Source organism: Coptis chinensis, chromosome 2 (assembly GCF_015680905.1).
Source record: "Coptis chinensis isolate HL-2020 chromosome 2, ASM1568090v1, whole genome shotgun sequence".
Lineage (NCBI taxonomy): Eukaryota > Viridiplantae > Streptophyta > Magnoliopsida > Ranunculales > Ranunculaceae > Coptis > Coptis chinensis.
Genome location: NC_141457.1, coordinates 83,745,303 through 83,815,879, shown reverse-complemented (window position 1 = coordinate 83,815,879; position 70,577 = coordinate 83,745,303). Strand labels below are relative to the sequence as shown.

Here is a 70,577-nt window from a genome sequence, read left to right as displayed (position 1 = left end):
TAAACTACCCATGCTATGTGAAGGCAATATTTAAACCTCTAAACTTATTCTTGAGAACAATAGTCAAACACTTCCTCATTTTCTAATGTGTCTAATTTAGTTCAAGAACATTGTTGTGACCTACCTCTTCTCCTCCTCTACTATTCTATTTATAATGACCCTCCTCCTTCTTGGGCCCTCCAGCTGTCCCCTCATCTTACGGCCTCTGGACTGCCAAGTGTTGAGTTCTCATGCGACGTTAGGGTTTCACCCATCCCCTGCTAGGCACGTGCCCAGATGGTCCTATTCCATGTCAGCTAGCCTTTCGCGCCGCGGTTCTCCCCTATCTGTCCTCGGTACTCGGCCTCCATACTTGGCTTCTCTGCCCACTGCCTCAGGTAGCCTGCCCGTCATCCCACATCCTGTCCTCTTCCCGGCTCCCTCATCCGCCAGACCCGCGGCCATCATAAACTGTGTCGCTACAATGCCCCCTCTCGAGTTCGCGGACCACCCTAATGTTCGTGGACTCGAGAACCCAAATAATCTGCCCTTTTCCGTAAATTTGGCTGCACGCCTTTCTATTGTTGACGCACGTGTCTCCCGCGTGTTTGGTCTGCGTCGCCTCGGTTCTTGCCCCTCCACGTGTCACCTTTCCTCTGGTTCAACTGGCGGCCTCTTGATTTTCGCTCCTAGTCCTTTCCCCTTTTACCCCTTCACGCTTCCACTTCTACTTATTCCTTCTTTCCTTCTCATTCTTTTCTCACCCTTCACCTTCTTCGCTATCAGTCGCCATTTTTACACCTTCCTCTTTTTCTTCTCCATTTCATGCGCTCCTGTTTACATTCACCCTCATCCCTCTTCTAGTTTTCCTCACGCTCCTCCATTCTACACACCTCGCCCTCTCCAACGTTCGCCTTTGCTGCTGGATTGACGCACCAGGTTGGTAATCTTCTCTCCTTACTTTTCACATTTGACTTGTAACTGTTCATATTCCTTAGCTTCCTCCCATGTCGGATTCTCACTCCGACGGTCCGACTTCCTCGCGGTCGTACGCGGAGGAGTCTTCTCCTCCGCCTGATCCCACCGCGGCCCCCTCCACCACTGGGCGGCCTTTCAAGCTTCCACCGCCTCCCCCACGCTCCCGTCGACCTAATTTGGAAGCGATTAGGGTTGGCTATGGCATCCCAAATGACATCCTCCTCGAGCACGTGCCCGACGTGACTCATTTCCCTCATCTGGTTCCCCCCAAACCGGGATGCCTTGTGGTCACAGTCGGCCAAATTGTATCGGGCGTCGCCATCGTCGACTAGACGTAGACGTATGCAACCATTTCAACATTCCCCCTTGCCAGGGTATCGGCAATTTCTGGCGTATCATGTATGCCGCGAACTATTATAACCTCCACCACGAGCCCCGAATAGTCCTTCGCGACATAATTTCTCATTATTATATACGCAAAAGTACCAAAGATGTGAGTGTGGGATACCATTCTTTCTGTGTCCGCCTCGGTAAACAGTCCTTCATTCTCAAACTCACCACCTCGGACAAAACTTGGCATCACTACCCTCTGTATGTTTCTGGTAATTTCGTGTCCGCGGAGGTTCCACCTGAAGTGACTCTCAACCATCTCACCTTCCTGCCTCGGGGTGAGTTCACTTTACTGCCTCTTTTTCTTATGTTGACTTATACTGCGGACTCACTCCTTGTCTCTATTTTTCTCCTGTGCAGGTTGGAAGTCCGACTCCAAATCCCGGTTCTACGTCGGCCTGAAGTCTGCAATCTTCGAGCAACTCCGCAATTTGGGCTCTTCTCAAGCTGAAGTCCTCGGCATAGATCCCTCTCACGGAACCCCCTTACTAACTGACCCTTCCTTGCACACCTTGGGTAAATATTCAGCTCCCTTTTATCGTCCTCCTCCCCCTAAAGAACGAAAGCCTCGTCCTTCTCCATCCTCACTATCCGCCTCCCAGCCGTCCCAACGCAAAACCCACCGCCGCGGCTTCACTCGTAAAACCTCCAAGTCCCAGGCCCGGGCTCGGGCTCTAGAGGCGATAGTCAAAAAGTCCACCGCACACCTTTCTTCCCGGCCCCGTCAGTATACATCTCCTTCTTTTTCGTTCCCTTGCCGACCGGACGATCGGATATTCCCCAATTCCCCTCCAAATAGGCTCATCACCTTCTCCTATGGACGTCTCCAAGATCAAACTGTTCGACAGTGACTCGGACGATGACGTGACGGAAGTCCCTCCTTCCCACACTGTCCCGGCCTCTACTGTTCCCCGAGTGTCCGCGGATCCCTCCTCTGAAGAGCCCCCCCACAAGCGCCACAAGTCCTCTTCCTCTGCAAGCCTTTCTGCGGCTCCTCCGTCTCCTCCTCATCGGCAGCGGCCCGGAAAAGAAACCGCTCGCTCTCTCCCTGGGTCCGCGGCACCACAAACTTTCCGCCCCCACTTCAAGGTGCGTGGCCGCTTGGTCAATGTAGAGGATTCTGCTCTGGAAAACCCGGCCGTGGCCTCAGCAATGTTCTATGGCTCCCATCTTCCTCGTGACCTGGCCTATGCTGACTCTGGGACTTTCGAACAGCATCGCACTTCCTTGTATGCCGGCTGGGAGAAGGTCTGTCTCTTTCATCCCCTTTTCACTTTCTGTTTTGACCCTTATCCTGACTGCTCTTCCCTTGCTAGGTGAGCCTGGACATGGCCTATATGATCCGCGGCCTCTTCTCATCCTTGGACTCTGTGGAATCCTTGGAGAAGGAGGTCGGCGGCCCTGAGGGATTACGGGCCACCTGTGAGCGCCTCCAAGCTGAGCTGTCGGCAGCGGACATGGCCAAACTCCGAGCTGAGGATGAACTGAGGACCGCTGAAGCTTCTCACCAGGCCTTCATGGACGGGGTGAACGACCGCCTAAGCAAACAGCGAGACGCCCTTGCCCTCCAGCACAAGGAAGCCACAGCCGCTCTTCTTCTCCAACACACTCAGGACATGGAGCAGCTGCGGGTAAGCTTCAAGGCTCAAGCTGACAAGCGGGTGGCCAAGAAGATTGCCGAGGAGCATGTGCGTTTACTCAAAGAAGGCCGACTCCTTCCCGAAAAGCCCCCCTCTCCCATGCCGGAAGATCCATCTACCGCGGTACCCATTGCCGCAGAGCCGCCGGTTTCGGAGTCGGTTGATGTTGCTCTCCTCAATCCGCTGCTTGAAGGCTCTGTTTGCGAGGTCGCCTCCCCGGGCCCCAACTCGAGTGATCGCGACCAAGCTCCCCTTGCCGAAGATCTGGTGCAGGATTTAGACTAGCCCCCCGTCGGCTGTCTGCTATTGTTTAGACATTTTGTACTTTACTTTTCCAACAAAGTGTGCCTCTAATACTATTAGTTCTTTCCCTTTCATTTGTATGTTGGCGTGGTAGATACTGTTTCACTTTTTCTGATTACATGTGTAATCTCTCGGTTTTAATTGTTGCTTTGTTTGGCATACTACTGTTCGTCCTTTCTTGTCTCTATTTCTACTCATCTCGTCCTTATCTACGCTGGGGCCTTCTCTCTTCTTGCCCCCATGTGTGATTCCCCGCCTCGCTTTGGGAACTTCTCTTTTCCCTTTGGAGTCACTCGTTGACTTTAGGTTCCATCGGGGCAGCTCGACCTGCCGTGAGTCCGATTTGAACCGTTCGACCGCGGAAGGCTCATCCCCACCGCAGCCTCTAGTTAGAGTGGCCTCGCTTTCCGGCCGGGCCTCTCTCTTTGCCCCGGTATAAGCGTCGCCTTTCTTCGCTGGCGTCTCTCCCCGACCAGCGGCTCTCTCTCGAGATGGACCTCTCGTCCTCGGGCGTCTCTTGCCCTCACCTATGTTTCGTCTGACTGTTGCAGTTTACGTAGAGTGGTGAAATTTGGTCCCCCAAAAGTGCCATTGTATTATATATTTACAAATAGCTCCAGTGTATCATTCTGGATTTTCATTACATTCAAACATGAAACTTTTTTAGCATTCTCACATTCCATGGCTTTTCCAGTACCTTTCCTCCCGCTGTTCTTAGCTTGTATGTACCGGCTCCTCCCACATCGATCACTGTATAGGGCCCCTCCCAGTTCGGCCCCAGCTTTCCATCACTCTCTCTCTTGGTACTCTGCGTCACTCGTCGCAGCACGGCATCCCCTATCCTGAACTGCCTCGGCTTGACTCTCTTGTTATATCGTCTCTGCAGGCTGCGGTGGTATTCCTCTAGTCTAATCCGCGCCTCGTCTCTTCTCTCTTCTGCTAAAATCATATCCGTTGCCAGTATGCCCTCGTTCAACCCTGTCTCCACCGCCCTTGTCCTCGTCGTGGCTGCGACCATTTCCGGGGGAATCACGGCCTCTACCCCGTAAGCCAAAGCGAAGGGAGTTTCCCTTGTTGATGTCCTAGGCGTGGTCCTGTAAGCCCACAGAACATGACTGAGTTCATCTGCCCATACTCCTTTCTTATCCTCTAGCTTCCTCTTGAGATTGTTCATAATGGCCTTGTTGGAAGACTCTGCCTGCCCATTGCCTTCAGGATTGTATGGGGCCGAGAACCCCTGCTTAACCTTGTATGCTTGGAAGAACGCTTTCACCTTGGACCCGGTGAACTGGGTTCCATTGTCTGCTATGATAATATATGGCAACCCAAATCTACAGATGATGTTCTCCCACACAAACTTGATCACGTGAGTCTCCTTAACTTGTTGCAGGGCCACTGCCTCAATCCATTTGGTAAAATAATCTGTGGCCGCCAACATGAATCTCCTTTTGCCTGTAGCCATGGGCAGCGGACCCACTATATCCATTGCCCACATTGCGAAAGGCCACGGACTTGACACACTGTGTAATGGTTCCGCTGGTGCAAAGATCATCTGAGCGAACTTCTGGCACTTCTCGCATCGTTTAGCATAGTCCACGGCGTCCCTTTTCATATGCGGCCAAAAGTAGCCCTGTGATATCAGTCTGTGTGCTGTTGTCCTGCCCGCTGAGTGACTTCCACAGTCTCCCTCATGCAACTCCGCTAACACTTCAAGGGCTAATCTCGGCCCGAGACACTTTAACAAAGGCCCACTGAAATTCCTTCGATATAGCTCCCCCTCTATGAGCACGTATCTCCGAGATGTCTGTTCCAGTCTCCTTTTCTCCCCTTTATCTTCCACCACGTCCCCCGACAAAAAACTCTTGATGGGTACGATCCATCCCCCTTCGTCCTCCTCTACATGACATACCTCCACCCCTCTTTCCTCTCCCTCCTCCGTGCTAGGCTTCTCCAATCGCTTTACCTTTATCATTCTTTCTTCCGACTCCGGGATTGCGGCCGCCACGTAGGCTAGGGCGTCGGCATGTCTGTTTTCACCGCGACCCAAATGTATGAATCTAACCTTCGCGAACCTGGCAGCCCTCTTCTGCAGCACGTCCAGATATTTTGCCATGCGTGGGCACCGCGCCACGAACCCTCCGTTAGCCTGACACACCACCAGATTTGAGTCGGAATAAACCGTCAACTCTTTCACCCCTACCTCTTCTGCCATTCTCATGCCCGCTATTACTGCCTCGTATTCTGCTTCGTTATTTGATGCCGCGAACCCCAACTTCATAGTTAACTCATTACATTTGTTTTCCGGTGACCAAAGATCGCCTCTATCCCACAGAATTGTCGTGGTGACCCGTCGGCAAAGACTCTCCACCCATTCCTTCGATCCCAGGGGTCCAACCAATCCTGTTCCGTGATCCTTTCCGGCCCCATGACCATCTCGTTTCCCCAGGTGGGGTCCTCCGCTGGAAACTCTGCTAAGAATTCCGCCACCGCCTGCGCCTTTTCTGCTGTTCTGATCTGATACTGTATCTCGTAAGAACTCAACATCACTGCCCATTTCAGCATCCTCCCGACTTCTCAGCTTTCAATGCTTGCTTTAGCGGCAAATTGGTCACCACCACTACAGAGTGTGCCTCAAAGTACGGTTTCAACTTCAGGGCCGAGAACACCAAAGCCAAAGCATATTTCTCTATTCTGCTATATCTGGTCTCGGCTTCCAGCAGTGTTTTACTTTGGAAGTATACCGGCTTTTCCAATTTACCCACAATTCTGACACCATTATATTCAGAATTGTATCTAAACATTATATTATGGAAGTGTGAATATGGTCTGTGGGGACTGTGCTGGTTTCGGTTTACTTTCGCAGAGGTAAAGCTAAACACTTGGCGGTTCCTGAAAGTAGTAGTGAACGTGAGGGATGGAGGCTCTTTGTTGAAAGCTGTAGGTACTTTGATTCCACGATTTGCTAAAAAGATAAAGTTTCAATCTTTTGGTTTCAAGCACCATTATGGAAAATTAGAGAAAAAGGTAGAGGAAGAAAGAATTGAGCTTTAATATACATGTTGGCGAGCTTGTAAGCGAAGTAGAAATATACTTGAAAGTTTATCGATCTTGACTATCGAAAACATTGACCGAAATTTTAAGGAGACGAATTGAAGCCATGATTTCTGTGAAATGGGTAGTGGGGTCCTTAAATCAGATTATTGGACCCCAAGGATTCTTGAATAATTGAAGAGCATCAGCCTAGGAGCTAGAACCTTGATTTGCATCTTCTCGGATCGGACCGGTCTTTTAGCAACCGTGCATCCGACCAAACAAGATATCCCCGGATCTGCGAACCTAGATGTGGAAGGAAAAATCTTAAAAGTATTCATAGATTTAGAGTCTTAAGAGATTCTCTTAAAAGAAATGGGATTGGCCGAAGTTAAATCATACACCGATCTGACGATGGTGGCGGTGCTAGGGATGCTATCGGCGGTGAAGAGGCTACAAGGAACTTCGATCTGGTTTCGTGGAGATAGGGCTAACGTGGCGCCTTTTTGAGTCAATATGGCGAATGTATTTCGCATACCGTTGTTGTTGTCGGTGGTGGTGAATGGGTCGATCTGGTGGTGAGTGGAGAGATGGGTAGAAAGATGGGGAAATGGTGTTATCCGATTTGAAGGGGATTGCCGGAAGAATTTGAATACCGGCTTTGTTGTGGATTGTGTTATTGGGATTCCCGCTTTATTTTACGGTTCTTTACAGAGGAGGGTGGTTATGGATCGCGCTACTATTGCTGGTTTGCGCCCTTTGAGGTTGTTTCATGAGACTACGGCTCTCTTTGGCGCGTATGGGGTTTATAAGACCGATTTACCGGAGAATGATCGTGAATGTTGTATTTGTTGATGTTGGGCATGCTAGTATGCGAGTTTGTATTCTTTGGGTTTAAGAAAGGGCAGTTGAAGGTTTTGGCTCATTCTTTTTGATTCAAATCTTGGTGGTAGGGATTTTGATGAAGTGTGGTTCCAGCATTTTGTGGGGAAGTTTAAGGGTGAGTATAAGATTGATGTCAACCGTAATGCTCGAGCTTGTCTTAGACTTCGAGGCTTTTGTGAGAAGTTGAAGAAAATGTTGAGTGCAAATCCGGAGACTCCTTTGAATATCGAAAATTGGATGGATGAGAAAGATGTGAGGGTTTCATCAAGAGGGATGAGTTTGAGAATATAAGCCTTCCTATTCGAGGCGTGTGAAGGTTCCTTTGGAGAAGGCTATCGCAGATCTTTGGGTCGACAGTGGAGAATATACATATATTCAGTTGAGGTGGTTGGTTCAGTTCGCGTGTTCCCGCTATCATTAGGATTTTGACCGAAGTTTTTGGGAAGGAACCGAGGCGGACTATGAATGCCGGTGAGTGTGTTGCACCACAATACCGACCCTTTTTTTATTTTACTCTGACTCTCTCTTTTAGATCGGCTGCACCAATTAGGTTGCCTCACGTGCCCTTCGGGATCAAGCGCCCGTAGTTCACCTCCTACTCCTCACCCCTCTGCCTCCATTCTCAGCCCCCTCTTTCTTTCTTTCTCCCTCTTTTAGGGTTACTCCTAGGGCATAGTTTGGTCTTGGGCCCATTTTAAGGCCCAATACACCTACTGATGCAGGCCGTATCTCTTGGCCCAGTACTTATGTGATACATCCCTCAATATGGCTACTACAATTGCCCCCTTCTCGGGTTCGGCGGCGATGACGACGGCGGACCCGAGAAGTCCTCAAGCGTCCTTGTCTCTTTCTCTGAACTCTAGATATCCACATTGTCCTGTGATTGTACGTAGCCTTCTTCTCCTCAGGACATCTCATATCCACGTATTCAGCTACTAGACCGTATGTCTGTGAAGTGTCTCACTTTATCGGTTCTCATTCATAGAACTCATTAGCGTATCCACGAAGGGTCTCATCCCCTTCACTCTCACTCTTCAAACTCCATTCTCATGCCAGCGAAGTGTCTCCACCCAGCTATCCACTCTCATCTACAAAATTCACTACCGTACCCGCAGAGTGTCTTGTTCCGGCCATAAACTCTCCTCCACATAACTTACTACTATGTGCACAGAGTGTCTCACCCTTTCACAGAACTCAATATTGTATCTGCCAAAGGGCTCATCCCTTTTGCCCTTACTCATGGACCTCAATATCCCGTCCGCAAAGGGACTCGTCCCCTTCCAATTGTAGTTTGGAACTCTGGCTTGCGGAAGACTCATCACCCTTACTGTCTCTGTTCTGGAAAGAAGCCTGATGAGGGCCAACCCCGCTTGCCCCCATGTTTGATTCGGATCTCATGTCCGCATATCTCTTGTAACTCCGACCTGCGGCTCAACCAGGCTCTGGGGCTACTCTCTTTGACCTGCCTGTCTCTTGCCTTTCTGTCCCGTGAAGGGCTCATCCCCCTCCGCGAGCTCGACCGGGTTTTCACCAGTTGGGGCTCTCTCATTGCCCCATGTATCTCTAACATCTCTGATCTGCGGAGGGCTCATCCCACTCCGCGGGCTCGACCGGGATAATCGCCCGGCCGGGGCTCTCTCATTGCCCCATGTATCTCTAACATCTCTAATCTGGCGGAGGGGCTCATCCCACTCAGCGGTCTCGACGGGTTGTCGCCGTTAGGGCTCTCTCATTGCCCCATGTATATCTAGCGCCTCGATCCGCGGAGGCTCATCCCACTCCAGCGGTCTCGACCGGTTATCGCCGGTTGGGGCTCTTTTTTATTGCCCCATATATCTCTAACATCTCTGATCCGCGGAGGGCTCATCCCACTCCGCGGGCTCGACCGGATTGTCGCCGGTTGGGGCTCTCTCATTGCCCCATGTATCTCTAACATCTCTAACACGCGGAGGGCTCATCCCACTCCGCGGTCTCGACCGGGTTGTCGCCGGTTAGGGCTCTCTCATTGCCCCATGTATCTCTAGCGTCTCTGATCCGCGGAGGGCTCATCCCACTCCGCGGTCTCGACCGGGTTGTCGCCGGTTGGGGCTCTCCCATTGCCCCATGTATCACTAGCATCTCTGATCCGTGGAGGGCTCATCCCACTCCACGGGGCTCGACCGGTTGTCGCCCGGTTAGGGCTCTCTCATTGCCCCATGTATCTCTAGCATCTCTGATCCGCGGAGGGCTCATCCCACTCCACGGGCTCGACCGGGTTGTCGCCGGTTAGGGCTCTCTCATCGCCCCATGTATCTCTAGCATCTCTGGTCCGCGGAGGGCTCATCCCACTCCCCGGGTTTGCTCGGGTTGTCGCGGAGGGCTCATCCCCCCCGCTATCTCTGCTTTCGGAGAGTGAGTGCGGTGAGGGCAACTTCGGCTTGCCCCCATGTTTGATTCGGACACGAGGGTCCGCGGAGGGCTCATCCCCCCCACTCTCTGGCTTAAAGGCAGCTCATCTCTATCTCTTCCCACATAAGAATAGACCAAACATCATCTAGTAAATATCACTCAATCTCCACTCGTTCCACGGCATCATAAAATTTTTCTCTTTCTCTCTAACCCGCCACCATTTGTATGTCTGCATCTCTTCTCAGAATCGTCTTGCCATTTGTATTCGGACGCTCCAATCTGTTGATCTCAGTCCCAAACTCTAGATCTCTTTGTTCCTCTGGATTTCCGAGTTATTCGTTGCATGCAACTCGCCTTCATATCACTATGCAACCTTCATGAAGGATTCCCTTTTTCACCATGCACACAGAACAAACATCTTTACGCGCATTTCGCCAAACATTCCTCATGCACTTACTTTGGCTGTGAAACATAACTACTGATCATGAAGATCTCTTTGCCAACCCTCCAACCCTTGGTGCGAACGACCAACCGTTCCAAGAACTTCATTGGAAGGAGATACTTGCAGAACACAAGCAGCTTTTCCCCAGAAGATTCACAGAGTCCCAATATGTTAACGAAAAACTTGGCCTTCACTCCGCCTCTAACATCAAGTTTCATTAACAACTTATCCAACTTCGTCATTAACTCTGCAGCCCTTTGTCGCCAACAAAATGGACCCTCGGAGATTTCTTTTAACATAGGATGCGAGAAACGGCAGATCCAATGGCCGTTCTCTTGAACTGCTCCACTTTCTTCAAACCGCCTATAATCGTCTGTTGTGGACCGAGATTGAGTAGGATCAGTAAAATCAACCCGGCACAGGGAAGTTCCTCTAAAAAAAATCTCCTTTGTAATAGTGGAGAACATTGCTTGTCATTTCCCTTGCAGTCTTGTCCGGATCAGAACTTTTCTTCTAAGGTTATCATCATTCTGCAAAGTGTCCCCGACAAGGTGTCAAAGAACAATGCATCTGCACCAGCTTTCACTTGCCTCCTCCCACTAGAAATCAGACTCTACTCATCACACGCCTTTTAATAATCTGAAAAGTATCGGACTTCAAGAACTTGGGGCGGACAAGATTTAGGATGTTGAATACTTCTTTCACATGGCTCAAAACAAGGTCCCCGACAATACAACTTTCCTAGCTAGGTGTCCGAACTTTTCGCAAGTGACCTTAAGACATCTGTTTCCTCATTTCTAGGAGTGTGGCCTTCATCACAAATCAAAATTGAAGGAACCTGCAGTAGAATTATATCATGACACGCCATCAAGGCTTCCGCTACTTTCACTCTTACTCACAATACTAGCAAACCGTGGAGTACCCTAAGAACAATATCCCCTTGTGTTCAACCCATTCTTTCAAGACCATTAACTGTTCCTCCCGACTCAATGCATTGGAAGAATAAAAATCATATAAAGGAAAGTCTTCTACTTGCCATATTGCAAACTCTTTCTTCCATGTAGCCAAAATGCCTTTCGGTAATACAACCCGATTGGTCTAGCCTTTGTGGATACTTAGCTAAAAAGCTTTGAATGAAACTGATCAACATAAACGTCTTTCCAGATCCTGGAGCATGTGCGTGGATGCAACCACATGGGTTATCAGATATCAAATTCCTAACCAAGAAATTGAACCCCTCAAGCTGATGCACTTTCATCTCTTTCATGTGCCTCGATGCCGCAATGATATATCAAACTTTGCGAGATCATGAGAACTATTAACTCCAGGAAAGGGAGCAGCGCCACATTCTTCTCTTTCTTTTGTACTCTGAGGTTCAGACATGTAAGTCCGCATGGTCTTTGAAACCCTTCCCCACTGGAAGTCAAACATAGTGTCCATGCTCTTTCTGATAACACCGCAGACCCGACAAACATACCCCAGATCATCCTTGAGAACAAAGGAATGGCCACATTCTTTTTCTGCATTTACATTGTTTTCAAAAAGGTGTCTCAGAAGCATCCTTAGAGCATTCCAATGCTAGTGACATTTCCCTCCATATGTCTCCGAGACCATCATCTGGATCTCTTTGAGGACTTCTTTCATGACTCAATTTATTACCCTGCCCACCTACATATAATCCTTTTGACCTATCGCGTACTCGCCCTAAACAAAACCTAAACGAGAAAAAAGTTGTAACATACATGCTTTCTAAGAGAAAGCCTGCTGTAACATATGTAGTATAAAAGCAAACTTCCCTTTTGATGTGTGCTTGGAAGATGCCTGTGACTAGCTGACTGCACACCATTATATTTGAGAGTACAAGCACTATCAGAAAAAATATCACTTGAAATTAAGCAAGAGATCTTGGAGACCAAAGAACGTCTGGATGGAACCGTAAGACCTTCTACACCTTTTATATTGACGGAAGCTTACTCATTCACTGTTGGGATCATAGGTTGTTGATTATGAGGCTACTCGATACTAAGCTTTCAATTGCCAAAAGATTTACTTCCTAGAGAAAGAGTCGATACTTACCTCTACTGCCTTTCAAAAGTTTTTCTCTCGAGAATGAAGAGTGGTTAAAACCCGCTAGCGGCGTTTTGTTTCTTGAGGGATTTCTTTGAAACATCGATCACTTTTACGTTAGCTAAAAGCACGCATAAAGCTATTTGAGAGTCGTGGCGATGGACTTGAATCGAGAGCGATGAAGGTCAATGAAGAATTCGAAAATGAGAAGAGTAATGGAAAACTTGCTTCAAGCGGCTTTATGTGATCTGCGGGTTACGTATGAAGCTTGAAGCAACAGGATAACGATCTTGAGGCAAGGATCATTGAGTGGTAAGAAAATTTCTGATTACCAATCGAGAACAGATGATATGCACCTTCAATTGTACACAATGGAGCAAAAATCAGATGAAATGGAAGCTCTTTTCTTCAATAAAGTAGAAGTTTTGCAAAAGGATGTGGGGAAAAATTATCTATGTTGGAGAAAGAGTGGAGCTTCACTCTTGCGAAGTTATGGAGATGGTTCAAACCTTGATGCATCCGTTGGAAGACTGCCCGACACCAGCAATTCAACCGTCCCAATGATGCCATAAATGTGGGCAGCCCACATTCGACTTCGGTTAACGCTGCAACCAAAAGGATTGAGGATCTGCAGCGAAACTTGGAACGTCGTCAAATGAAGGTCTCATGGAGACGCGGTTCTTTCAAATCACTAAATGAGAAATTCTCCGACTTGCATGTAAGGAATGGACTAGCTTTGGAAATATTGGGACCGATTTATAGTGAGCTTAAACAGTTAACACTTAGCGCATGTGAAGATGCCCAAGTGAATGTGTCATTGCTGCCGCTAGTATTGTGGAGAAAGAAAGGTCGAGAAGGCTAAGTACGACTATTTTGAATCGGGTAGTGCGGGAAGCATCGCTTTCATATCACCTCCAAGGACCGAGGTGGAAAAAGAGGACGTCTTTATTATTGCACACAGGAGCGTAGGATGCGTTAAGCGCGGGCTGCTAGTATGTGATCGGAGAAGACGAGACGAGATGAATTGTTGGTGTGTCTATACTGATTACGACGGCGGTGCTCGGGTGGGGTGCACGGTGTTTGTTCGATTGGTGTGTTTCGTATAAGATCGGTTGTGGAGGTTAATTGCTCGGCATTGGTGATGCTTGTAGTGAATGCTCATGTCAGTTATGATGGTGGCTATGAGTGGTGTGACTGACTGGTAGTGTTGTCTGGTAATGATGATTACAAAAAACGTAGAAAGGCATACACCGCAACAGGTTACCGAGAAAGAGAAAGATCCGCTGTACCGCGGAATAGAGTGGAGATTGAGCTAGTATTGGGAGATGGATCCATCCCACTTATAAAGCCAGATAATGGGACCCTCCGCGAGCCGGAGTTCCCGGATGCACATTCCGAAGGAGAGCGGAGGGGTTCGAGAAGACCCTTCGCGGATATGTCGTGGGGCTATCCGAATGAGTGCGGGGGGGATGAGCTCTCTGCGGACCCTCGTGTCCAAACAGCGCGTGTGGGGCAGGCAGAGCTGTCCCGGACTGGCGTGTCCGAAGCCTCGAGCGGGATAGGATATGCGGACAGGTGACATCCGAATCAAACATGGGGGCAACCTGAGTTGCCCCTCACTAGATTCCACTCTGGCGTAGATATAGCGGGGGATGAGCCCTCAGCGACAACCCGAGCAAACCCGGGGAATGGGATGAGCCCTCCGCGGATCAGAGACGCTAGAGATACATGGGGCAATGGGAGAGCCCCAACCGGGCGGTAACCGGTAGAGACCGCGGAGTGGGATGAGCCCTCCGCGATCGAGACGCCAGAGATACATGGGGCAATGAGAGAGCCTTAACCGGGCGACAACCGGTCGAGCAGCGGAAAGGGATGAGCCCTCCGCTGATTGGAGACGTTAGAGATACATGGGGCAATGAGAGAGCCCCAACCGCGCGATTATCCGGTCGAGTCCGCTGAGTGGGATGAGCCCTCCGCTGATCGAGAGATGTTAGAGATACATGGGGCAATGAGAGAGCCCAACAGCGCAGAGTCCGAAATGAGCCCGGAGTGGGATGAGAGCCTCCACGGATCGGAGATGCTAGAGATACTTGGGGCAATGAGAGAACCCCAACCGGCGAGAGCTGAGCAAGCCCGCTGAGTGGGATGAGCCTCCGTGGATCGATGATCTTTGGAGATCTGAGGGGGGCAATGAGAGAGCCCCAACCGGCGAGAGCCCGAGCGAGCCCGCGGAGTGGGATGAGTCCTCCGCAGATCAGAGATGCTAGAGATACATGGGGCAATGAGAGAGCCCCAACAGGCGAGAGCCCGAGCGAGCCCGCGGAGTGTGATGAGCCCTCCGCGGATCAGAGATGCTAGAGATACATGGGGCAACTAGAGAGCCCCAATCGGCGACAACCCGGTCAAGCCCGTGGAGTGGGATGAGCCCTCCGCGGACCAAAGATGCTAGGGACACATGAGGCAATGAGAGCCCCAACAAAGCGAGAGCTCGAGCGAGCCCCAGAGTGGGATGAGCCCTTCGCGAACAGGGAAGGCAAGAGACAGGCGGTCAAAGAGAGCCCCCCAGAGCCCGGCCGAGTCGCAGGCCGGAGATGCAAGAGATATCACGACATGAGATCTGAATAACGGGGGGGACGAGCCCTCCGCGGACATGAGATCCGAGTCAAACCTGGGGGCAAGCAGGGTTACCCCTCATCAGACTCCACTCCAGAGCAGAGATAGCGGGGGGATGAGCCCTCTGCGGACATGAGATCCGAGTCAAACCTGGGAGCAAGTGGAGTTGCCCCTCATCCGACTCTCCACTCCAGAGTAGAGACAACGGGGGGTGATGAGCCCTCCGCGGACATGAGATCCGAGTCAAACCTGGGGGCAAGCAGAGTTACCCCTCATCAGACTCCATTCCAGAGCAGAGACAACGGGGGGGATGAGCCCTCCGCGGACATGATAGAGATTTCTATGAAGGAGAGCTTATGGCTGGGCGGAGACCCTCTGCGGACATTGTAGTGAGTTATGAGAAGGAGAAATACAGGGGACGAGACACTCCGCGGACATAGTGGTGAGTTCTTTGAAGGAGGGATGGTGGCTGAGGTGATACACTCCGCAGACAGGGCAGTGAGTTCCGAGAAGGAGAGCAGGTGGCTGGGGGAGGCGTATCACTGATATGGTAGTGAGTTCTATGTGAGAGGTGTTGGCTGGGTTGAGACACATTGTGGGCGTGGTATTGAGTTGAAGAGAGAGAGCGAAGGGGATGAGACAGCGGAGTTCTACGAAAGGGAAATGAAAGGGTGAGACACTCTGCAGATATAGTAGTGAGCTATGTGAAAGAGAGCTTATGACAGGGCTGAGACACTCCGCGGACATAGTGGTGAGTTCTCTGAAGGAGAGATGGCGGCTGAGGTGATACACTCCGCAGACAGGGCAGTGAGTTCTCTGAAGGAGAGATGGTGGCTAGGGTGATACACTCCGCAGACAGGCTGATGAGTTCCGAAAGAGAGCAGGGGGCTGGGGGAGGCATACCGCTGATATGGTAGGGAGTTCTATGTGAGAGGTGATGGTTGGGTTGAGACACATTTGGGGCATTGTATCGAGTTGAAGGGAGAGAGCGAAGGGGATGAGATCCTTTGGGGATACGTTAATAGGGTATATAAACAAGAACTGATGGATTGAGTACTCCACAGACATACGGTCCAGTAGCAGAGTACATGGATACGAAATGTCCTAAGGAGGAGAAGACTACGTACAGTCACAAGATACTGTGGGTATCTAGAGTTCAAAGAGAGAGACAAGAAAGTTTGAGGACTTCTCGGGTCCACCGTCGTCATCGCCGCCGAACCCGAGAGGGGGCAAATGTAGTAGCCATATTCAGGGATGTATCACATAGGTACTGGGCCAAGAGATAAGGCCCAGACCACAGTATGTGTTGAGACCAAGAGATAGGCCCAAGACTAGACTAGGCCCCATGAGGTAAACCTAAGAGAGGGATATAAAAAGGAAGAGAGAAGAGAGGAAGAGAGGGGGCGAACAATAGAGGCAGAGAGGGTGAGGGGAGAGGAGAACTACGGCGGCTTGATCCCGAAATGGGTACGTAGGCAACCGAATTGGTGCAGCCGATCTAAAAGAGAGCGAGAGTACGAGTAAAGTAGGGGGTCGCGGTATTGTGGTGCGACAAATGGCGCCGTCTGTGGGGATCGGTTTCTCAACAGCTTCAGCTCGTTTTTTCACCACTGAGGACTTAGTCACCGACTCATTTGGAACCGAGTGAGTCAATCGAAAAATTATTGGTGGGTTGGTGTCGCCTAACGTGCCAGCTTCTTAAAGGATCGAGTTTGATTGTGGAGAGCAAATTACCTAATGAAATACTCAAAACAAGCAAAATTCATTTGATCGCGAAATCAGGTGATAGTTTGATTAGATTTCATAAATGGGGTATGAAGAAATATAAGATGAAGACATGTACTCGAGTCGGGGATAGCCTTGTCCTAGCTTTTGGAACTGGTATTAGGAAGAAAGATGTTTATGCATTGTGGAATTTGGTTAATGAGATAGGTGAGAATGATGTTGGTGTATTGAGTACTGAGAGTCTGAATGAAGTGACGTCTTTGTTTGGAAGTTCGGTTAAGGGGAGTGACGGTGGAAGAATCTCTGTTTTGAGTTCTGTGGGGACCAGTCCCGTCCGCAAAGGGCCTCGTCCCCTTCCAATTGCAGTTTGGAACTCTGGCTCGCGGAAGGTTCATCACCCCTACTGTCTCTGTTTTGGAATGAAGCCTGATGAGGGGCAACTCAGCTTGCCCCCATGTTTGATTCGGATCTCATGTCCGCATATCTCTTTTGTATCTTCGACCTGCGGCTCAACCAGGCTCTGGGGGCTACTCTCTTTGACCGGCCTGTCTCTTGCCTTTCTGTCCCGTGAAGGGCTCATCCCACTCCGTGGGCTTGCTCGGGCTCTCGCCTGTTGGGGCTCTCTTATTGCCCCATGTATCTCTAGCATCTCTGATCCGCAGAGGGCTCATCCTACTCCGCGGGCTAGACCGGATTGTCGCCAATTGGGGCTCTCTCATTGCCCTATGTACCTCTAGCATCTCTGATCTGCGGAGGACTCATCCCACTCCGCGGGCTCGACCGGGTTGTCGCCAATTAGGGCTCTCTCATTACCCTATGTACCTCTAGCATCTCTGATCCGCGGGGGCTTATCCCACTCCGCGGGCTCGACCGGGTTGTCGCTGGTTGGGGCTCTCTCATTGCCCCATGTATCTCTAACATCTCTGATCCGCGGAGGGCTCATCCCACTCCGCGGGCTCGACCGGGTTGTCGCCGGTTGGGCTCTCTCATTGCCCCGTGTATCTCTAGCATTTCTGATCCGCGGAGGGCTCATCCCACTCAGCATGGCTCGACCGGGTTGTCACCGGTCAGCTCTCTCATTGCCCCATGTATCTCTAACATCTCTCGATCCGGAGGGCTCATCCCACTCCGCGGGCTCGACCGGTTATCGCCGGTTGGGGCTCTCTATTGCCCCATGTATCTCTAACATCTCGATCCAGCGGAGGGCTCATCCCACTCCGCGGGCTCGACCGGTTATCGCCGGTTGGGGCTCTCTCATTGCCCCATGTATCTCTAACATCTCGATCCGCGGAGGGCTCATCCCACTCCGCTGGCTCGACCGGTTATGTCGCCGGTTGGGGCTCTCTCATTGCCCCATGTATCTCTAACATCTCGATCCGCGGAGGGCTCATCCCACTCCGCTGGCTCGACCGGTTATCGCCGGTTGGGGCTCTCTCATTGCCCCATGTATCTCTAGCATTTCGATCCGGAGGGCTCATCCCACTCCGCGGGCTCGGCTCGACCGGTTGGGGCTCTCTCATTGCCCCATGTATCTCTAACATCTCGATCCAGCGGAGGGCTCATCCCACTCCGCTGGCTCGACCGGTTGTCGCCGGTTGGGGCTCTCTCATTGCCCCATGTATCTCTAACATCTCTGATCCGCGGAGGGCTCATCCCACTCAGCGCTGGCTCGACCGGTTGTCGCCGGTTGGGGCTCTCTCATTGCCCCATGTATCTCTAACATCTCTGATCCGCGGAGGGCTCATCCCACTCCGCGGGCTCGACCGGGTTGTCGCCGGTTGGGGCTCTCTCATTGCCCCATGTATCTCTAGCATTTCTGATCCGCGGAGGGCTCATCCCACTCCGCGGGCTCGACCGGGTTGTCGCCGGTTAGGGCTCTCCCACATACATCTCTGCCAAGGCCGGGGGCATGCCCCCGGTGTAACTACTCGTCCGTCAATTATGTACATGACGGCAAAAGAAAGAGTTACCTACCGCGGTGTATGCCTTTCTAACGAAGATAAAGTAGAAGAAATAAACAGAGTTCATGGGTTAACAAACCTGATGTCTAAAAACCAAGTAAGAGAAACCAAAGAAGACGATAATGAAAGGGAGAAGGATGGGCGTGACCACGTAATAGACAAGTCCAAGCAAGAAATACAATTGTATTCGGGTTCAGCAAGCAAAGTCCAAGGACCACGATCCATAGCTTTGTTCCTGTCTCGCTAAATCTTCACTAAGAATGTATTCTTGAGGTGGAACATAACAAGTGGAACCAACCTAAGAATCTCTCCAAAGAACTCCCCCTTGACCATCGACCATTATGTATGTAATAAAGAAAGTGGCTTTCATTGGAATAGATACACCAACCGTTGTTGGAATCTCATTTTGCATCGCTTAATAAAATTATGGAGTTGCTTGAAATGCGATTCGATCCAATGCTCCTCGAAACACATTGACAAGTATAAATAGGTAATATTTTGCTGCTGATCTCCGATCTAAAACTGATAGCGACGTGTAACCTTCTATTTTGGACATAGTCATGAGGATGGTGGGAAGAACAATGAGAAATATCTTTAGTGCAATCCCAGGAAGAAAACCTTGAATCACTGATTTGACAACCTCTTTCTCAATTAAAGGCTTTAAAAAAGGGAAAACCTTCTCAATTCCATCGAGGTTTGCTATGGACTGAACAAATGCAATGGGGATCATGAAGAAAAAGGTAAGGAAAAAAACTGCACCAGCCATAATCAATCTTCGGATGGTGATTTCAACAAACGGAATTGCAAGATTACTCCAATACACATCACGTGGCTCGGGTGCCCACTCCGTCAACCACAAAGTTGGATTACTCGATTGTTGAGTTTGAGCACAAACAGCTGCGGCCCATCGGGTTCTGAATGAGACAAATGCAGCCGGCATAATAGCCTTAGGATCACTTGTAACTCTTTCCCTCTCTATAGCTTATTAGATAACTTATCAATTTCGGCAGTGTAGTAGTCGATTGCATCTACAGTTTTTTCCCCACAGACGGCGCCATTTGTTACAACACAAAACCGTGACCTCCTCTTTTACTCATACTCTCGCTCTCTTTTAGATCGGCTGCACCAATTAGGTTGCCTAACCCTTTCGGGATCAAGCCGCCGTAGTTCACCTCTCACTCCTCACCCCTCTCTGCCTCTATTCTCAGCCCCCCCCCTTTTTCTCTCTCTCTCCTCCTCTTTTTTATATCCCTCTCTTTAGGGTTTACTCCTAAGGCAATAGTTTAGTCCTGGGCCCATATTCTGGGCCCTATACACACTATGGTCTGGGCCTTATCTCTTGGCCCAGTACTTATGAGATACATCCCTGAATATGGCTACTACAATTGCCCCCTTCTCGGGTTCGGCGGCGATGACGACGGTGGACCCGAGAAGTCCTCAAACTTCCTTGTCTCTTTCTTTGAACTCTAGATATCCACATTGTCCTGTGACTGTACGTAGTCTTCTTCTCCTCAGGACATTTCACACTCTGCTACTGGACCGTATGCCTGTGAAGTGTCTCACTCTATCGGTTCTCATTCATGTAACTCATTAGCGTATCCACGAAGGCTCTCATCCCCTTCGCTCTCACTCTTCAAACTCATCCCCATGCCAGCGAAGTGTCTCAACCCAGCTATCCACTCTCGTCTACAAAATTCACTATCGTACCCGCAGAGTGTCTTGTCTAGGCCATAAGCTCCCCTCCACATAACTTACTACTATGTGCACGGAGTGTCTCACCCTTTCGCAGAACTCAACATTGTATCCGCCAAAGGGCTCATCTCCTTTGCCCTTACTCATGGACCTCAATATCCCGTCTGCAAAGGGCCTCGTCCCCTTCCAATTGCAGTTTGGAACTCTGGCTCGCGGAAGGTTCATCACCCCTACTGTCTCTGTTTTGGAATGAAGCCTGATGAGGGGCAACTCAGCTTGCCCCCATGTTTGATTCGGATCTCATGTCCGCATATCTCTTTTGTATCTTCGACCTGCGGCTCAACCAGGCTCTGGGGGCTACTCTCTTTGACCGGCCTGTCTCTTGCCTTTCTGTCCCGTGAAGGGCTCATCCCACTCCGTGGGCTTGCTCGGAGCTCTGCCTGTTTGGGCTCTCTTTATTGCCCCATGTATCTCTAGCATCTCTCGATCCGCGAGAGGGCTCATCCTACTCCGCTGGGCTAGGCCGGGATTGTCGCCAATGGGGCTCTCTCATTTGCCTATGTACCTCTAGCATCTCGATGCTGGGAGGACTCATCCCACTCAGCGGGCTCGACCGGTTGTCGCCACCAGGGGCTCTCTCATTACCCTATGTACCTCTAGCATCTCTGATCCGCGGGGGCTTATCCCACTCCGCGGGCTCGACCGGTTATCGGTTGGGGCAGCTCTCTCATTGCCCCATGTATCTCTAACATCTCGATCCATGGGAGGGCTCATCCCACTCCGCGGGCTCGACCGGGTTGTCGCCGGTTGGGCTCTCTCATTGCCCCGTGTATCTCTAGCATTTCGATCCGGGGGCTCATCCCACCAGCGGGCTCGACCGGGTTGTCACCGGTTGGGGCTCTCTCATTGCCCCATGTATCTCTAACATCTCCGATCCAGGAGGGCTCATCCCACTCTCGCGGGCTCGACCGGTTGTCGCCGGTTGGGGCTCTCTCATTGCCCCATGTATCTCTAACATCTCGATCCAGCGGAGGGCTCATCCCACTCCGCTGGCTGGCTCGACCGGGTTGTCGCCCGGTTGGGGCTCTCTCATTGCCCCATGTATCTCTAACATCTCGATCCGCGGAGGGCTCATCCCACCCACTGGCTCGACCGGTTATCGCCCGGTTGGGGCTCTCTCATTGCCCCATGTATCTCTAACATCTCTGATCCGCTGAGGGCTCATCCCACTCCGCGGGCTCGACCGGTTGTCGCCGGTTGGGGCTCTCTCATTGCCCCATGTATCTCTAGCATTTCTGATCCGCGGAGGGCTCATCCCACTCCGCTGGCTCGACCGGTTATCGCCCGGTTGGGGGCTCTCTCATTGCCCCATGTATCTCTAACATCTCTGATCCGCGGAGGGCTCATCCCACTCCAGCTGGCTCGACCGGTTAATCGCCCGGTTGGGGCTCTCTCATTGCCCCATGTATCTCTAACATCTCTGATCCGCGGAGGGCTCATCCCACTCCGCGGGCTCGACCGGGTTGTCGCCGGTTGGGGCTCTCTCATTGCCCCATGTATCTCTAACATCTCTGATCCGCGGAGGGCTCATCCCACTCCGCGGGCTCGACCGGGTTGTCGCCGGTTGGGGCTCTCTCATTGCCCCATGTATCTCTAGCATTTCTGATCCGCGGAGGGCTCATCCCACTCCGCGGGCTCGACCGGGTTGTCGCCGGTTAGGGCTCTCCCACATACATCTCTGCCAAGGCCGGGGGCAAGGCTTGCTTGCCCCCGGTGCCCCCGGTGTAACTACTCGTCCGTCAATTATGTACATGACGGCAAAAGAAAGAGTTACCTGCCGCGGTGTATGCCTTTCTAACGAAGATAAAGTAGAAGAAATAAACAGAGTTCATGGGTTAACAAACCTGATGTCTAAAAACCAAGTAAGAGAAACCAAAGAAGACGATAATGAAAGGGAGAAGGATGGGCGTGACCACAGAATAGACAAGTCCAAGCAAGAAATACAATTGTATTCGGGGTTCAGCAGAAGCAAAGTCCAAGGACCACGGATCCATAGCTTTGTTCCTGCCTCGCTTAAATCTTCACTAAGAATGTATTCTTGAGGTGGAACATAACAAGTGGAACCAACCTAAGAATCTCTCCAAAGAACTCCCCGCCTTGACCATCGACCATTATGTATGTAATAAAGAAAGTGGCTTTCATTGGAATAGATACACCAACTGTTGTTGGAATCTCATTTGCGCATCGCTTAATAAAATTATGGAGTTGCTGAAATGCGATTCGATCCAATGCTCCCGAAACACATTGACAAGTATAAATAGGTAATATTTTGTCACGATCTCCGATCTAAAACCGATAGCGGCGTGTAACCTTCTATTTTGGACATAGTCATGAGGATGGTGGGAAGAACAATGAGAAATATCTTTAGTGCAATCCCGGAAGAAAACCTTGAATCACCGATTTGACAACCTCTTTCTCAATTAAAGGCTTTAAAAGGGAAAACCTTCTCAATTCCATCGAGGTTTGCTATGGACTGAACAAATGCAATGGGGATCATGAAGAAAAAGGTAAGGAAAAAAAACTGCACCAGCCAGCATAATCAATCTTCGGATGGTGATTTCAACAAACGGAATTGCAAGATTACTCCAATACACATCACGCGGCTCGGGTGCCCAATCGGTCAACCACAAAGTTGGATTACTCGATTGTTGAGTTTGAGCACAAACAGCTGCGGCCCATCGGGTTCTGAATGAGACAAATGCAGCCGGCATAATAGCCTTAGGATCACTTGTAACTCTTTCCCTCTCTATAGCTTATTAGATAACTTATCAATTTCGGCAGTGTAGTAGTCGATTGCATCTACAGTTTTTTCCCACAGACGGCGCCATTTGTTACAACACAAAACCGTGACCTCCTCTTTTACTCATACTCTCGCTCTCTTTTAGATCGGCTGCACCAATTAGGTTGCCTAACCCTTTCGGGATCAAGCCGCCGTAGTTCACCTCTCACTCCTCACCCCTCTCTGCCTCTATTCTCAGCCCCCCCCATTTTTCTCTCTCTCTCCTCCTCTTTTTTTATATCCCTCTCTTTAGGGTTTACTCCTAAGGCAATAGTTTAGTCCTGGGCCCATATTCTGGGCCCTATACACACTATGGTCTGGGCCTTATCTCTTGGCCCAGTACTTATGAGATACATCCCTGAATATGGCTACTACAATTTGTAGCGACACAGTTTATGATGGCCGCGGGTCTGGCGGATGAGGGAGCCGGGAAGAGGACAGGATGTGGGATGACGGGCAAAGCTACTACGAGGCAGGGCGAGAGAAGCCAAGTATGGAGGCCGAGTACCGAGGACAGATAGGGGAGAACCGCGGCGCGAAAGGCTAGCTGACATGGAATAGGACCATCTGGGCACGTGCCTAGCAGGGGATGGGTGAAACCCTAACGTCGCATGAGAACTCAACACTTGGCAGTCCAGAGGCCGTAAGATGAGGGGACAGCTGGAGGGCCCAAGAAGGAGGAGGGTCATTATAAATAGAATAGTAGAGGAGGAGAAGAGGTAGGTCACAACATTTGGCGCCGTCTGTGGGGACCGAACATGACCTCGTCTGTGTTTTCTACCGCATTAAAGAGGAGGAAGCTCTCTGAATCACCTGTCTTCCACCTCAAAACAAAGAAATCGCCCAATCTATGATTTGAAATGTGTTATTTGAATCTTTATGTTGTTTATTATGTTTTGATTCGGTTGGATGATGATTGGGGTATTGGGGGTGGTCATCAAAGCTTTGAACCAAGCATTAATGGCGCCACCGGTCCCGATTTTGTTGTTATAAACTCTTGTTGTTGTGATTTGAATTGGTTGGGTTGATGTGGGTTGTTGATGGTTGCTTGGGTGCGAGAGAGTGGTGCTATGGAAGCTTTGACAAATGTTAATGGCAGTCGAGATCTAGATTGGGGAGAGATCTCGGCGGTTGTTGAAAGGGTATGGTTGGTTAATTAAAGATGTTTGGTTTTCGATGAGGAGTGAAACCGTGGGTATGAGGAAGTGAGGCGTGGCTGATCGATCCGGTGGTGGTGGTGGTGGAGGGAGTGGTGAAGGAGACGACCCTTAGTTGGGCTTTGGGCCCAAGTTTTTAAACCGGTTTCGTGGGAAGCTTTGAGAGATCATTCTAGATCTCCGTTTCTTCTTTTCGGACAATGGCGAAACACACGCAACCTTCCGATCCGAGTCGACGCCAGCTACCATTGCGCCACAAGTCGATGGAAGTATTAGAAGGAATGCATGAGTTTGACGAAATTTCTATTGAGATATTACTAAGAGGGTATCTTCACCAAGGAAATTCAGTCCGTGATGCTTCAATTGTTCGGATATTCGCTTTGTTTCACAAGTTCCGTTCAAATTTGTTATGCTCTTTCTAGTCTTTTGAGCTTATGTTCGAGTGTGGATGGTTTTGATCATGGAGTACAAATTCATGGCTATATTGTTAAGGATGGGCTAAGTACAAATGTTTCTATTGTGAATTCTCTTATTACAATGTGCATTGAAGGTCGTACTATTTGGATGATGCCGTGTGTTTGTTTGAAGATGCATCATCACGCGTGATATTGTTACATGGAATTCTCGATTCTTTGGATATGCTTTTAATAGTCGAGGTGAAGACGGATTAGGTCTTCTTGGTTGGTTTATGTCAAGTGGGATGAGACCGAATGAATCTACTTTCTCAAGTTTACTTTCTTGTTGCTCTTGTGACAAGTCTTGAGAGTGCAAAGGAGGCTCATGCTCTCATTATTAAAAGGAGAGAATCCAAGGATGTAGGAATTGATAACATTATAATGACAATGTAATCGTAAACGTAGAAGTTTAGATTATCGTCCGTGTATTTATTTAATGTTTTAGACGAAGCGAGATGTCAGATCATACAACCTTATGACTGGATTGTTCGAAACCATGGTGGGTAATGAAGAATCTATGAGAGTTTTGCACCTTATCCAAATGGAAGGCTTCAAAGTTGATGAGTTCACGATTCAAGTCTCATTTCTAGCTGCTCACGGTTGGTTGATTTAGAAGTTGGACAGCCAGATTCATGGTTGCATTATGAAAACTGGTTTTGACATGATTTTACCTCTTGGAAACTCTCTTACGGAGATGTACTCTCAATGTGGACAACTAAAGGACATGGAAAAAATTGTCGATGAAATTGATGCCCGATGTTTTCACATGGAATATTATGGTTATGGCATATACCAGTTTTGGTTTTTGACAAATCATTCAAATTATGGGGAAGATGAAAGAGTCGGTGTAGACCTTAACGAATTCTCTTCTTGTGCTAGGATAGACACATGTAGTTATGTTGAGGCTCCACTTGTGGGTGAGCAGATCCATGCTAGAATCAAGAAGTTAGGGCTTGGTTCGACACACGACATTGATGAATTCAATGATCACCATGTACTCAAGTTTCGAGAAGATGGAGAAGGCTTCTATAATCTTTGAAGAGATTCCTTTAAAAGATTATGTCTCATGGAATGCATTGATTTGTGGTTGTGCACAAAATGGCTTCACCGAAGAAGCGGTCAAGTTCTATGTGCTAATGAATTTCGGGTTTTAAACCTAATGACATGACTTTTGCAAGTATTTTCAAGTGTTGTGCCCATCACTCCATGCTTCGCTAAGTTTGCGGTTTCATCTTTGAAGTTATCAAGACGATTTGAATCGATGTCGCAATATCCAACTCAATTATCACCATGTATGCAAAGTGTGGGGAGTTAGGTGACTCAATAAAGACATTTCAAAACACTATGAACAACAGAGATGTGATAACATGGAATTCCATGATTAGTGCATTCTCCCATCACGGCTGTGGAAGACAGGCTCTTGATACAACCGGCGACAACCCGGTCGAGCCCCAACCGGCGACAACCCGGTCGAGCCCGCGGAGTGGGATGAGCCCTCCGCGGATCAGAGATGTTAGAGATACATGGGGCAATGAGAGAGCCCCAACCGGTGACAACCCGGTCGAGCCCGCGGAGTGGGATGAGCCCTCCGCGGATCAGAGATGCTAGAGATACATGGGGCAATGAGAGAGCCCCAACCGGCGACAACCCGGTCGAGCCCGCGGAGGGGATGAGCCCTCCGGATCGAGAGATGTTAGAGATACATGGGGCAATGAGAGAGCCCCAACCGGCGACAACCCGTCGAGCCCGCGGAGTGGGATGAGCCCTCCGCGGATCAGAGATGTTAGAGATACATGGGGCAATGAGAGAGCCCCAACCGGCGACAACCGGTCGAGCCCGCGGAGTGGGATGAGCCCTCCGCGGATCAGAAATGCTAGAGATACATGGGGCAATGAGAGAGCCCCAACCGGCGACAACCCGTCGAGCCCGCGGAGTGGGATGAGCCCTCCGCGGATCAGAGATGTTAGAGATACATGGGGCAATGAGAGAGCCCCAACCGGGCGACCGGTCGGTCGAGCCAGCGGAGTGGGATGAGCCTTCCGCGGATCAGAAATGCTAGAGATACATGGGGCAATAAGAGAGCCCCAACAGGCGAGAGAGCCGAAAGCCCCACGGAGGGATGAGCCCTTCACGGACGTAAAGGCAAGAGACAGGCGGTCAAAGATAGTAGCCCCCAAATACCGGTTGAGCCGCAGGTCGAAGATACAAAAAGAGATATCTTGGACATGAGATCCGAATCAAACATGGGGGCAAGCTGAGTTGCCCTCATCGCTTCATTCCAAAGCGAGAGACAAGGGGGTGATGAACCTTCCGCGAGCCAGAGTTCCAAACTGCAATTGGAAGGGGACGAGGCCCTTTGCGGACGGGATATTGAGGTCCATGAGTAAGGGCAAAGGAGATGAGCCCTTTGGCGGATACAATGTTGAGTTCTGCGAAAGGGTGAGACACTCCGTGCACATAGTAGTAAGTTATGTGGAGGGGAGCTTATGGCCGAGACAAGACACTCTGCGGGTACGATAGTGAATTTTGTAGATGAGAGTGGATAGCTGAGTTGAGACACTTCGCTGGCATGAGGATGAGTTTGAAGAGTGAGAGCGAAGGGGATGAGAGCCTTCGTGGATACGCTAATGAGTTATATGAATGAGAACCGATAGAGTGAGACACTTCACAGGCATACGGTCCAGTAGCAGAGTACCTGGATGTGAAATGTCCTGAGGAGAAGAAGACTACGTACAGTCACAGGACAACGTGGATATCTAGAGTTCAAAGAAAGAGACAAGGAAGTTTGAGGACTTCTCGGGTCCGCCGTCGTCATCGCCGCCGAACCCGAGAAGGGGGCAATTGTAGTAGCCATATTCAGGAATGTACCTCATAAGTACTGGGCCAAGAGATAAGGCCCAGACCGTACTGGGCCAAGAGATAAGGCCCAGACCGTAGTGTGTATAGGGCCCAGAATATGGGCCCAGGACCAAACTATTGCCCTAGGAGTAAACCCTAAGAGAGGGATATAAAAAGGAGGAGGAGGGGCAGAGAATGAGGAAAGAAGGGGGAGAGAGTGGAAGTGAACTACGGCGGCTTGATCCCGTAATGGGTACGTAGGCAACCTAATTGGTGCAGCCGATATCAAATATAGCTCTCATACTAGTGTGATTACGGTTCGCGGTATTGTGGTGTAACAAACATGCCACAACCTGAGCAGTCCTTCCTAAAGTAGAGAAAGCAATCAGTAAGGCCAACACAATCACCATACATTTTGGTCTCATTATCTCTAATTAACTACATTGGGTGAAACCTACAAGAACCATAGTGAATTAAGCTAAGGGCTATCCTAAGACCATTAATTATTGATCGAAACATAAGAGAAAATAGTCAATATGAAGAAGGAAAATAAATTTAGTAGTGTAGAATTGATTGATTATATGGTCAGGCTAAAAGTTGATTGAGGCGACACGTGCAAACTTTGGACATGTTAAATCCTAAACTTTTACGTCCAATTTCAAGATGAAATCACAAAAAGAACAACATAAAGTTTATGAACATACAAATCAAAGTCCTTCTTCTCATAATAAGAAAATAAGAAAAGGCAGATGCATTTAATCACTTATTCCAGGATTTAGATACCTCGCTCTGAACTATGTAGAAGAACTATAGCATCCCTCATATCATTATAGTTAGAAAAAAAAAACACTTATGCATGAACTTCCGCTTCTTAACAACATTTCAGCTTTAGTAGAAATAATAAATCACTGACTTAGTTTCGATGTTCCCTTATTTGTTTTTTTTATCCTACTCAGTGAGACATTGACACAAACACTTAGACCCCAAATCAATTCAACAACTATTACTAATTGAAAATAAAGAAGGGAACAATTGAAGAAGTTGTCAAAAAGATATTTTTTACTTCAACATCACTGAGGAGTAGAGCAATACTCTGAGGAATTCACGAGTGATTAAAGAAACCACAAAATTAGCAAAAGAACTCACCTGAAAAATTCCTCGCCAAACCCCAAAATTTTAATGAGGTTGAAAAGAGAAATTAATGACTTCTCTAGGTGTCTGACTCGTTGATGGCAGTGGCCAAGTTTATAGAAGTAAGCCAGCGAAGATTGAGAGAGAGAGAGACAGAGAGGAAAGGAATTAATACATAGTATTTCGGGAAGGCGAAGGGTTTCTTTTTTTGCTTTGATTTCTTGAGCTCAAAACGGGTAAACTTCCATTTTTGTCTCCTAAGTTTTCATAATACCCCTACTGACATGGATAGCCTCAGAGAGCTCGAAAGGGGATTGCTATTATATATATGACACCATTGAACATCCCACAATTAATTGTCCATTGGTTATTTCTAACTATGCAAGTGATCAGATCATCTAATGCGTTTCTAACAATGCATGTCAAATCATCGAAAGCGTTTGAGAGTGCCTCACATAATAAAAAACTAAATGAGGATACATTTCAGATATATATCAATGCACTAATATATATGTAGCTTCTTTACTCCATTACCTCTTGCCTCTTAGCATTCAACTTTTTTTATTGGTTTTCTTTTCCAGGAGGGGTGTCTATATGTAATCTATACCATCGTATAACATATGGATAGGAGCATAACCAAAAGGGAAATTTACACCAAGAACATATGTACATGCAAGTGAACCTGCAAACAGATCTAGTGAACATACATGCCCGTTATGTAAACAACATTGAATTGGTTATGTAAATTAATGTACCCAGAATCATGTGTTACAGATTAAATAACCAAACTAAACGGGATGTAGGCTTCCTAGAGATGATCTATTGGCAATGTTGCTTTCTACATAGATCATAAATAAGTTCGGACTAATCTTAAATAACATGGAGTTGAAAAAACAAAGGGTACCTTACATGTTGCTTCAATCAATAAGATCCAAAACATTGTCACTCAGATGAATTTGTGCTGAATTGGAGAGAGTCCTCATCAACAAATAACCTACAACCTAATCATTTTCAGTGATGCAATAGCATATAGTCATATGGTTTGTAATTAATGTAAGTTCGGACATTGTCTCTAATCTTAAATAAGACTTAGACAAACAAAATCGAAAATCAAAACTTTGAATAAGAAGAATAAACTATGAAGAAAAGGATTTTAACTAAAAACATACAATAGAATATGAAAATTAAAGGCTACGTGCAAGATGTCATAGCTTGACTGTAAATAACTAATCATCTATTAACCCATCTACTATCTATATACTAAAGTAGAAACCTCTAATGGAGAATTTTCTCTCTCCTACGTGGCACTCTAATATGAGAGTTAGTTTTTTCTCTCTCCTACGTGGCACTGTAATATGAAAGATAATCTTTTCTAATAGCCTACAATCCCATATATATGGAACCTCTTTGGAGAGTTTGAGTGTATTTCTAATTCTTATATTTGGAGAGTTTGAGTGTATTCCAAATTCTTATATATTTGATCAAATAAAAAAAAAAACTGTTAAACAATAGGTGATTTGTAAAAGCTAATTTCCTATTTACGAATCAAACACTTTTAGTGTTCAAATTCTTATATATTTGATTAAATAAAAAAAATTGCTAAAAATAGATGATTTGTAGAAACTAATTCCCTATTACAAATCATACAATTTTAGTGTCTATGATAAAACACCGACTTATTTCGAATATATCCTTAATACAGCCTCAAAACATAGTTAAAAACAATTATACAAAAAATAACATCATAAAATATATAATAGAAAATGAAAAAAAATAATAATAACGGCAAAACAATAATGACAAATATTTTAAAAGATATATAATATTGAATGAAACTAACGTAAAAAAAATAATTAATGAGGAACCGAAAACTGGATGCAAATGCATCGAACTAACCTCAAATAATATTTAACGAGAAATCGGAAACTAGATGCAAATGCAAGCATTAAACTAATCTTAAAAAGTAATTAATAGAAAATTGGAATATGAATACAACTGCATTAAACTAACCTCAAAGAATAATTAATGGAAAATCAAAACTTGGATGCAAATACATCAAAATAACATAAAAAAATAATTGTTGAAAAATCGAAAACTGGATGCAAATGCATTGAGCAAACCCTCAAAGATTAAATTAATGAGAAATTGAAAACTGGATGCAACTGCATTGAACTAACCTCAAAGAAAAATTAATTATAAATTGGAACCATGATGCAAATGCGTAGAACTAATCTTAAAAAATAATTAACGGAAAATCGAAAACCGAATGCAGCTGCACTGAACTAATCTCAAAAAATAAATTGGATGCAAATACATTGAACTAACCTCAAGAAATAATTAACGGGAAATCAGGGAACTGGATGCAAATTCATTGAACTAACCTCAAACAATAATTAACGGGAAAATCGAAAACTATATGCAAATGCAATTTTATCAAATAATAAACGAGAAATCGGAAACTGGATGCAAATGTATTAAACTAATCTCACAGAATAATTAACGGGAAATTAGAAACTGAATGCAAATGCATTGAACTAACCTCAAAGAACAATTAACAGAAAATTGGAAATTGGATGCAAATGTATTGAACTAATCGAAAAGAATAATTAATAAGAAATCAGAAACTGGATGCAATTGCATTGAACTGATCTCAAAAAATAAATAACGGTAATTGGAAATTGGATGCAACTGCATTGAATTAACCTCAAAATATAAATAACGAAAAATCAAAAACTAGATGCAAATGCATTGAACTAACCTCAAAACATAGTTAGTTGGGTTATATTGTGGTAATCTCTCGATAAGTATAGTTTTGCATTTAAAATTGTGTTTATCTTATCTCTTTCTGTATGATTGGGAACTCTTTGCTATTCAAGTAGCTTCAATATATATAAACTTCACCTTATTAGGCAATCTCACAAAACTTCAATCAAACTTCTATTATTAAACAACAAAATGAAGTTGAAGGGTTTTATCAAATACGAGTTATTTTTTTTAATGGAGAGTGAGGTTTTCACGTTATAAAAAATTTGGTTGAGTGATCAATATAATATTAATATATAATAGTTATGCATATTTGTAAATATTTTTCAAAATAATTAATATAACAACACCCGTTCGTAGATAATCTTTGAAAATTCCACATAGTGAGTCATGCATAATTTAAAGAATAATTAATGGAAAATCGGGAACTGGATAATCTTTGATGATCCCACATAGTAAATCAAGCATAATTTACTTTTTATGTCATGTTTGCAAGGACACTACAGATGGATCAGTAGAAGTTGGTATTACACACCACATTATATAATTAAAAGAAAATCGGAAACTGGATTCAAATATATAACTGAGCTCAAAGAGTAATTAACGAGAAATCGAAAACTTTATACAAATGCAATAAACTAAACTCAAAAAATAATTAACTAGAAATGGAGAACTAGGTGCAATTGCATTAAACTGACGTCAGATAATAACTAAAGGGAAATTAGAAATTGGATGCAAATCCCTGAAAAATATTTAACGGGAAATCGGAAACGGTATGCAAATATATCAAACAAACCTCAGATAATAATTAATGGGAAACCGGAAACTTGATGCAAATGCATTGAACTAAACTCAAAAAATAATTAACATAAATTCTAAAATCGAATGTAACTGCATTGAACTAACCTCATAGAATAATTGGTGAGAAATCAGAAACTAAATGCAAATGCATTGAAATAATCTCAAAGAATAATTAACGAAAAAATAGAAATCGGATATAATTGCATCGAACTAACCTCAAAGCATAAATAATCAGAAACTAAATGCAGATGTATTGAACTAACCTTAAAGAGTTATTAACGGGAAACCGGAAATTGGATCCAAATGCAATGAACTAATCTCAATGACTAATTAACGAAATATTGAAAAATGGATGAAACTGCACTGAACTAACCTAAATGAATAATTTATGGGAAAGTATAAATTAGATGTAACTACATTGAACTAACTTCAAAAAATAATTAACGAGAAATCGGAAACTTGATGCAAATGCATTGAACTAACCTCAAATAACAATTAACATAAAATTGAAAATTGGATGCAACTGTATTGAACTAACCTCAAAGAATAATTAACAGAAAACCAAAAACTGGATGCAACTGCATTAAACTAAAATCAGAGATTAACTAATGAAAAATCAGAAATTGGATGCAAATGCATTGAAATAACCTCAAAAAATAGTTAATTGGAAATCGGAAGTCGGATGTAACTGCATCGCACTGACCTCAAAGCATAAATGTCCATTTTTTTAGCCTTCTCACATGAGTAATTATGAGTAATTAGGAACCCAAAATGAAAGTGAGTTTATAAAAATAGACTCTTACATGTATGCAAACTATATAGAAATTGTAAACTATCGAACTAACCTAGAAAAACAATTAACGGGAAATCAAAAACTAGATGCAGATGCATTGAACTAACCTCAAAGAGTAATTAATGGGAGATTGGAATATGGATGCAAATGAAATGAACTGATCTCAAATACTAATTAATGAAACATCGAAAACTGGATGCAACTGTACTGAATTAACCTTAATGAATAACTAACGGGAAATCATAAAGTGGATTGCAATTGCACTGAACTAACCTCAAATAATAATTAATGGGAAATCGAAAACTTGATGAAACTGCATTGAACTAACATCAAAGAGTAATTAATGAGAATTTGGAAACTGGATGCAACGTACTACATTAAACTAACCTCAAAGAATAGTTAATGGAAAATCAGAAAGTTGATGCAAATGCACTGAACTAATAACCCTAAATCATATTTGTATTATATATAGGGGGAATAAATGTCTCGAGAAATATAGTTTTGCATTTTAAGTAGTGTTTATCATAATTCTTTTATTGTGATTGGGAATGCCTTGCTATTCAAGTAGCTTCAATATTATCTTCGCCACATTGGGCATTCTCACAAAACTTCAATCAAACTTATATTATTAAACCTAACAATAAAAAGAAGTCGATGAGTTTTATCAAGATTTGATGCTTTCTGTTTATAGAGAGTGATGCAAGAAATTTAAATGAGTAATTAATATAATTTTCATATCTCATATCTATGCATAGTTGCTAATATTTTTTAGAATAATTTAATATAACGACACCCGTTCGTAGGACACGTTCATGTGATAAATCTTTTCAAGTGGGAGTAGTGTATTCTTTGAGGATATAGAAACAATAAATCTGTTTTAGTGATTTGTACACATTAGTACATAAGCTGAGCGGTGATGATTTACCGCTAAATCACCATAAATCTAATAAAACTATTATACAAGTTAGATTGAGTTTAAAATAATTCCATTTAAAAATTACGGATTAACATCCTAAACCACAAAGTGAAGAGGCTATCTCAATTTGATCCCTTAGTTTCCAAGTATTTATGCACCATAATCGCTGCTCATTAACGTATTTTGATTTATTTTTAATAAAAATATATTGTAATTTGAAAATTTGCCGCTAAATCACCATAAATCTAAGAAAACTATTATACAAGCTAGATCGAGTTTAAGATAATTCTATTTGAAAATTATGAATTAATATCCTAAACCACAAAGTGAAGAGGCTATCTCAATTTGATCTCTTAGTTTCCAAGTACTTATGCACCATAATCGCTGCTCATTAATGTATTTCGGTTTATTTTCAATAAAAATATATTCTGATTCAAAAATTTGCCGCTAAATCACCATAAATCTAAGAAAACTATTATACAAGTTAGATCAAGTTTAACATAAAGTGTAGAGGATATTTCAATTTGATCCCTTATTTTTCAAGTATTTATGCACCATAATCGCTGTTCATTAACGTATTTTGGTTTATTTTCAATAAAAATATATTATGGTTCAAAAATTTGTGTGAGACATTTTGTAAAAGCCTTTTCAGTACACAAAATATTTAATAGATCCCGAACGTACGCCCGGGTCCAAAATCTAGTTATAATCTAAAAACCTGACACTAAAACTATCACCATAAAACCCAAATAAGATCTTGCATAATCACTTACAATATAGATGTGCTCCAACGTCTTGCATTAATTGGATGTTGATTAATCTTCATGAAGGTTTTGATGACCTCATTATATCACAACGGATGAGGTCTTCAATTTTCAAAACCATTTCTTTGGGAACACGGAATCGATATGTATATGATGTCCCCTCTTCTTGCTCGATATAGGAAACCCTTTTTTCTTTCTTTGTGGAGAATGAGTTTTTTTTAAGGGTTTTAGAGAAAGTTGGAGATAACACATTCAATTAGGATGAGCTAAAGAAAAATTGGGAATGGAGAAGGCCGACTTTTTTAGATTTTAGCCGTGCTTTTTTTTTTTTTTTGGGTTTAGGCTTTTTAAAATTTGAGACGTCCCTAATTTCTCGTAATATTCCTTTTTTGGCCTCCTGAATTATCGTGAGTACAATTTAACGTGGACACCTTTAGAGAGCTCTAAAAGGGAACGAACAACTTGACTTTTTAAATTAAATCAATCTTTGAGTAAGAGGAAGCACTTGTGACCATCTCAGTTTGATGACCAGAGAGCAACACCACGGTGGAGATGAGAGAGGCGGGCTGGGGGTTTAATTGTGTGACAATCTCATTTTTTCCATTTTCTAATTTTTTTTTGTTTTAGAGTTTTATTAGTTGTGCAAATCTATATATGTTTGGGTTTTCTACATGAATTTAGAGTTGGAGAAAGGGGGTTTTGTGGGACTTAATGGGGTTTTGCTCGAGTACTGAGGAAGGTTTTTTCGTTAAAGATTTTTTCCAATTTGTATTCCATTTTTTCTCCTGATGACGTGGACACCTTCAGGGAGCTCAAAAGGGGCTTGCCACGTAAGATGTGAAAAACTACCAATTTGCTTACAATGTAGTATGAAAGATGTGAACATTCTCTTATTCAGATCGGAGTTCACATTGCATCCATGACCCGACTGCATAGTAACCATTGTAGGTAGTTCACCCACACTATCATACTTGAATTAAGTAATGGATCAAGTGAAAACTTTACATACTTTTCCAGTGTCTTGCCAAGTAACACCAGTGGTCAACTCAATAGTAAGAGCACCAAGTGTAGCCAACATAGCCCACCTTCCATGTATCAACTCACACTCCCTAAACCTTTGCAACCCAAACACTTCATTGTATGGTTGAAATGGAGTTGATTTAATATCAGCATCCTCAAACCTGGTCCCTATAATATCTCCAGCTAACTTCTTTGCCAAGTGTCCAAATCAAATTGCAAATATTCAATCAGCTGGTTTCCCTAAACCGAACGGGTCAAATCTGTAATCACCTACCAAAGTCCCGTTCAAATATTTAGGTGTTTTTGCACCCGAAAACCAAAGTGGCCGATCGGTAGTGGGCTTCGATACTTTCTTTGGTGCTGCTTTCTTTTTACCGAATCCAAACCGGGCTTGGAATCTATTAGAGTTTTAGATAGTGGTTTACTGTAAACGGGTGCCCGAGGAACTTACCATGAATCCACTGATTTCTGTTGCTTCCATTATTGCTGCTGGGGTGGCCGTAAGGCTGGCTTCTATTGGACCCAAAGTTGGTCAAGGTACTGCGGCGGGCCAAGCTGTAGAGGGTATCGCGAGACAACCAGAGGTAGATGGTAAAATAGCTTAAGGCTAATGTGTACCAAGTGTGGCGGTAATAGCGGTGAATAGGAAGTGGTATGGTGATGAATAGTAGATTTATTGGAGATCGAGGAATAAGCAACTTTTTCAGTTTTTGTCGTGGGTTTTTGTTTGGGGTTTAGGCTTTCCATTTTAAATTATGGACTGATTTCTCCTAATATTCCTTATTTACCTCCTGATTTCTAGTGAGTAACAAAATGATTTCTAGTGAGTAAAAAAATGACGTGGACACAGTGAGAGAGCTCAAAAGGGGACTGCTATAAAGAAGCATGTTGTGCAAAAGCATAAAAATTTCTAAATTCTTACTTTTACTGACAAATGGTGCTAGCTAGGTAACAAAATTCAAAACAAATAACTTTACACTCGAGCTTAAAGCTTAAAGCAGATAAATTTAATCCGTGAAACTCAAATTAATAAATTGTCCAAACTTTAGAATATAAACTCAAGGAATCAATTAAATATATATATTTAAAGATCTTGAAGAAATCAATTGTACCTTTCAATCATCTGTTAGTTGCACTTTCTTATATGGGGCAGCCCTCCTATATATTGGTTTGTGGAAATAGCCCATCCTACTTCACGTCTCCAATATCTGTTATGTGGTTGTCCTACATACTAAAGTTGCTCGCAATACGTAACTTGGACTTCTTTCAAAGGGTCCTTCATCTCTGCCATTAAAACCAAAAGGTTCAATCAAAAGAAAAACTGAAATTATTTCTGTTTAGAGATGCGTATCTTTTTCATTATAGATCCAAACGAAACATATTTTATACTGTTACGAAGATCTCACAACATAGATTACAAACATGAAAACTTTAAGCATTAATAAAATCTATAAATCGATCAAAAAATAGGCCAAAGTTCTGAAAAAACCACAAAAAATAGTTTTTACCAAAAACTTTGATTTGAGTTTTCTCTCAATCTACTCAACGGTTTTCCATGAAATTTTAGGAGAACGTTCCTCTCACTTAGAGTAACAAACCCTACTAATTAGTTTTTAAAAAATCATGACATGTAGAGATAAAAAATTAACAGATTGTTTACTAATGGGTTTTGAGAAAAAACTCACAAAACTTGTTTTTTTTATCAATGCATGTTACAATGGCGAATCAACAAACATAAACAGCTCTGATACCAATGCAAAATATACATTAACATGCTATTCGAGTTATGAACATACCTCCTTCGTCCAGTGGAAGAAACCCAAATATAAAGAATGATAACCTTAATAGTTGTTACTAGCCTTGTCTCTTGAGTAGGATTATTACCAGAATGAATCCTTTGTAACCACACCTTAAACCCCACCCCATGGTGAATGGAGAAAGAAGAGAGTTATAATGCGAGATTGATTTTCTTTTTCTTCTACTTGTTGTGTTTCTAATACCTATGTAAGGTATATAAAACCAACCAAGCAAATAGCTAACTCCCACAACTCTTGCGTAACAAGAGATTCAGGATAGATTATATTCTATCCAGTAGGACTACGATCTTACAATCCAGGGAGTAGCTTATATTGGGGATGGATTCTTGATCCATGTGGGTGGACCTAAGTGGTCCAACCCACTTACAATTTCCATATAACTAAAGTTTCGGAACTAAATTATGGAAACATGTAATGACCTTTTTGCATCAATCTCCCCCTTTTGAGTCAACCATAACGTCACTGCCATGTGTTATCGACTACTCATCAATATCTTTTGTTTGTTTGATTACTGCTTGTTTGCAATCAATATTTTTGAAATTAAGGCTATCAAGAAAATCGAGCCTACATTAAAGAAGCGGCTTCTTGTATTGAAATTGTTGGTACTGCACTTGTATTATGTGCAAATACATAACACAATAATGTAAAAACCCACAAAACAAAAAGAATAGGCACAATAGTATTTGCTAAATAAAAAATAATATTTAGTTAATAGCTATAAGCAATATTTGTAGCGCTTAACCGTCCCTTCAAGTCTAAAAGCTACATCAAACAATCTTATCCAGTGCCCATATAAAATCAATATTTCGTTAACAGTAGTGGGCTCTTCCCATGCTAGTACATGATAGACAGGGAGGAACGTAAGGCGACAAACACAAAGATCATAACAAAATGACATTCTTAGGACAGTCTTTTGTTTGTTTTGAAGGCATTATGTGAGGAATGAACAATTTCAAAAAAAATTAAGAACTCCATTGCACACGATGCTATAATGCTAACCTTCTCTTGCAAGAAGTCCAAAATTTTATTGTTAGTTCCATTTGTACCTCTTTCCCGATATATACTTTCCTTGAGATCCAGGTACCTTTCACAGAAAATCCAATAACAATTTCCCTGTGCAATGCAAAAAGCCTAATTCCAACATTTTTTTTTATAACAGGACATGCACATGTAAACTTGTAAAGTTCAATTTTTATCCAATCAAGCATGCATGTTCATCCCTAATCCTATCAAATGAGATGAATCCCCAAACACCCAAAAATAAACACGTTACAACAACTACCTAGAATCAAATAGAGTACATTAGAATAATAGAATAATATGACAGAAAACTCAATTACTATTTTTCAAGGAACCTAGAAGTTCATTCACATAACATAAATAAACCAACAGGCGTAAGGCTCCATAAATAAAAATCTTGCATGACATATATATGATTAATTTTGGGCTCAGTGATAGTAATTCTTGTAGCAGATATCTGAAATAAAGCTTGCAATCAGTATAAAACAGTGATGCAATATGCATGCATGAATGTTAGATCACAGAAGAAGCTTGAATTATTTGTTTTAAAGAGCTTCCATCCTCTCCATAAATTGAGGAATAATAACTTCCACAGTGGTGGTAGTAACAACGGTGTGGTGGCTTCCATTGCATCTACAACAAAAAATCATTTGCAGCAATGTTAGGAGGAAAAATGTATAAAAGAACAATGTAAATAAAAATAAAAATAAACAAAACCTCCAAATCTTCGTTGAGGAGTACTTCTAGCATACTTTGACATCCCCATTGGTCCACCAACATCAATTACTCCCTAAATCCAAATTAATTAGGAAACTTGTTAAAAACGGTCTTCAAAAAGTGATGCCAGTTATGGTAACATGAGAATTGCCATGTCCAATGGAAATACAGTCATCACCTGTGCCGATGACTGAGTTCGAAATTAAAACACCTGTCAACCTCTCAATGTGAATCCCATCTGTGTTAGGATTGTTGGCTGGAGCACTGATTTTGATCCATGTTCCATGGAAGTCCTTACAATCTAGTAGCACAATGTGGAAGAACTTGCTGTTCGTAGACGTTATCCCTCTCAATCTTGTTTTTGTCATTGATAAAAACTTCACATTCTGGAACCATGACAAAGTATTTCAAAAACTAATCTATAGCTAGATGAAAACATCGTTTTCAAATTATAGCTAGTACCAAGACTGGAGGACTAAATAACTAGCAACTCATAACTGAAAATGAACAACTACCAATGTAACGCTCGTATTTTTAAATACGTATTTTTCTATTTATTATTTATTTATTTATTTATTTTCAAAATTCGTCGGATTGGACTCGGGATACGTGGGCCTGGTTTTGGGCCCGAGTCGGTGTTGGGCTTGGGTTTCGGACCCAAGTATATAAACACATTTTTCTAGAAAATAGGGTTCATAAAAAAATAAAATATATTAAAAATGGAGGCAAAGCTTGAAGCTCGTTGGCTGGAGCGTTGGAGCGCGACGGCTTGGACTAGGAGGGATTTGTCGGGTTTTAATACAGGTGAGTAGCTATTTTGCTATTTCACCAGATTTGTAGTTTTCGTATGTCGGTATAATGTCTACTATTTCTGTTTTTATACTGTTTATTATCCTATTTTATTCGACGTCGTGCGTGTCGTATTTAATAAACTTTGTTAAATATCGAAATTTGATTGAACTGTTAAAGCTTTGGAAGCTTGAAGCTTCGACAGACATTAATGGCGGCGCTAGAGAACTCGCCAGTAAAATTTTTGTGTGGACTGTCATTGTTGGTTGTTGTATGGTATGATGATGGGTTGTAGATTCGTGGGGAGAGGTTTGAGTGAGTGCTGGAGGTTTGATCGTCGGTGATTGGATGAGCTGTTCAAGCTCTGAAGACGTCGTTAATGGTGGCCTTCGGTATGGAGAAAGTCTTTGTCGCCCGTAGTAGTGGTTTGTATGGATTGTTGATAATGGGTTGAAGTTGGGTTGGGTGGTGCGTGATGTCGGGGCAGTGAAGCGTTGAGGGAGGCGTTAATGGCGTTACTGCCATTACTGTGATACTGGGACTTGGGGTTTATGCGTGTAAAATCGTTTGAACTGTTTTGTTTTAGATTTGGTGGGTTGTTGATGTAGGAGGATTAAAATCGGTGGGTTTGATTGGGTGGTTGTGTGGAGGTCGACGGTGGTCGATCCGGTGGTGGCAGTTGGAGAAGATGCACTGTTCACCGATTTGGGCCTTGGGCTTAGCTAGTTTAATTGGTTGGGCCGGATTCTATTTTAGAGGGTTGGGTCCGATTATGTTCTAAAGTATTGGGCCAGTTCATTTCTATTTTTGTTTGGGCCCTTTTTCCTATTAGTTGATAACTTGTTATGGGCCATTCTAATTTTTGTAATTGTGGGCGGTTTTCTCTTATTTTTGGACCCAATCTCTTAACACATTTTGTGCCCGCTTTCTAATATTGGTTTGGGGCCAGTCCATAGGACTTAAAATAGATCTAATTGGGTCTTTAAATGTTTGGACTTTCGGGTTATAAGGTTTGGGCTTGGCCAGTTGGGTCCGAACCATTACCTTGGTCATGAGCCCATGAGCCATGCACCTTTGACCTTAGCCATGAACCATGGCTATGACCATGGACTTGTCGAACATGGAAACGACAGTTTGACTTTGACAATGATGTGTCGACTTTGACTTTGACTTTGACCATGCCAGTTTGACTTTGACTTTGACCATTGACCATTTACCGTTGACTTTGACCAATGACGGTTGACTTTGACCTTTGACCTTAGCCATGAACCATGGCTATGACTATGAACCTGTTGAACATAGAAACAACAGTTTGACTTTGACTTTGACCTTTGACTTTGACCATGCCAGTTTGACTTTTACCATGACATGTTGACCATGACGTTTTGACTTTGACTTTGACCGGCCAGGTGGAATGTTGACTTTTCCAGTTTTTCTCATATTTGATTTTATGGACTATTGTAATAATAAAATGTTGTCGAACATTATATAACGTTGTTTGTCATTATCTAATTATGATTTGGCGTGAGTAGTGTGTAAAAGTATATATATATTGGGCTTTGATTGTGGACCGTAGATCCGCTTTAATTGTGTTACATTTTATGTTGTAAATTATATGGACAAATCAAATGTTGAAATTCTGTGGAAGCTGATATAAATTTGGTTGTCATTATCTAATTAAGATTTGACGTTGATATTGTGACACTATGTAATATGTTGGGATATATATATTGAATGCAATAGTTTTGGAGACATAGATGTATAAAAGCTTTATTATTTTATATGTGAGATGCTACTATGAGGTAGTATAATATGTGTGGATATTTTCCCACGGGTTTGTGGCGTAGTGCAATAATATATTGGCACGTGAAATAATAAAAGTGGTTACGAGATATAATTGAGATATTTCTAAATAGTGTGGCTTAGTGCAATAAGGTAATTGACCTGCACGTGATGTAGTGGAATTATTATGAGTCATAGATGGATGACACCGAATAAATTACGTAATCGAAAATCCTAGAACGACTACCACAACTCATGTGATCTGCCCTGTGTGGGCGTATTTAATATATAAGATGTTGATATATAAGATGTTGTATATATATGAGATGTTGATTGACCCATGTGTTGGGCAATCGTATTTAATAGTGGCTTGATATATAAGATGTTGATATATAAGATGTTGTATATATATGAGATGTTGATTGACCCATGTGTTGGGCAATCGTAGCCGAATAGTGGCTTGATTATTCCGTTCGCAAATATTGAAGCGAGGGCCAGCGATATTTTATCTTTGAATAGGGGCATTACTTATATAATGGCTTCCGTGTGTGAGGATTTACAGTGTCGCGCGCATCCCGCTTCGGGAGGTGGTTACGCCGCGAGTGGTACATTATATAAGGGGAGGCATGTGGATGTACATGTTCGGCATTGGGTAGCGATTGTGGTAGCTAGGGAAACTAGGTAAGACATAGATACGACGTGATTTTAGGGACACACAAAGAAAGCCTGAAATAATCTAATTATGGTAATATGTTTGGTTGGTTATTTGTTTAGTTAGAACCTAAGGCGCCTCGATGGAGGAACTACATGCCTTATTTATGATGCGTATAGTTTGTTGTGTGGTTAGTGGGAAGTTAAGGCGCCTCAGTGGAAGAACTACCTGCCCTAATTATTGTATTTGAGTATGTTATATTAGTCGTTGAAAGTTAAGGCGCCTCGGTGGAGGAACTAATTGCCGTATGGATTATGTATATATTTGTATAAGTATATGTTGTTTTTAGAGCTACTCACACCAGCATTTTTATAATGTTGACCCGATTTGCATGTTTGCTTATCGGTGTGTTCATTCAATGAACATAGTTGATAAGTTTTGACAGTTTAGTGTTGAAGAAGAGTGGTTCTTTGCTTGTGGTTTTGCGTAACGTTGCATCTCGAGATTTGTTTTGTTTTCCCTTGAGGTGATATAGAATTTCAGTCTAGACAATGTTTTTGTATTTTCATTTGTAAATTTTATTAAAGAGTTATTGAAAGGAGAGTTGTAACCTAATCTTATTTGTGAATCTTTGTCATGAAGAAGACTTTTGTTTAAGTTAAAAAATTTATTGGTTTTTATTATCCGCATATTTAAACCGCTTATGGGTTTTGGGAGTTGAGAGTCGTCACACCCTCGAGAGATCGAAGAGTCGGGACAAATAATGTTTTTCCGAATTCTGTCGAAATTCGGGGTGTGACAACCAAGTTAGTATATATGCAGCTAAACCCAAGCTGCCAGCAGTCTAATGTCTGCCTGATTCTTCCATTAGCTCGCCAAATTAACAAAGAAGTTTAAGCTATGAGCATATTCTTAGGCTGTTCACATAAAACCATGTTCAAACTACGTTTCATTTTACCGATAGTCATGTGTAGCTCAAGAGGCATTCTCCCAATTCTCTCTAGGTAAAAACTTAAGAATCAATTCTTATTTACGGCATACTTACACTTGGAAGAAGTTTGCAGTTTTTGTTGGTTGAGCAATTGTTGAGGGGCCAAGATGAGGCACCTTGACCATCAAATGTCCCACCTCCTGTCAAGGTCAAGCCTTCCACCCATCCAAACTCAATCCAATCAGACGAAGATCCAAAACTCCTCAAGCCATTTGGTGCCTTTAGTAAACCCTACAGATTCCAAGCAAATTAGTCAAACTGGAATAGGATGAGATCATCCAATTTATACAAATCAAGATATTGCAGGGTTGTATGTGAGAGTTAAAGCTTGCCTGCATTTGCATAGTTACGGAATTCAAACTCTCGCAAGGCCCCAAAAATTAGATTGGTCCGATTGAATATGTGCCTTTAGGTATCAAAAGAGTCACATCACCAGTAGACTTACACGCTGCTTTCCAAGCCGATGTGAAGGCCTAAATTCAAAATCCCCAAAGCATTGTTAGACAGTGAATTGTATCAAACAACTGGAGAAGGAAATCGAGTAGCCTTGGAGCTGCTTTTATCATGCATATAAATATGATGTATTGATTTACATAGGGGAATTGAAACTTTTTTGCCCTAGTGCACTTGGACCCCGGTGTGTTTATCAGTGGTTTGTGACTCAAGTCTACTCTGTTGCTAGTTGCTACTACTTGTGTGAGCCTCGTTGCTGATTCAGATGGTAATCGCATAAAATAATCATATTATCAATGAGGGATGTAGCGGATTTGATAAGGGTGCTGAGAGACAAAAAGAACTAATAGAGTACATACATTTGTTGTTACATCAAAAAATAATTAAGCATTATATAACTCAAGTTATTACTAAGCAAGTAAACATCTACAGAGTTAATATTAACTAGGGTTAGATAGACTTACCCCGATACCCCCCCCCCCCCCATTTGTAAGATCCAACGGTCAGATTTCTCCATCTGAAAAAAAATAATTCATCTCGTAGCCGTTGGAGGGTATCACTAATATTTTTGAAAATGGGGGGTAACACTAATTGCAACTATTAATGGGGTAAGTCTAACTAACCCTATTAACTAAATGAATTATGCCATACAAATATACAATAACAGTCAAAAAGTATTTGTAGTGGTAGGATCTGCGATATAAAGGATGAGTGGTAATGCGACCTGATGCGAGCCAAGGTAGCGGGAACCGAGGAGTAGGGGATCGACATGGGGATGGACCCGAAACAAGATATGTGGGGAACTCGTGAGTACAGTAGCAGACCGCGGTCACATGGGTGCACAGCAGGTACCCTACACATGGCAGAAAGGGGAGCGAGGGATGAAAGGACAGGTGGACGGCTGCGATGAGAGACAAGGGTGTATAAAAAGAACAGTGAAAGAGAGTGAAAAAGGGAGGACGGAGAAAGAAAACTAGGGAGGCTAGACCTAGGAAAGAAAAAAGAGATAGTGAGTGTGATATTAGAGGTACAACATATGGCGCCATCTGTGGGGAACGAGATCTAGACAACTGGAGAAATGGCCACAAGAGTGAAGAGAGGAGTAGGAAGGCTAAGGAAGGTGGTGGTTGCAGAGGAGGAGGGGGAGTCAGTGAGGAGTGATAGGGGAGAGCAAGGCGGAGAAGAGACCACCGCGTTGGTGTCGGAGGGAACACGACTATTACATGAGGAAATAGCGAGGTTGAGGGAAGAAAACGACGGGCTTCAGAGGGAGAAGGAAACCATAGAGGAGTCAGAGAGAGAGGCGTTTGAGTCGGAGAAAGAGGAGGGGAGGCCCAACTTGGCGGACAATGTGTTACTTGGACTCATGAGGGAGCAAGTGAGGGAAATGATAGCTAGTGACCTAAAAGCGAATCTGGAGCAAGCTAAAGGCATAAGTGGAGCGGCGAACCAGGTGGTGGCGGGGCTGAACCGCAACCCATTAGCGGACGTAATCTGGAAGTCTGAGGTCCCAAAGCGGTTCAATCAGCCTAGATTTGAGAGGTATGACGGGAAGGGAGATCCGACATATCACATCCACCATTTCCGACAACAGATGTCGTTGTGGCAAGAACCTAGATATGATGGACTGCGATGTATGATGTTCCCCGTAAGCTTAAAGGGGGGAGCTTCCGACTGGTATTACCAGTTGCTGTCGAAGAGTATAAACAATTTTCAAGAGTTAGAGCAAGCTTTTGTGGACCACTTCATATACCAGAAAAAGTAGGTAGTAGATATCGCGGCTCTGTTCAACGTAAGACAGAGATCCGCGGAGTCGGTGAGAGACTTCTTATGTCTTCAAGGCGGAGACGCTGAAGGTGGAAAACTTGGATGAAAGAACCGTGGTGATTGCGTTTGAAAGAGGGTTACGCCCGGGAACTAAGGTACACGAGTCTGTGGCCAAGAACGAGATCGCGATATTACAAGATTTATATCCGAGGGTGGAGAAATATATAAGATATGAAGACACTATACAGAAGGAGGTGAAGAGGCCGGGGAAGGTCATGTTGTCATTGGAAAGAAGCGAGGATCGCGAAAGATACGAAGCATCAGACAAGGGAAGTAGTGGGTATCGGGGATACTCTTTGCGGCCCGAGAGGGAGAGAAACGAAGTCAGAAAGGAGTATAGGGAGAGAAAACCTTATCGGGAACTAGAACCAACACCGTTGAACCGGCCGCTGAGTGAAATATTGTTGCTGATTTAGAATGTGCAAGGCTATGAGGGGCCGCGGCCGCGAAACAAACCAGATGAAATACCAGGTAAGCCTTATTGTGCTTACCATCAGATACAGAACCATGAGACGAATGAATGCTACGCACTTAAGTGGTTAGTACAGAGGATGATAGGGAAGGGGTTACTGAAGAAGTTTACAACAGGGAAAGGGAAAGAGGAGCAGGTACTAGATCAGGGGAGGATATTGGGGACAATCAATGTTATTTTCAGCGGGGAGATTTTGAGTCACAATGCCCACCGAGATAGGATAAGACAAATTGTGAGCATACAACAAGTCAATGAAATATCAGGACACTCGCGGCCAGCCCCATGGTCTGCGGCTGAAAGGGGGAGCATAGTGTTTATTGAGGCGAACTTAAAGGAGGTTGACTCCCCGCATGAGAAAGCGTTGGTAATCACAGTGGCAATGGGTAACTACATGGTGAAAAGGGTACTAGTTGATTGCAACAGTGCTGTGGATTTGTTGTTCAGAGGGACAATGGAGGAGATGAAGATTGACAGGAAGCAGTTGAGACCATCGCAGACTAATTTGTATGGTTTCAATGGAAGCATGACTGAGCCTTTAGGAGAACTCTTGCTCCCGGTGACAACGGGACTGGTGACAGTGTTCTCTCGATTCAAGGTGGTGGATGCCAATTCACAGTACAATGCCATTCTAGGAAGGCGGTGGATTCACGAGATGAAAGCAGTACCATCCACTTACTTCCAAGTGATCCGATTTCCCACCCTGACAGAGATGTATGAGGTTCGCGGTGATCAGGTGATGGCGAGGAATAGTCATCAGGAGACAGTGAAGAGGTTGATTCGAGGGGATGAGGGAGAGACATCGAACCCTAGGAAAAGGCAGGCATAGCAATTACAGTATGCCTCTGCGGAGGGGGAGGCGGAGATGACGGCGGCACCGAAGACTCTTGATGAGGTTGAGATAGTAAATTTGGGGATGGGGGAGGAAGAGAAGTTTACTTCAGTAGGGTCCAGTTTGCCTGAGGAGTGGAAGAACAACTGATACAGTTCCTCTCTGATAATAAAGATGTCTTTGCTTGGATAATAGAGGATATCACCGGATTAAACCCAGATTTTGCATGTCATCGTTTGCACATGAGGGAAAATGCTAAGCTAGTGAGAAAAAAGTTGCAAAGCGTTAGGCCGAAGTATGCAGAGGGAATCCGCGAGGAGGTTGCAAGGTTAAAAGGAGCAGGAATAATACGAGAAGTGGAGTTCACAGATTGGTTGTCCAACATCATCGCGATACCAAAAAAGAATGGTAAGGTACGTATGTGCGTCGATTTCACAGATGTCAACTCAAAATGCGCTAAAGACAGCTATCCTATGCCGCGAGTGGATGAGCTAGTGGACCGAACGGCGGGATTCAAAATATTCTCATTCATGGACGCGTCAATGGGGTATAACCAGGTCGCGATGTATGAACTGGATTAGGAGAAGACGTCATTCATAGTGGAAGGAGGTACATATTGTTATACGAGGATGCCGTTCGGTTTGAAGAATGTCGGGGCCACTTTCCAGCGGCTGGGAGAGAAAATGTTCAAGAGCAAGATCCGAAAGGGAATCGAAATATATATAGATGAAATGGTGGAAAAAAGTATGTCGGAAGAAGAGCACTTAGAGGGCCTGAGGGAGACATTTAGCATACTGTGATCACACAATTTAAAGCTCAATCTAGAAAAGTGCACATTTGGGGTGACCATAGGAAAGTTTCTGGGATACATTGTGACTCATCGAGGAATATAAGCCAATCCCGAGCAAATACGAGCACTGATAGAGATGTCGTTGCCGCAGAATATTAAAGAAGTAGACCGGCTAGCGGGAAGAGTCGCGGCATTGAACCGATTCATTTCTAAGTTGTTAGATATGTGTAGCTAGGCCGCTTTATCAATTATTAAGGAGTACGCTGGGCTTCGTTTGGACTGCAGAGTGCGAGGAAGCGTTTCAAGAACTTAAGGGTTATTTGGGCAAGACACCTTTGCTGTCGCGGCCAGAACAGGGAGAGAGGTTGTACCTATACTTGGGGGTTACAGAGTATGCAGTAAGTTCAGTCCTCGTCTGAGTGGTTGATAAGGTTGAAAAACCGGTATACTTCTAAAGTAAAACCTTGTTGGATGCGGAGACCCGGTACAGTAGAGTGGAGAAGTATGCTTTGGTAATTATATTCTCAGCATTGAAGTTGAAATATTACTTTGAAGCACATTCGGTAGTGGTGGTGACAAATATGCCCCTCAAGCAAGCACTGAAAACAGAGAAGTCCGGAAGAATGCTAAAATGGGCAGTGATGTTGAGTTATTATGAAGTTCAATATCAAATAAGGACTGCGGAAAAAGCACAGGCAGTGGCTGAGTTTTTGGCAGGGTTCCCAGCGGAGGATCCTACGTGGGGGGAGAAGATGGTCATGGAGCCTGAATATGAGGGGGAACTAGACTTGCTAGATCCATGGGATAAACGGAATGGATGGAGAGTGTTCGCGGACGGTTCGGCCATAGACACATGCAGTGGAATAGGCGTAGTAGTGGTTACTCTAGATAATGACAGGATTGAGTTGTCAATGAAGTTGGGGTTCGCGCGCAGCAACCAATAATGAGTAAGAATATAAGGCAGTGATAGCGGGATTAGGAATGGCAAAGGATTTGGGAGTGGACGAGTTGACGGTGGACTCAGACTCAAACTTGGTGGTGTGTCAGGCAAATGGAGGTTTTGTTGCTAAATGCGAGCGAATATCGAGGTATTTGGAAATTGTGCACAACAGAGCAGCGAAGTTCAAAAAGATCGGGTTCATTCATTTGGGTCGTGGTGAGAACAGACTTACGGATGCCCTGGCTTATGTCGCAGCTGTAATACCAGGGTCAGAAGAGAGAACCATAAAAGTAAGGAGGTTGGAGAAACCGAGAATTAAGAGGGTGGTGGAAATATATCAGACCGTGGAAGGGATATGAGGATGGATGGACCCTATTAAGCACTTTCTATCCGAAGGAGAGGTGATTGATAAGAAAAAGAGAAGAAGGTTGTAACAAACTTCGCAAAGATACACTCTGGTAGAGGGGGAGGTGTACATAAAGAATTTCGATGGACCGCTGCTGAGGTGCCTAGGGCCGAGCCTGGCGCAAGAAGTACTGGCAGAATTACATGCAGGGGACTGTGGGAGCCATTCGGTAGGAAGAACCACAGCACATCGGTTGCTGACGCAGGGTTACTTTTGGCCTCATATGAAAAGAGACGCGGTAGAGTTTGCTAAAAGATGTGGAAAATGCTAGAGGTTTTCTCAGTTAATATTTGCACCAGTAGAGTCGCTGCACAATGTATCAAGTCTGTGGCTGTTTACCATGTGGGCCATGGATATTGTGGGTCCGCTGCCAATGGCCAGCGGTAAGAGGAGATACATGCTAGCCGCTACATATTATTTTACCAAATGGATAGAGGCTGTGGCTTTGCATCAGGTGAAGGAGGAGCAAGTGATTAAATTTTTATGGGAAAACATCATATCCAGGTTTGGATTCCCACATTCCATCATAGCGGACAATGGAACACAGTTCATGGTCAAAAGTGAAAGAGTTTTTGTAGGCTTATAATGTGAAACAGGGGTTCTCAGCTCCCTATAATCCTGAGGGGAATTGACAGGCCGAATCATTTAACAAGACCATAATGAACAACCTCAAATGAAAGTTAGAAGATAGAAAAGGGGCGTGGGCCGATGAATTGAGTCATGTGCTCTGGGCTTACCGTACCACACCGCGAACCTCCACTAGAGAGACTCCTTTCTCGTTAGCATACGACATAGAGGCAGTGATCCCATCAAAGATGGTGGCATCCATGACCCGCACTAAGGCTGTCGAAGGGGGTTTGAATTGGGGCATACTGTCTAAAGACTTGAACTTGGCTGAGGAAAGGAGGGACACGACACGAGTCAGATTAGAGGAGTATCACCGACGCCTGCAAAGGCAGTACAACAAGAGGCTGAAGCCGCGACAATTTCAAGTGGGAGACTTTGTACTCCGCAGAGTGACTCCAAGCACCAAGAAAGTAAATGACATAAAGATGGGACCAAATTAGGAGGGACCCTACACGGTGGTGGATGTCGGAGGGGCTGACACCTACAAGTTACGGACCATGGAAAGGAAGCTGATAGAGAGGCCTTGGAATGTAAGAATGTTGAAAAAGTTTTATGTTTAAATGTAACACCAGTCCGGGGCAAGGGACTTAGGCTGTTTGCAAATATATAATACAATGACACTTTTGAGAAATTGAGAAGGCGAATCAAACTTAGGGGCAAAGAGAGTTGCCCTCCAGCAGGCTCATTAGCCTTAGAGAGATAGTGGGGAGGAGCCCTTCATAGATAGCACGTCCGAATCAAACATAGGGGCAAGGGGAATTGCCTCTAATAGGCTCATCAACCTCAGTGAGACAATGAGGGTCGCCCTTCGCACGTAAAGGTCGAATCAAATTTAGGGGCAAAGAGGGTTGCCCCCCAATAGGCTCATTAACCTCAGAGGGATAACGGGAGGGGGGGGGGGGGGAGGAGCCCTTCGCGGACAGCACGTCCGAATCAAACTTAGGGGCAAGGTGTTGCCCCCAGCAGGTTCATCAGTCTCAGAGAGACAGCGGGGGGACAAGTCCTTCGTGGACATCATGTCCGAATCAAACTTAGGGACAAAGTGAGTTGCCCCCAAACTGATTTATGAGCCAAAAGAGTTGCCATAGTGGGCTGCCTAGGAAGAAAATGCATTGAGCATGGATTTACACCAGTTAACGATGAGAGAGACAATTGGGGAAGCAAGAACGAAATATGAAGGAGATTATATCTCAAACTATTGTGCAAGAGAGAAAGAGCATACAGATTCCAAGAGGGATTAATATTTGGTTACACAAAAATAGGAACAATAAAATATGCAACTGAAGCATAGGGAAAGAAAGAAAATATCCATAGTGTCAAATACATGCCCAAAAGCAATGGCATACAAAACATCAACAACATGAGACTTTCAAAGGCCAACAAGAGACAAAGTTTCTTCCAGATTCAAAAACCATAACCACGAGTTCAGAGTGTGTTGGAGGGGGGCTCTGTAGAGGGTGTGTCTGCAGTAGTAGTTGCTGTTTTAGGGATGATGTCCTCCGCAGCATCTTCAGGGTGCTCCTCTACTTCATTTAGCACCTCAGTTATCGCAGCATCTTCAGAGTTCTCTTCCGTAGCCACTTCAGCAGGGGTGGACGACTTATCGAGTAGGAGGCGTCCCTCCTTGAGAAGCCGATCGTGTTCTTCTTGAAGTTTCTTGGCCACCCTTTTGTTTGCCAGAGCTTTGAAGCGGCTTTGGAGAGTGACCATATCCGCCTTGTGCTGCTCTAAAAGTGCCGCAGTATTTTCTTGATGCTGCAGAGCAAGAGCGTCCAGAGTAGATTGGTGCTGCTGGAGGAAGGTTGTACGCTGGTGACTTAAGTGTTCATTGACCGTATCCATATATAGCTGGTGGTTGGTCTCCGTAGTCTTCAATTCATCCTAGGCTTGGGTTTTGGCTAGGTCCGCGGCTTCTAACTCCAGTTGGAGTCGGGCACAAGTGGCTAGCTCTCAGGCCATTGGGACTGCTGGATTCCTTCTCCAGAGAATCCACCTTGGCCCGAGCGCTGAAGAAATTGCGGATCATGTAGGAGATGTCAAGGCTCATCTAAAAGCAAGAAGGACAACAAGTCAGAAATGAAAGAGGGAGGAACAAGCAGGGCGGGGATAAAAGAGGGTACCTTCTCCCAGATAGTGTATAGCGAAGTACGATGGAGATCAAAGGTGTCACCTTCTGCGTAGGCCATATCTTTCGGCAGATGGGAACCGTAGAAGAGAGAGGAGGCCACAGCAGGATTTTTGAGAGCCAAGTCCGTGACATTCACTTTACGGTTGCGCACCTTAAAAGTTGGGGCAAACACTGCTAGGGCAATATCTCAGTTAGAGGGGAGGGTTGTTTCCTTACCTGGCCGGCAGGCAAGCTCAGCAGGGGCCTTAGGTGCAGCGGCTCGGACGATAGGAGGAGGTTCCTCAGACACAGTGGTCCTCAGTCGCTTACTTGGCGGCCTATCAGCCGGATTACCCACCGCGGTGGGAGAGATTTCCATCACTTCATCATCATCCTCATCACTGTCAAACAGCTTCATTTTCGTGACATCCATGTCTGCGAAGGGAGAGAGTGGAGGAGTATACTAATCTTCCCAGGTGGAAATGGACTTGTAGGAGGGAAGGTTTTCTAGAGCGAAGGGGGAAATGGCTTCACTGGATGCAAGGGTAGTGTGAGAGTGAGAGGAGTCGCGAAGTGGGTGGCGGCGGGAAGTATGGTGTCTAGAACGCTTTTTGGAAGGAGGCGAAGCTCGTGGTTTTCTTTCTTTGGGGGGAGGCGGACGGTAAAAGGGAGTGGAAAAGCCCGCAAAGTTGTGAAGGGACGGGGCCTCTAACAGAGGGGTGCCTGTGGTGGGATGGAGGTGCAAAAGGGTAGCTTGAGTTGGACCGAGACCGCGGAGTCTTTAAAAAATGGGACAGATGGTCCCTGAGTAAATTCGAGATTTGGAATCAGGCCGCCAACCTGCAAAGAAAGACAACTGGGAAAATGTTAGTAGTGCAGATTAAATGCAAGAAGAGACAGAGGCTATAGTGAGACTTACCACTGGATTGGAAGGCAAGATGGTTAAGTGTCAACCCGGATGGGAGGTCCGCGGACAAGAAATTTCCGGAGACATACATCGGATAGTGATGCCATTGTTTATCGGAGGTGGTGATGCGGAGTAAAAATGATTTCTTTTTAGGGCGGACACAAAAGGATTGATACCCCACACTAACGTCCTTGGTGGTTGTCTTTATGAAGTAGTGGGAGACCATATCGCGGTATGTCAGTTTGGGATCACCAGATCTATTGTAGTAGTTCGCGGCATACATCAGCCTCCAGAAGTTTCCAATGCCTTGCTAGGGAGGGATGTTGAAGTAATTACACACTTCAACGTCTAATAAGGTGAGTGGAAGCCGCAGTCCGGCGACAATTTGGCCTACAGAGACTACAAGATACCCCGGCCACAGGGGAACTAAATGCGGGTAGTGGGTGACAGATGACACATGCTCTATAATGATGTCAGCAGGGATTCTATAGGCAGCCCTAATCACACCTAAATTAGGTCTACGATATCGGGACGGGGGCGGCAACGGGGGGATGAATTGTCCAGATGTGGACGGGTCCCCAGTAGCAACCACAGGAGGTGGAGAGGCCACCTCGGTAGATCGGGAAGAGTAGGAGTTCTCAAAAGTCGTTGTCGACATCGAGAGGGGAAGATGAACAGTTACTATGCAAAGGGAAAGAAAGAGGCAAAGAAAATCACTAAGACAAAGGGGAGAAAGACAAAGAAAAACACACTTGAATCGGAATCCCAGTGTATAAGAGCCAGACCAAAGCGAACGCCGAAGGGTCAAGTGGATCGGAGTGAGTGGGAAGGGGAAGAGCGGCTGGAGAAAGATAGGAGTGTAAATGAAGAAAAACGAAGTGAAGTGAGGGAAGATGAAGGAATGAGCGGGACTTTAAATAGGGGAAGGGTAAAAGGGTAATATCCTTAGGGTGAAGAAACTGAAAAGTCGGCAGGTGGTCCAGCAGATGAGTGGCACATGGAGGCTCAGAATATGAAGGGGCAGTGACAAGATGCGCATGATGAGTACTCATTGCAACACACGCATATCGATGTGTTGTCAAAAAAGGGGCGGCTGGGTGCTGCGGCAAGCAAGGAACTAGTATTCTCGACCTCGGGCTTATATCGGGCCGCAGAGTCGAGAAGGGGCATCTGTAGTGGTAGGATCTGCGATATAAAGGATGAGTGGTAATGCGACCTGATGCGAGCTAAGGTAGTGGGAACCGAAGAGTAGGGGATTGACATGGGGATGGACCCGAAGCAAGATATGCAGGGAACTCGTGAGTACAGTAGCAGACTGCGGTCACGCGGGTGCACGACAAGAACCATACATGTGGCAGAAAGGGGAGCGAGGGATGAAAAGACAGGTGGACAGCTGCGATAGGAGACAAGGGTGTATAAAAAGAACAGTGAAAGAGAGAGAAAAGGGAGGACGGAGAAAGAAAACTAGGGAGGCTAGACCTAGGAAAGAAAAGAGAGATAGTGAGTGTGATATTAGAGGTACAACATTATTCAAACACTAAATGAGATGATGACAAAAAGAAATAATAAGCTAAAGAGATCAAAAGGTCATACCAGTGTACGTAATGGAAAAAGGTCACTAACCCACCACTTCGAGTATAGTACTGGATTCACTATAATGTACGAAAAGTAACAACAAAGAATTGAGAACATAAGATGTAATTATGTTGGGAGTGAAGATTTTTTTACTCTACTTTTGTCAGAATTTTGATTTTGAGGAGAAGCATTTTTTGGGGCGGTGAGGAAACAGGAAAAGACAGTGCAGCAGTGATTGAAGAGAAGAAAGCCAAGAGCAGAACTTGAAGAGAACAAAATATGGATTTGATATTTTGATCAAATTCATTTCCTTTTCTCCAGATTCTCTTTTGGGCTAGTTTTGGGTTTCATAATTGCTTCCAGCAGAACTCGGCAGCGAACTAAAAATGGAATCCTACCCGCAACTCTAGCTTTTCAAACGCGTTTTTCTATTTGAAATAGGTGATGGCTATAAACTGATTTTGATGTTGACACAAAACCAAGAGATTAAAATAGGGCTATGGAGAATGGAGATCGATCGATTGAAAAGAAATGGCTTCATGGGTTTTGATGAAACGTTTTTTATTTTTGTTATTTCTGTATTTGGTGTTGGATTTGTTGGTTTAGGTTTTTTTTTGTTTTGCTTTTTTCATTATTATTTGTTTATAAAATTAAAATTTGGGGAGGTCATAATAATTTTAAAATAGTAGAGGGAGAATTAAACAAATGTGGGGAGGTGTTACTAATTATTATTCCATCTGATTTTTTAAGAGCCAATCATATTGCTCGGGGTGCAAAACAGAGCGATATGGTGAGGAGAGAGAATGTGCGCGAGCTTATATATATATATATATAATAGTGACTCTCCAATCTCCATGACAGATTAGGGGAAAATACCTTAACATAATGTATGATCAGTAAGAATCATACTTATTAGAGTATGAACAATGAGATATCAGCTGATTGTTCATACATATTTAGGGTATGAACGATCACTATTCATACATCAACATGACCTATGAACACTCATTATTTATACATATTTAGGATATGAACAATCAATGTTCATATTTCAATATAATGTATGATCAGTAAGAACACTTATTAGAGTATGAATAATCACTGTTTATACCTCAACATAAGCTATGAACGATCATTGTTCATATATATATTGTATGAGGTACGTTCACCAATTTGGGTATGACCAATCACATTAACACAAGTATGCGAACCGTGCTACGCATCGGTGTTTTTTCAAGTTTTTAAACCTGTCGCTCTAACATCTCTCGTATAGTATGATTTTTTGAATTCTAGTTTTAATCTAAAAAATAATATAAAAACATTATGAGGGGTTGAATATAATTTCAGTGACGTGAAGGAGGTTTTCTAAATTATTTTAAATGATATGAATCTAATTCTAATTTTAATAAAGTGAGGGAGTTTTTTGTAAATTATTTAAAAAAAAGGAAGCTTATTAGAATAAGTAAGGGAGGTGGTTCTAAAATCTTAAAATAGAGAGATTAGAAATATATTGTTCGGTTGAGAAGTGTACCTCCTAAAGATCCGACTATAATATAATATTTAATGGGGGTAATTATTTAATTTAAGTGGCATTAGAGAGGTGTTTCTAAATTATTAATAAAAAAGAGATATTGTTCAAATTATATTAATAAAAGTAGGGCTTAATCTAAATTTAGTGAGGGAGGTGTTTCTAAATTAAGTAAATAAAGATATCTTAAATTGTATATATATTGGGAAGGGTATTCCGGAATACCCGGCTATCATATAATATAAGTATGCAAACCGTGCTACGCATCAAGGTTTTTTTTTTTTTGAAGTCTTGAAACCCGTCATTCGAGATCGATAATTAGCATGATTTTTTTGGATTCTAATTGTAATTACATAGGGGAGACACATCTAATTTAATATAAGGGATAATTATGTTATTTAAGTGACATTAGGGAGTTTTTTTTTTTTCTAAATTATTAATAAAAGAGGGCTTGTTCTAAATTCAAGGAGAAAAATGGAGAATAATTATATAATTTAAGTTACATTAGGGGGGTTCTTATAAATTATTAATAAATGGGGGGTTTCTAATTTTTGTGAGGGAGGTGTTTATAAATTGACTAAATAGGGAGATTTCAATTTGCCTACTCGATAGTGGAGAATGGGTTCCTCAAAACCCAACTATCATATAGTGTGAAATAAGGTATGAACACTCATTGTTCATAGCATGTAAAACGATAGAAAATGTAAAATTGAAAAATATTTATTTCAAATCCGGGGGCTATTTGTCCTTACGAGTTTTTTTCACTCAAAAATTGTGTTAGATCTCACTTGCTCCTCTACTCACCCTCTCCTACAACTCTAGGTATATCCTCTTAGAATACTGAAAAAGTCGTCCCTCTCTATCTCCTCCTCTTTCACTTTATACTATTATCCTCTATCATCTTAACCATCCACCTGTCTCCCCATCTCGCGGCCCCTATCTTCCACGTGTAGGGTATCTGTACCCTAGCTTAAGGTTTGCGGATCGATTCTGTGCACCCCTCCTTCGCGGTATATGTTGCCCCCGGTTCACCTCACCACTGATCTGTCCCCTCCCAGATCCTACCACTGCAGATGCCCCCTCTTGAGGCCGCGATCCGCCATAGGTCAGGAGGTCGAGAGTCCTTACACTCCCTCTCTTCGACAGCCGCGATCTATCCCCGTCACTGTGCCCTTGGGTCTTGCGTGTTCAGCACGCACAATGTGTCAGTGTCTCTTCGAGTTCCGTGCACCCACGTGTCACTTTTTGGCTGGTCCTTGTGGGTGCCTCCTCGATTTCAGCGCCTCCCAATTACGGTTTTACACTTCCCCTTATAAAAGCCCGCTTAAACTCCTCTCTCTCCCATTCAGATTCTTCCTCTCGCAATTTGCTCTTCTTCTATATCCTCTCGTATTTTCGCTTCGCTGGTTGGTAGTTGTGCTCCTGGTGTTTGCTCCATCACCCGCCTCCCAACACCGGATTACTCCTCTCAGTATTCTCAGGTTTGTTTCTTTCTCCCACTCTCATTCTTATACGTTGTTTTCTTCTATAGAGTGGCTATCATTCCACTCCCCCTTTCGTAAACTGTTCGTCTTCTTTTCTAGCTTGGATTCTTTTTCCAATGTCGGACGCCGATTCCGACAATTCTTCTTCCTCTACCTCCAACACGGTGGGCTCGCCCTCTCCGTCAGACCCTTCAGAGGCCCCATCCACTTCAGGATAACAATTAGCTCTCCCCCCCACCGCCGCCTCGCAGTCGTAGACCTAATTTAGAGGCGATCAAGGCGGCCTACGACATCCCCGCGGATGTCGTCCTAGAGCACGTGCCTGACCTCACCCATTTTCTACACTTAGTCCCCCATAAGCTGGGGTGTCTGGTAGTCATGGTAGGGCAGATTGTCGCTGGCTTTCGTCTTCCCCTAACTCTTTTGGATGTCACGGTATGCAACCATTTTAACATCCCTCCCTGCCAGGGTATTGGTAATTTTTTGCACATTATGTATGCCGCGAACCATTATAACAAGTCTGGCGTGCCCAAAATAACCTGCCGCGACATGGTCGCTCATTATTATATAAAAATAAAGAAGCACCAAGTATGTTAGCGTCAGTTACCATTCTTTCTGTGTCCGCCCCAAGAAATTGTCATTTGTCCTACGCGTCACTTCTTCGGACAAGATGTGGCACCACTACCCGCTGTATGTCTCTGGAAACTTTCTGTCTGCGGATCTACCTCCTGCCTTGACTCTCACTCATCTCGCCTTTCTGCCTAGTGGTGAGTTCCCCTAGCCCCTTTCCCTTTGCATGTGTTGCTCGCTATAAGACTCTAACACTTTGATTCCCTTTCTCTGTGTAGGTTGGAATCCAGACTCGAAGTCCAGCCATTATGCCGGAGTGTACTCCACCATATTTCAGAGGCTCCGCGACCTAGGCACTTCTCAAGCTGCGATCCTGGGAGTTGACCTGACCACTTGCACCCCTCTACTGTCTGACCCTCAGTTGCAAACCATCGATGCCTATAACGCCCCCTTTTATCGACCTCCCCCTCCAAAGGAACACAAACCTCGAGCTTTCCCTCCAGCCCAAAGGCCCCCCACTCAAAAGCCTTGCCCCCGCCATGCTCGCACTCGCCGCCCTGCGCATCGCTCTGTTCACTTGCCATTTATCCGCCAATCCTCTAGTTCTTACCAGTCTCTAGCCACTTGGGAAGATCAATACCACTCCCCTAACTCCCCCACTGCGGCCTCCCCCTGCTCCGATATAAATGCCTCTAAGAGAAAGCTGTTTGACAGCGGTTCAGACGATGACGTTGTGATGGAAGTCGCTCCTTCCGCCCACGCAGCTCCTCCTCCCGGGCTGATTCTCAAGCGTCCACGAACCACGGCTACTGATGCACCTATCTCAATAGTCACAGCTCCCCCTCCCGCTGCTCCGGCTCGCCATACACAGCGGCCAGGAAAGGAGGCCACTGATCCCCTGCCTACTTTTTGCCCTACATTCAAAGTCCGCAGCCGCACTGTCAACATCCAGGACTCGGCTTTGGACAATCCAGTTGTCGCCTCCTCCTTATTCTATGGGTCCCATCTTCCCAAGGGCATGGCGTACGAGGAGGAAAGTTCCTTTGACCAGCATCGAACCTCATTCTACACCGGCTGGGAGAAGGTGCACTTTAATTCTGTTCCTTTCTCTATTTTTATCATCCACCCAGGGGTGTTAACCCCTTTCTCTTTCTCAGGTGAGCTTGGACATCTCATATATGATCCGCGGACTGTTCGGCGCCCGGTCCAAAGTGGAATCCCTAGAGGCCGAAGTCCTTTGCCTAGGGGCTTTGAAGGAGACCTGCGACCAACTCAAACTAGATTTGGAGGCCGCAACCCTGGATAAGGTTAAGGTTCAGGATGAGCTCAGGGGGGTCGAGGCTTCTCATCAAGCTTACATGGACAAAGTCAACGACCGCTTAAGTAATCAGCGAGAGACCCTTCTTCAGTAACACTCCGAAGCCCTGGCCGCCCTCTCTCATCAGCACAAGGAAGCCACTGCCGCTCTTTTAACACAACATGAGTTGGACATGGATAACCTTCAAGAGCGCTTCAAGTCCCAGGCGGACAAAAGGGTGGCCAAAAAGGTCAAGGAGGAACATGACCGCCTTGTCAAAGAGGGCAGGCTTCTTCCTGAACACCCTTCCCCCATGGACGAGTCCGCAGCTGCCTTGGTTCCCAAACCCCCTACTGATGCTCTGGAATCCAGCAGTCTTCCTGTCCTAGTGGCCGAGGTCATTGATGCAGCCGCGGACGCGGCAATTAATGATGCTGCGAATGCTGTAATTGCTGAAGACGTTTAAATTGATGACTGTAATTGACTTTTATGACTCCTGTAATTTGTTTTCATTTTGCTACATTGTATTCTCTATTTCCAATGGCATGTTTTGCTACGTCCGGCCTCTTTTACTCTTGGTTGATGACTCGTCTTTCTCCCTTGACTAGCTCTTTTTTATCTAGGTCACAGGATTATTTCCTTCTTGGGGGGCAACTACTCTTGCCCACCGCCCTCTCCGCTCACCTCGGACCCTCTGTCCGCGAAAAGAGGGCAACCCGTCTTGCCCCTAGTTCGCCGCAGACCTCATGTCTGAGGAGGGGCAACTCTTCTTGCTTTTTATGGAGATTTGAAACTCTCTCTCGCAAAAAGGCAACTCGACTTGCCCTCATCTCATTTTAGACCATACGTCAGTGAAGGGCTCACCCCCTTCACGATCTCCACTCTTATACTTGATCAAAACATAAAGCAACATTGTCCACTCAAAAGTGCTATGGTATTATATATTTACAAATAGCTCATGTAGTTGATGATAGCTTCATATTACATTCACTGATGAAACTTTTTCAACAATCTCACGTTCCATGGTCTCTCTACTAATCTTCCCTCCAGGGTTTGCAACTTGTATGTGTCTGCTCCTCCCACGTCTACCACGGCATAGGGTCCTTCCCAACTCGGACCCAATTTCCCCTCACTTGCTTTCTTGGTGTTGGGGGTCACTCTGCAAAGCACCAGGTCTCCTACTTTGAATCTTCTCACTTTCACCCTCTTGTTGTATTGCCTTTGGATGCGGCGATGATACTCCTCTAGCCTTATGCGCATGGTATCCCTTCTTTCTTCGGCCAGATTCATATCCCTAACCAGAATGCCCCAGTTTGACCCATCTTCCACAGCTTGGGTTCGTGTGGTAGCCGTCACCATCTCTGGTGGGATCACAGCCTCTATGCCATAGGCCAAAGAAAAGGGAGTCTCCCTAGTGGTTGTCCGTGGTGTCGTTCGATAAGCCCACAATACATGGTTTAATTCGTCGGCCCACGCCCCCTTTTTATCCTCCAACTTCCTCTTAAGGTTGTTAAGTATGGTTTTGTTAGAAGACTCAGCCTGTCCATTGCCCTCAGGGTTGTATGGGGCCGAGAACCCCTGCTTCACCTGATATGCTTGTAAAAACTCCCTCACTTTTGAGCCTGTGAATTGGGTTCCGTTGTCCGCGATAATAGCATAGGGCAGCCCGAACCGACATATTATGTTCTCCCAAGAGAATTTGACCACTTGGGTCTCTTTTACCTACTGCAGCGGCACGACCTCAATCCATTTTGTAAAATAGTCGGTAGCAGCCAACATGAATCTCCTTTTACCCCTGGCCATGGGCAGTGGTCCCACTATATCGAGGGCCCACATCGCGAACGGCCATGGACTGGACACATTGTGCAGCGGCTCAGCTGGGGCAAAAAATCAACTGAGAAAACCTCTGGCATTTATCACATTTTTTGGCAAACTCTACTGCATCCCTCTTCATGTGAGGCCAAAAGTATCCTTGCGTCAATAGCCGATGGGCCGTTGTTCTACCCGCCGAATGGCTTCCGCAATCTCCCCTGTGTAACTCAGCTAGCACCTCTTGCGCCAACCTCGGCCCTAGACACTTCAGTAAAGGCCCGTTGAAATTCTTCCTGTACAATTCCCCTCCCATCAATGTATACCTCTGAGTCGCCTGCTCCAGTCTCCTCCTCTCTTTCTTGTCAATCACCTCATATCTAGACAAGAATTGCTTGATATGCTCCATCCATCCTTCATCCTCTTCCGCAGCATTCAGTATTTCTGGAGTTTCCTCGGTACTCAGTCTTTCTAATTTTTTCACTTTAATAATCCTCTCCTTCGACCCTAGCATGGTGGCAGCCACATATGCAAGAGCATCTGCGTGGCGGTTCTCTCCGTGGTTCAAATGTACGAATCTGATCTGTGTGAACTTTGCCGCCCATCTACGTAAAACTTCCAAATATTTCGCCATCCGAGGGCATCTTGCTGCAAACCCGCCGTTAGCCTGACACACCACCAGATTCGAGTCTGAGTATACGGTGAGCTTTTTCACTCCCAGATCCTCAGCCATCTACAGGCCCGCAATCACTGTTTCATATTTCGACTCATTATTGGAAGTCGCGAATCCCAACTTCATCGTTTGTTATATCCTATTGTTTTCCGGAGTAACCAGCACAACACCTATTCTGCTGCCTGCATCTGTCGCCGATCCATCCGCGAATACCCTCCAACCATTCCTCTCGTCCCACGAGTTCAAGCGGTCTTGTTCCTCTTCTCGTTCAGGTTCCAGGACCATCTCCTCCCCCCCACGTAGGATCCTCCACTGGAAATTCTGCCAAGAACTCCGCCACTGCCTGAGCTTTCTCTGCCGTTCTGATTTGATATTGGATCTCATATGAACTCAACATCACGACCCATTTCAGCATTCTCCCTGATTTTTCAACTTTCAGAGCTTGTTTGAGGGGTAAATTCGTTACCACGATCACTGTATGAGCTTCGAAATAAGGTTTCAACTACAAGGCTGAGAATATTAAAGCCAGCGCATACTTCTCCACCTGGCTGTATCTAGTCTCCGCATCTAACAAGGTTTTACTCTGGAAGTACACCGGCCTTTCCATTTTCTCTACTACATGAACGAGGACCGAGCTGATCGCATACTCCATGACCCCCAAGTACAAATACAGTTTTTCTCCTATCTCGGGCCGCAACAACAGAGGTGCTTCTCTGAGGTATCTTTTTAGCTCCTGAAACGCTGTTTCGCACTCTGCTGTCCATGCAAAGTTTGTGGTGTTTCTCAGCAACCTATACAGCGGCCTACATTTATCGGATGATTTTCATATGAATCTGTTTAGGGTTGCGACTCTTCCTGCCAATTGCTGCACTTCTTTCACCGTCTGAGGTGACGACATCTCCACCAATGACCTTATCTGCTCGGGATTAGCCTCTATTCCCCGCTGCATCACAATATACCCGAGAAATTTTCCAGTGGTGACTCAGAATGTGCATTTCTCTGGATTGAGTTTCAAATTGTGCCCCCGTAGTATCCTGAATGTCTCCCTCAACCCTTCTAAGTGCTCTTCCTCTATCATACTTTTTTCCACCATATCGTCTATGTATATCTCAATTCCCTTTTGAATTTTGTTTTCGAACATTTTCTCTCCTAACCGTTGGAAAGAGGCCCCTGCATTTTTCAACCCAAATGACATTCTAGTATAGCAATAGGTTCCCCCTTCCACCACGAAAGATGTCTTTTCTTGATCCAGTCCATACATCGTAACCTGATTGTATCCCATGGATGCATCCATGAAAGAAAACATTTTGAACCCCGCAGTTCTGTCCACCAACTCATCTACGCGCGGCATAGGATAACCATCCTTCGGACACTCCAAGTTTACATCCGTAAAGTCAACACACATCTGAACCTTGCCGTTTTTCTTTGGGATCGCAACTATATTAGAGAGCCAGTCCGTGAATTCCACCTCCCTTATGATTCCCGCTCCCTTCAGCCTGGCAACCTCTTCTCGAATTCCTTCCGCGTACTTGGGTCTCACACCCCTCATCTTCTGTCTGATTGGTTTCGCATCCTCCCTCATGTGCAGCCGGTGACACCCGAAATCGGGGTCTAGCCCAGTGATATCTTCTATCCCCCATGCGAACAAATCCCTATTCTCCGACGGACACTATATCAGCTTACTCTTCCACTCATCCGTCAAGTTTGACCCTATTGACGTAAATTTCTCCTTTTCACCTCCCCCAGATTCACTACCTCGATCTCATCCAAAGTCTTTGGCCCCCTAACAAACTCCTCCTCCCCCTCCACGGCCCCACACTGTAATTGCTATGCCTGCCATTTCCTGGGGTTTAATGATTCTCCTTCGGGTCCACGGACCATTCTTTTAACGGTATCTTGATGACTATTCTTCGAGGCCACCTGATCTCCGTGGACTTCATACATTCCCATTGAGGTGGGGAACCGAATAACTTGGTAATAGGTCGAAGGCACCGCTTTCATTTCGTGGATCCACCTCCTCCCTAAGATCGTGTTGTATTGGGAGTTGGAATCGACCACTATAAACCTCGAGAACACAGTTACAGGCCCTGTTGTCACTGGTAATAAAAGCTCTCCCATAGGCTCCGTGACATTCCCATTAAACTAGGGCTGTCAATGGGCTGGGACAAGCCCGAAGTCCGATTGAATCCGAACTGATAAGATAAGGACTTAGACTTTAAATTTAGCTTGATAAGATTATTGGGCCAGGTCTGGACATACCTATGTCCGATCCGATAATGGCCCGACCCGAAATTTATAATAGTTTATGTATTTTATATTTAATATTATTAATATATCTATTATATTTACTGGAAGTTAACATAGAAAATTGGAAGCCATATTGGTTAGTATTGTGCCTGCCACACAAGAGTTGTGGGTTCAATTCTTCCCACTTACAAATTTAATTAAATTTTAGACAAAAATAACAGTTCCCATGTATTGCTAACGGACCTAGGCCTGGCCCGAATCCGAACTTGCCCAATAGGACTTAGGCCGAGCTTGGACTCAAAATATCAAATATGATTTGGGCCGGGCCTGGACCTAGGTGTGTCCTATTCAGGTCCGGCCCGTTGACAACCCTACATTAAACCCATACAAACTGGACTGCGGCGGCCTCAGTTGCCCCAGGTCAATCCTCATTTCTTCTAGAGCTCCCTTGAACAGCAAGTCCATTGCACTGCCACAATCAATCAGTACCCTTTTGACCATGTAATTGCCCATCGCTACAGTAATGACCAATGCATCTTCGTGGGGAGTGTCGATGGCTCAGAGGTCTGCACTAGAAAATATAATCCTATCTTCACCGTTTATTGTCCCTGCACTATACCATGGTCCTCTGGCCGCCTCATTAACCTGCTGTATACTCGTTGTCCTTCTGACCTTATCTCTGTGGGCGTTATGGCTTAGAACTTCTCCACTAAAAATAACATTAATTGTCCCCAATATCCTCCTTGGAGCTGCCACCTGCTCCACATTCGGGGCCTCCGCTATAAATTCTCTCATCATTCTCTTTTCGATCAACTTCTGGACCAACCACTTTAATGCATAACAATTATTGGTCTCATGATTGCGTACCTGGTGGTACGCGCAATATGGCTTGGTTGGCATCTCTGCAGGTACTGTTCGCGGTCCCTCGTACCCCTGCATGTTCTTGATCAACGACAATATCTCGCTTAAAGGCCTGTTTAAAGGTGTATACTCTAGCTCGCGGTATGGCTTCCTTTCCCTCTGTTCTCTTCGCGCTATCTCTCTACCCCTTTCCGGACGCGACGGCCGTCCGTGATATCGTTCATTACCTCTGTCCGCTGACTCTGTCTTTCTGCAATCCCCCTCTTTTTCTACCGATGACACTATTTTTGCTACCCTCTTAGAATCCTTCTGCATCGTGTCTTCATATCTAATATACTTTTCTACCCGCGGATATAACTCATGCAAGGTCGCAATCTTATTCTTCGCGACGGATTGATGGACCCCTGTCCCAGGCCGCAGACCTTTTTCAAACGCTATCATTGCCGTCCTTTCGTCCAAATTCTCCACCTTCAAGGTTTTGGCCTTGAAGCGGCACAAGTACTCCCTGACTGATTTCGCAAACATTTGCCTCACATTAAATAAGGCCGCGATGTCCACAACCCTCCTCTTCTGATGTATAAAATGATCTATAAATGCCTGCTCCAACTCCTGGAAATTGGTGATACTCTTCAAAGGCAATCGATAATACCAGTCCGACGCTCCCCCTTTCAAGTTGGCCGGGAACATCATACACCGCAACCCGTTATACCGCGGCTCTTGCCAGAGTGGCATCTGTTGCCTAAAATGATGGATGTTATATGCTGGGTCTCCTGTTCCATCATATCTTTCAATCCTTGGTTGATTGAACCGTTTAGGCACCTCCGAAGTCCATATCGCATCAGCCAGGATTATGGGTTCAACCCGACCACCACCGGACCGCCGCAGTGCAGTTCTTTGTCTGTTGAAGATTCGCCGCCCGGTCGTTGTTTATCATCTCCTGAACTTGCTCCATTGTTAATCCAGCTACTGGGTTTTCCACAAGATTCGGTCTGGGCCCCTCCTCGTCCTCAGATCTCTCATCCTCCGACCCCTCATTTAGTTCTCCCCCAACCTCTTCTTCCGCCCTCTCTTTTTCTCTTCTCAGCCCCTCGTTCTCCTCTCTCAGCTTCTCAATCTCTTCTCTCATCAGTCGCACTTCCTCCGCTGCTCGCCCCTCTTCCTGTTCTTCCCCTTCCTCTATCATTGCTTCCAGCATCGGCTCTTGAATCCTCACCTTCTTCGGTTTACCCGTTGCTTTCTTTGGTGCCATTTCTATGTTGCTTGTATCTTTCCCCATAGACGGCGCCATATGTTAGATCTCACTTGCTCCTCTACTCACCCTCTCCTACAACTCTAGGTATAGCCTCTTAGAATAGTGAAAAGGTCCTCCCTCTCTATCTCCTCCTCTTTCACTTTATACTATTATCCTCTATCATCTTAACCATCCACTTGTCTCCCCATCTCGCGGCTCTCTATCTTTCACGTGTAGGGTATCCGTACCCTAGCTTAGGGTTTGCGGACCGATTCTGTGCACCCCTCCTTCGCGGTATATGTTGCCCCCGGTTCACCTTACCACTGATCTGTCCCCTCCTAGATCCTACCACTACAAATTGGTTTTCAGTTTCATCCGAAAATTGTGTTCGAGAGTGATTAAAATAAAAATGCTGGTTCTAAGAGTGATTTTCACTCGAAAATAGCCCCCCAATTTCTTGGTATTATAAAGCAAGTCCTGTGTTTTAGTTCAAAACAACTCTGCTAAATTCGCTCAAGTTGATAAGTTTACCTGAAATTTTTTACGGCCAACAAATTAATGCCAGTGCAGTCAACGGAACAAAACTCGAATTTATTGACAAATTGACTTGAATAGGGACACTTGTCACTATCCCAGTGCCTACGGAATGTTTGGTCAAACCAGGCGGGCTAAAAGATTTGGTGGCGGGTAAACGCACAAGTAGTTTCAGTTTAAATAGCGAACCTGAGTTTATGGCGGGTGTCTAAATAAAGCTCTTGAAAACACTTTTTTCCAAGAAAAAAAAACAAGAGAATGGACAGGTCCCAAATTCAAACACCAAGATTGAAGCTGGGAAGCCAAGGACTAGAGGTATTTGATTCACCTAAAAATTAAAACCCAAACTTGCATGCAAATCAGTTACCAAATTGGCGTGCAAATGCAATATTTCTTAAAATAGTTACAATGTTTTTGTGTGTACTGTGTAGGTTTCGAGGTTGGGGTTTGGGTGTGCAGGTTTATCTGGAGGATATAATAGTGCACTTTCTCATAAAGATGGATGTTTAGTAATAGAGGATGCTTTCAAGAAAGGAGTAACATTCTTTGATACATCAGATGCTTATGGAGCTAATCATGACAATGAGATCATGATTGGCAAGGTATTAATGTTTTTCTTCTATATATGTTATTGTAACGAGGTGTTATTGGTATTTCTAAATACTTTGATTGGTTCTTATGCATGGCACTAAACTTTCGTGATACTGCTAATACTATGCCTAGCTTATTTAGATTTTTTGCATCTTAGCCTCATTGGTGATACCCCTTAGTTGAGATTACATAGCAACATTCAGGATTCCGCCTCCATTTTCGTTAGTATGATTTATTCTTCTTCTCCTTAAGCTGGTAGATGATGTAATTTTAGTTCTTGTATTCTAATAGTTTCCAAGTCATTTTTAACTTTCAGGCCTTGAAGCGGTTGCCAAGAGACAAGATTCAGCTTGCAACTAAATTTGGAATGGTTAGACTGAAGGATATGCAATATGAAATTTGTGGGAACCCTGAATACGTGCGTAGCTGTTGTGAAGCAAGCCTTAAGCGTTTGGATGTAGACTATATTGACCTTTACTACCAGCATCGCGTAGATAAGACAGTACCGATAGAGATTACCGTAGGTGTTTCACTCTTTATTGTACTGTTCCTTTTACACTAAAACTCGATTTGCTAATTAATATGCTGTACTTTTGCACATTGTAATCAAGTACTCATTAGCATTCTTAGTCCTTTTTGTGTTACTGTTTGGACAATTATACAAGGGATCATACTTACATGTCTAATTGAATTCAAAATTCTTTAATGTAGATTGGAGAGCTAAAGAAGTTAGTACAAGAGGGAAAGATAAAACATATCGGTTTATCTGAAGCTAGTCCCGACACCATCCGGAGGGCTCATGCAGTTCACCCCATCACTGCAGTACAAATTGAATGGTCTCTTTGGTCTCGTGATATTGAAGAAGAGGTTGTGCCTGTATGCAGGTAATTTCATAGGGAGATTCTTGATTCATTTTGAGCCCCATAAATGGCATAAATTAAAGTACAGTAACGGTGAAACATAATTCTAATTATCCATCGTGTGTATTTACATATAAAACAGGACACTCCTTTATTTTTTACTTTTATTTATTTACATTTATATTTAAGACATTTTATTCATGTTCTGGATACCAGTATAAAATTGCAGGTTCTATTAACACTGTAATAGTAACAGATATATTAGATTCAAATTTAATCGGAGTGAAGTGCAGGGAACTTGGTATTGGAATAGTGGCATACAGCCCTCTAGGCAGCGGGTTTTTTGGCGGTAAAGCCGTTACAGAGAGTGTTCCTGCAAACAGTTTCTTGGTATGAATAAATTTGGCCATTTGGTTAAGCATTTTCTCATTTGATTTGATTGTATTATTTTTTCTAAATATGATGGGAATGTTAAAATCTGTCAGAAGGTAATTATTTATATAATTATCAACTTTCTTAATGCCTTGAATTAGGCCAATCATCCAAGGTTCACAGGAGACAATTTGGATACGAATAAAATATTATACGAGCGAGTTGCAAAACTAGCTTCTAAGCATGGCTGCATTCCTTCTCAATTGGCTCTGTCATGGGTTCTTCGTCAAGGTGATGATGTGGTTCCAATACCCGGTAAGTGACTTTATCTAGTCCTAATCAATTTTAACTTGTTTTAAAAAAGAAAAAGACATACTACCTTCCTTTAGGATATGAAATTAATGTCACTCGAAAAAATGAGCGACTTGATTGAGTTTAAGAGCACAAGTATAGTCTGTTCATACAAATAGACAATTGATATTGATTGTATTTGCTCTCCTGTTGAATTCTCAAGGTACTACTAAGATTAAGAACCTAGACAACAACATTGGCTCGTTGAAGGTGAAGCTCAATGAAGAAGACCTGAAAGAGATTTCTGATGCTGTGCCTATGGATGAGGTGGCTGGAAGCAGAACTTACGAACATATTCTCTTGCACTCGTGGAAGTTTGCAAATACTCCTACTACTCCTGCTGTAGATAGCAATTTCATCGCTCAAAAACTCCAGGAAGCCTGAAGAAAACAGTAGATGAATATGTTCTAGAACTTTGTGAAGTGTAATATGAATAATCTTTACCGATCAGCCAAAATTTCAACAAGATAGTTGGCCTCAAGTGTGGCAGTTCTTACTATTATTCCCATTATTTTTTTTTCAATATACATTTTTAAACACGGTTAATAAAAAACAAGTACTACTTTTGAGCTGTAAGTCTGTAAGGGTAGACAATTAGGTGCGTTTGGAAACGAAAAATGGAATTCTCATGAGAGTTAGAATTCTAATGGAACCGATTCTCATGATTATACGAGAATTTTGGCTGTTTGGCAAATTGTGAGAAAATTCTTGGTAATTCTCACTGTCAATTTCCCACACGCTATTTGGCTGCTAAGAATTCTCACATCAATTTCCTATACCATTTTTGTTAATTTTTTTTGCTAAGTATTTCAATTTTCACAAAACCAAAATTATAGTTATTCCAAAACACAATAAATGTGAAGATCAAATTTCATATATTACAGCATGGGACTTGGGTTTGGCTTGGTACGTGGGTGCGGGTGCAGCACGAATTTTAATGGTGTGAAATCCTACCTACATTAATATCCGTTCTTCCAGGATGCTCATAGTGAGCCACATCAGCAAAGTTTTTAAAATAGTCCCTACTTGAAAAGTAATTACTTTTCTTCTTTCCAAAATAACCCTAAATTTGGTGTCCTCTCTAATTTAATATAAGTCAAAATTGTCTTCATGTGTGTTGGAAAAAAATAAAATAAAACTACGGTCCGTTATTTCAATTCTACGCCTGTTATTTCAATTATTCGCATCGGCTATTTTAGTAATTATCAAATAAAAAAAGAACCCAACTCTTTGTTAAGTGTAACCTAACCGCCTTCTTTTTCTTCTTCTTGACAGAATCAAAACACCCCACTTCAATAAATTAAAAAAAAAAAAAAAAAAACTCTCTCTCACAACGTATTTGTCAGGGATTAATAATAACCCACTGAGTCTGAAAGTCAACACAAATATTAATTCAAAATAAGTCAAGTGGTCTAAAATCCGGTGTTCATCACTGAAACGTAATAGGGAGTATAATATTACTTTGCTTTCGGGTGATGGCATTGGTCCTAAAGTTATTTCTGTTGTTAGAAAAGTTCTCACTCTTGCTGCTTCTCAACAAGGTAATTAATAATAATAAAAATAATAATTAAGTTCATGCCATTTGGGCTTCTTTATTAACTTCGTTGTTGTGTTTGTAGGTATTGAGTTTCAGTTTAAGGAAATGCCAGTTGGTGGTCGGAGCTGCATTGGATTTAGTTGGTGCTCATTTGCCAGATTAAACTCTTTTTGTTGCTAAGCAATCTCATGTTGTTCTTCTTGGTGCCATTGGAGGATATAAGTGGGATAGTAATGAGAAACATTAATTGAAGCCAGAAACTGGGTTACTTCAGCTTCGAGCGGGTCTTGGTGTATTCGCGAATCTACGACCCGCAACTGTTTTGCCACAAGTAATATGCTTACCTATTGTTATTATTGCA

At 44.3% G+C, this 70,577-nt stretch overlaps 6 protein-coding genes and 4 pseudogenes across 6 annotated transcripts; 4 read left to right on the top strand and 6 right to left on the bottom strand.

The window, feature by feature from the left end:
- Nucleotides 1-2,163: 2,163 nt before the first annotated feature.
- LOC147518387 (uncharacterized) lies at nt 2,164-3,457 on the top strand. The gene is made up of 2 exons (XM_086593906.1): nt 2,164-2,595; nt 2,664-3,457. Exons 1-2 carry the CDS (start codon nt 2,164-2,166, stop codon nt 3,270-3,272), a joined length of 1,041 nt encoding a protein of 346 aa, XP_086450032.1. The 3' UTR covers nt 3,273-3,457.
- A 6,387-nt stretch (nt 3,458-9,844) lies between these two features.
- LOC147518386 (protein CHROMATIN REMODELING 35 pseudogene) lies at nt 9,845-11,881 on the bottom strand (annotated as a pseudogene).
- A 6,590-nt stretch (nt 11,882-18,471) lies between these two features.
- LOC147518385 (hyperosmolality-gated Ca2+ permeable channel 1.7 pseudogene) lies at nt 18,472-20,149 on the bottom strand (annotated as a pseudogene).
- Nucleotides 20,150-21,537: 1,388 nt separating this feature from the next.
- LOC147518384 (hyperosmolality-gated Ca2+ permeable channel 1.7-like) lies at nt 21,538-36,051 on the bottom strand (annotated as a pseudogene).
- A 3,186-nt stretch (nt 36,052-39,237) lies between these two features.
- On the bottom strand, nt 39,238-43,682 carry LOC147518383 (exopolygalacturonase-like). The gene is made up of 3 exons (XM_086593903.1): nt 43,671-43,682; nt 43,393-43,569; nt 39,238-39,510 (listed from the first exon to the last, which is right to left on the bottom strand). Exons 1-3 carry the CDS (start codon nt 43,680-43,682, stop codon nt 39,238-39,240), a joined length of 462 nt encoding a protein of 153 aa, XP_086450029.1.
- A 2,487-nt stretch (nt 43,683-46,169) lies between these two features.
- On the top strand, nt 46,170-46,916 carry LOC147518382 (uncharacterized). Its single transcript, XM_086593902.1, has one exon. The coding sequence runs from the start codon at nt 46,170-46,172 to the stop codon at nt 46,914-46,916; it is 747 nt and encodes a 248-aa protein (XP_086450028.1).
- A 13,221-nt stretch (nt 46,917-60,137) lies between these two features.
- Nucleotides 60,138-62,016, bottom strand: LOC147518381 (uncharacterized). Its single transcript, XM_086593901.1, has 3 exons — nt 61,792-62,016; nt 61,071-61,692; nt 60,138-60,772 (listed from the first exon to the last, which is right to left on the bottom strand). The coding sequence occupies exons 1-3, from the start codon at nt 62,014-62,016 to the stop codon at nt 60,138-60,140; spliced, it is 1,482 nt and encodes a 493-aa protein (XP_086450027.1).
- Nucleotides 62,017-64,437: 2,421 nt separating this feature from the next.
- LOC147518380 (uncharacterized) lies at nt 64,438-65,472 on the bottom strand. Its single transcript, XM_086593899.1, has one exon. It carries the CDS (start codon nt 65,470-65,472, stop codon nt 64,438-64,440), a length of 1,035 nt encoding a protein of 344 aa, XP_086450025.1.
- A 1,224-nt stretch (nt 65,473-66,696) lies between these two features.
- On the top strand, nt 66,697-69,245 carry LOC147518379 (perakine reductase-like). The gene is made up of 7 exons (XM_086594767.1): nt 66,697-66,820; nt 66,937-67,107; nt 67,413-67,616; nt 67,808-67,980; nt 68,250-68,346; nt 68,490-68,643; nt 68,843-69,245. The coding sequence occupies exons 1-7, from the start codon at nt 66,764-66,766 to the stop codon at nt 69,061-69,063; spliced, it is 1,077 nt and encodes a 358-aa protein (XP_086450893.1). The 5' UTR covers nt 66,697-66,763; the 3' UTR covers nt 69,064-69,245.
- A 319-nt stretch (nt 69,246-69,564) lies between these two features.
- LOC147518378 (3-isopropylmalate dehydrogenase, chloroplastic-like) overlaps nt 69,565-70,577 on the top strand; it is a 1,989-nt pseudogene continuing 976 nt past the window's right edge.

What these genes read in the sequence shown, in the direction of transcription:
- LOC147518380 (XM_086593899.1), bottom strand. Translation starts at nt 65,472, where the DNA reads ATGCCACTCTGGCAAGAGCCGCGGTATAACGGGTTGCGGTGTATGATG.
- LOC147518383 (XM_086593903.1), bottom strand. An exon ending in ACTGCAAACTTCTTCCAAGT is followed by an intron (nt 39,511 to 43,392) that starts GTAAGTATGCCG and finishes TCATGGTTCCAG; the next exon opens with AATGTGAAGTTTTTATCAAT.
- LOC147518381 (XM_086593901.1), bottom strand. Translation starts at nt 62,016, where the DNA reads ATGAGATCCAATATCAAATCAGAACGGCAGAGAAAGCTCAGGCAGTGG. An exon ending in GCAGAATAGGTGTTGTGCTG is followed by an intron (nt 61,693 to 61,791) that starts GTTACTCCGGAA and finishes GCGGGCCTGTAG; the next exon opens with ATGGCTGAGGATCTGGGAGT. An exon ending in AGTAGAGTTTGCCAAAAAAT is followed by an intron (nt 60,773 to 61,070) that starts GTGATAAATGCC and finishes CCCAATTCACAG; the next exon opens with GCTCAAAAGTGAGGGAGTTT.
- LOC147518379 (XM_086594767.1), top strand. Translation starts at nt 66,764, where the DNA reads ATGGACAGGTCCCAAATTCAAACACCAAGATTGAAGCTGGGAAGCCAA. An exon ending in CAGTACCGATAGAGATTACC is followed by an intron (nt 67,617 to 67,807) that starts GTAGGTGTTTCA and finishes TCTTTAATGTAG; the next exon opens with ATTGGAGAGCTAAAGAAGTT. An exon ending in GAGGTTGTGCCTGTATGCAG is followed by an intron (nt 67,981 to 68,249) that starts GTAATTTCATAG and finishes AGTGAAGTGCAG; the next exon opens with GGAACTTGGTATTGGAATAG.
- LOC147518387 (XM_086593906.1), top strand. Translation starts at nt 2,164, where the DNA reads ATGGACGTCTCCAAGATCAAACTGTTCGACAGTGACTCGGACGATGAC. An exon ending in TGTATGCCGGCTGGGAGAAG is followed by an intron (nt 2,596 to 2,663) that starts GTCTGTCTCTTT and finishes TTCCCTTGCTAG; the next exon opens with GTGAGCCTGGACATGGCCTA.
- LOC147518382 (XM_086593902.1), top strand. Translation starts at nt 46,170, where the DNA reads ATGATAGGGAAGGGGTTACTGAAGAAGTTTACAACAGGGAAAGGGAAA.